Raw genomic sequence first — 72,089 nt, forward strand, 5'->3', positions numbered from 1 at the left:
TGTGGAGGAAGTACAGACGACTAAACCTACCAAAAAAAGGTTCAAGTAGATTGCTAATAGTCTGAAATTCAAAAAACAAAACAAAAGCACATGTTTCTATTGCAAAAAAACCAGGACATTTCAAGAATGAATGTCGATTGTTGAAGAAGAAAAATAATTCTTCAAGAAGAAAAGCTTCTGAAAATTTTGTAGCCATGATTTCTAAAATCAATGTGCTTGAAGAAAATGATGCTTGGTGGGTTGATTCTGGAGCAACAAAACATGTGTGCAATGACAAGAGTCTTTTCAAGAATTTCGCACCAAGTGAGTGTGGAAATTTCCTATACATGGGAAATTCTTCTACAGCAATGATTAAAGGCAAAAGGACTATTGAATTTGAATTCACTTCTAGAAAAACTTTAATTTGGAAAGATGAATACTATGTTCCAGAAGTTAGGAAAAATTTATTATCTGGAAGTCTATTAAATATGTTTGGTTTCAAACTTATATTTGAGGTAGATAAATTCATTCTGTCCAGGGGGGGAATTTTTGTTGGAAAAGGTTACTTGTGTGATGGAATGTTCAAATTAAATATTGTTAATAATAATAAGAGTAAAATAGTTGTTTCTGCTTATATGATTGAATCTTCTTATTTATGGTATTATAGATTAAGATATTTAAATTATAGAAGATTGGATGACATGTATAAAATAGACTTATTTCCAAAATTTAATCCAAATATTGATAAATGCAATACATGCATGCTAACAAAAATAACTAGAAATCCTTTTCCTAAAGTTAAAAGAAATACCAAATTACTTGAATTAATACATAGTGATGTGTGTGATATGCATAGTGCACCTACATTAGCTGGAAAGAAATATTTTGTCACATTCATTGATGATTTCTCTAGATATTGCTATGTATATTTGTTGCATTCTAAAGATAAAGTGCTTAATAAATTTAAGATTTATAAATCAGAAGTTGAATTACAATGTGAATCTTTTATCAAGTGTTTAAGATAAGATAGAGGTGGAGAATATTATAGTCGAAGTTATTTTGTCTCCACTGGAATAATCCATCATATTTTAGCACTTTACACACCACAACATATGGCATAGCAGAAAGGAAGAATAAGGTTTTGACCGAAATGGTAAATGCTATATTATCATATTCAGGTCTTGGAAAAGGTTTATGGGGAGAAGCTTTGTTAACAGCTTGCCACATATTAAATAAAGTTCCTAAAAAGGAAACTAGAATGACCCCATATGAGCAATGGAAGAAAAGGAAACCAAACCTAAGTTATATGAAGGTTTGGGGATGTAGAGCTGTAATTAAGGTACCGAAACCCAAAAGAAAGAAATTGGGTGAAAGAGGAATAGAATGCATATTCATAGGATATGCACAACATAGTAAAGCATATAGGTTCATGGTAATTGAACCAAATGATTCAATTCCAGTCAATACTATTATTGATTCAAGAGATGCAATATTTAATGAAAATATATTCAAATATGTTTTAAGACAACTACAACCACTACAATCAATTCAATCAAATGTCATTCCATTGGAACAAAAGCAAAATAATGATGAATCTAGACCAGAAATAAGGAAAAGCAAAAGGGCTAGAAAGGTAAAAGATTTTGGTCTAGACTTTTATATGTTCCTTGTAGAAGGAACAGGAGAAAATATTGACAATAAGATTCCTTATTGTTTTAATTTGGATTCGGACCTTATTACATATGATGAGGCAATAAATCTCAAGATTCTGCATTTTGGAAGGAAGAAATCAATGATGAAATGGACTCAATAATGGGAAATAACACTTGGATTTTGGTTGATCTTCCACCAAGTTCCAAACCAATAGGTTGTAAATGGATTTTTAAAAAGAAAATGAAAGTAGATGGAACCATAGATAAGTTCAAAGCAAGGTTAGTAGCCAAAGGCTTTACGCAAAAGCAAGGGATTGACTACTTTGATGCTTGTGCTCCAATAGCAAGAATTGCTACAATTAGACATCTAATCTCCTTTGCATCAATTTATAAGTTGGTAATTCACCAAATGGATGTCAAAACAGCATTTTTAAATGGTAAATTAGAAGAGGAAGTCTACATGGAACAACTAGAAGGGTTTGTTGTTTTTGGACAAGAGCATAAAGTTTGTAAACTTGTCAAGTCATTGTATGGGCTTAAACAAGCACCAAAACAATGGCATAAAAAATTTGATGAAATTGTTTTAGCTAATGGCTACAACATAAATGAATCCGACAAGTGCATATAGCAAATTCCAAAAAGGTAAAGGTGTTATAATTTGCTTATATATAGATTATATGCTAATTTTTTATACGAACTTGGAACAAGTCAAGGAGACAAAGAAGTTTTTGTCAAATAACTTTGCAATGAAATATATGAGTCTAGCAGATGTCATTTTAGGAATTAAAATATTCCGAGATGAAAATAACATAACTTTATCTCAATCGCTCTACATTGAAAAAGTGCTTGAAAAGTTTAATCTTACTAATTGTACACCAGCATCTACACCTATGGATCCTCAAATTAAATTAGTACCTAATGCCGGTAGGGCTGTTGATCAATTACAATACACAAGAGTAATTGGTTGCTTGATATATGCAATGACATGTACAAGGCCAGATATAGCATTTGTTGTTGGAAAGTCAAGTAGATATACAAGTAATCCAGGTACTTTGCATTGACAAGCCATAAATCGAGTACTAAGATATTTAAAGAAAACAATTAATTATGAACTTTGCTATAATGGATATCCATCAGTACGAGAAAAATACTCGGATGCTAGTTAGATTACAAGTTTATAAGATCATGCTTCCACAAACGGATGGATCTTCATGCTTGGTGGGGGTGCCATTTCTTGAGGGTCCAAGAAACAAACATGTATAACTGATTTTACCATGACAGTCGAATTTATTGCATTGGCTGCTACCACCAAGGAAGCTAAATGGCTAAGAAATTTACACTATGGTGTGCCTTTATGGCCTAAACCAATTTCTCCAATTTATATCCATTGTGATAGTGAAGCAACTCTAGAAAAAGCATATAGCCAAGTATATAATGGAAAGTTTAGAAATATTGGATTAAGACATAGCTACGTTCGACAATTAATTTCTGATGGAGTGATCATTAAAAGTTTTGTGAGGTCTAGTGAAAACTTGGCAGATCTTTTAACAAAAAATCTTGCTAGAGATCTTGTAAATAAGACATAAAAAAGGATGGGGCTCAAGCTCGTAAATTGAAAGTCACACATGGTGGAAACTCGACTCAACACTTAGTATAACGTCAAGTCTTAAGTTCAATAAGACAAAGTACACCATTTGTATGTGGCTACTAGCACTATAATATAATATATTATATTCCATCCTAAGTGAAGTGCTAGGTACTCATAATGGTAAGAAAATTATGAGTTATATATCTTAATAGACCCATAACATTATTTGTTAAAATGTTTTAGTTACAAGGGCATTCATGGGATTTACCTATGTGAGTGTGAAGTGTAGCCGCTTCTAGGAGTTCAAGAGCTTAGCTCTAACAGCACTCATGAAAAGAGGATATAGACGCATGGCCATAAAAGCATCACCAAACACTATGCATTCATTAGTGTTGAAATCGTTCTGTGAGATGTGTTCGGTTAACCAAATGGACTAGCTAGTTCAAAGCATAGTCTACCATGCAATTTCGGTTAATTTTAATATGTTTTCACTAAGTGAAGGTTTAATCATAATACACCTTCATTTATGCAATTGATTTCCAAAATTACCGAAAATTTGGATTAACTTGAAAATTGTGGGAGATTGTTGGACATTTTCAAATTAAAGATATGATTTCATATCAAAATAAGAGGAAAAATTATGACTACTGGAAATTAAAATTAAAAGAAATGTTATATCTGTTAAAAATAAAAATAAGAAAAAGAGTCACGTTTGTTGGAAAAGACCAACAGGAGCAACTCTTTGAAACAGACACAAACAGTGTCTGTTGGGAACAAGCATCTATGCCTATAAAGAGAACCCTTTTTATCCAACAGAACGTACATTAAAAAACAAAAACTTTCTTTCTTTTCTCAAATTTCTCAAGTTTTCTTTTATACTATTTTCCTGCAGAAAAATACTATAAAAGTTTGATAATCTTATTATACTCCGGTGAGTGCTCAGTGGATTGATTTCGTCAGTGCAAAAATATCATCAATCGCTGGGCTTCATTGTATCTTCGAGATTTATTCGTCAATAACTTTTTTGCACACTATAAATGGAGGCGAATAAAACCTTAAAGACAGTGGCAATGAAACACGCTTTGAAGTCAATTTTTAAGGTTTTTCAATTTGGTGTTCTAACAGCTTCAAAATAAGCCAAAAAAATTAAAAAACTATAAAAAAAACTCATAAAGAAAATTAAAAAATTTCAAAAGCTTAGCGAATTTCAAAATTGAGGTTTTTTAATTTTTAGGGAGAACATGAAAGGGCCGACTGCAAGGGAGAAAAAAAACAAAGAGAAAAAGCCATTCTTGTCGTGCTTTGCGGATATGCAGGGTGATACGAGGGAGGTCCACTGCTACTGGTGGTGTTAGGCTAGTGCTTTTCTAGGTTCTAGTTTGCTATTGTTCATGTTCAGATGCTGGCTTGTGGGGCTACTGGTGGTGTTGGACTAATGCTTTTCTCAGCTCATAAAATTTAGTTTTGATTCTTTTTTTTTTTTTTTGAAAATTTAGTTTTCATTTAAAAAAATAATAAGGCGGAAGGAGAATTAATTAAAGCCTATTTTTCTACTTGATTTGACACACTTGTATGGGCTCATAAGATGGAAATTATTCATGTTTTCTAAGTATAGTGAGAATGAAGTCTAGTAGTAGTTAATTGACATCGACACATTTGTACCATACCAAGCAAGCAATATGCCTTGGAATAGAGCAGAGTAAATGGTTGGCCTTTGCCTTGGATAAAAAAAAAAATAGCATAGGAAAGGATACATGTAGCGTAGAAAGCAATACGTGCAGCCTGATTAATTAGAAAGGGTCAAAGCATGAAGCAAATCGAGCGACAATAATCAATCAAGGCAGATTTACATAAAACCTTCCCAAGATTTAGTTGAACCAATAAAATACCGAAAATTCTTCCTTTAGGAAATAAATAAACCAATAAAATCGAATCAGTTGATCTCTCACTATCAGCCAGAGCATTAGGGTCCTACTTATCTACTAAAGCATCCATATTCATATATATGGCTCGCCAGCATGCTCCTTAATTTCTAATACGAAAATTAGTAATTAATTATGATCGTGTGATATTTTTCATTCTTTACATCAGCATCACATGAGTATAGAATAATAATGATAGTTTAATTAATAATAATTAATTAATTATTAATTATAAATATTTAGTTGATTTAAAATAAAAATATAATAATTTAATTAAACGTAAAAAAAATAATAATTGATTTGAATTTTTAAAAATAATTTAAAAACTTTTTCAAGTATTATGTTTTTATTTTTTTTCTTGTCGCAATTAAGAATTACGTACAGAAAATGAGTGTTCTTAATTTATTTTTTGGATTAAAGTCACATTGTCATTGTCATGTAAGTAAATATTGAATTTTGTTATGGTTTAATTTCATTGAATTTTACTATCATACTTTGGATTTTGTTGTTCTTGGCGCATAAAGCATTGGAATTGATGAAAATGTAATATTTTCATAAAAAGAAATTATGTAAAATATTATAATTTCATTACTTGTCGTATTAAAAATAAACGTAATTGAAAATGTAGTGACAAAATTTAGCAAATGAATTAATAAAATATTTCGCTTTTGTTATATTTTGTCAGAAAATCAACAAAATTAAAAATACGATGTTAATATTTAATAAACTTAAAATGTTGTGGTACAATTCAATATTTAATCAAAACATAAGGATAGATTTCACCTTACTTACTCTTTTTGAAAAAAAATAAAGAAAAAATTGAGTGATTCACTTCATCCCCTCAACAAAAAATGTGCAAAAAAATAACGGTTATTTTTTTGGATTAAATTAGAGAGAATAATATGACAAGTAAAATATATTAATTTGATTCCATCAGGCAAGGAGGAATAACGAGCAGTGAGCCAGTAAAGTAAGTTGGGAATCCACCTTCTTTTTTGTTGTTCTTGCGGTGCAAGTGCAAAATTTTGTATTTCTTGACTTTTTGGAAAGTGGGAAAGCGCACTTGTTTCTCAATATCAAAGAAAGAAATTAATTAATTAATTAATTAATGTCAAAAAAGACAAAAACTACTCTGGAAAAAAAGGAAACACAAATAAAAGTCCTGTGGTTCCCGTTCCTTCTGTCCGTGCTTCTCTCTTCTATTCTCCAAGTTGTTGACAGCTACAGAAAATGTAATTCCCATAAGACTATTACTTACTACTCTAAATTTAGCTGTGTATCATTATGACATTTAACAAAGCTTAAAAAGTGCTGAGTTAAAGGTAATTATTTTAATCAAAGACCTTTGCCTCCCCCTCCCACTCTGTTTTTTGGTTCTCTGTGCACTTCCCAAAAGAACGATTCTTCACTCCATTGAGCAGGCCCAAACCTCTTCAAGGTATTTTTTCTATTTCTTTTTTTTTTTGTCATTTTCTTGCAATTTTGCAGCTGCCCGTTTCTGCAAATCATCCAACTTGAATGCCCAGATGATAAAGTTCATTTTTTTCCCACCATTTTTCATGCTAGTTTACTTTTTTTTTTTTGTTTATTTTAAATAGTTTTTACGATTTATTTTCTGGGATTTCCATTTTCATATACTTGTATGAGATAAAACGAGCAGTCTTTTTGAGTGTTCATTTTTGTTTTATTTTTTTGTTTTTGGTGTTTTGCAGACTAATGGTATTTTGCTTCGATGAGCAATACAAAGAGAGGTGAAGCGGATGGTTTTTTTCTGAGAGGTACACGATTCTGTGTGTTTACCAAGTTCGTAAGAGTATAATCTGTGGTCAAATTTACAGGAAAGGAATATTTTTTACTTAGATTAGTGGGTTGGGATGTGTGCAGAAAGCCCGTCTCTTTAGTGCTAAGAAATTTCATAGAAATAAGCCTCCTGAAAGTCTTTTCAACACACCCTTCAGTGTTTAAAGCGAAAAATAGGGTTTTAGCCACTCGTTTTGTGCTGACCAAGTAGTAATAACTGTTTACAAATTGAATGGAGGCATCACTTTAGCAGTTTGCTTAGAACTCAATCGGTGGTTTTCTTCTTTTCCTTGTTTGTTTTATTATCTGAATTTATTAAATTGCCTGTTTGTTTTAGATATCATCAATGTTGGAAAAGGGCGTCTTTCCCTCAAGGTTTCTTTTCTATATAATAACCATTTCAATGTTTCTTTTGATCCTTTCTTCTGTGTTTCTTCTTCAATTTGGGAATACATCTCTTATTCCCCGCTCAGTTTTCAAATTAATTCTTCTTAATGGTACATCGGTTTACTTACCCAATCTCAAAAGTGAGCAAATAAAATTACCTTTCCTCTCATCCGAGTCTTCACAAGTTGATGCTCAAATACCATTAAGAAATGGGCAGTCATCTTGTCAGATATCCAGTTCTGGGAAGAAAATGTGTGCTTCCTGGCAGCAAAATTTAAAGTCCTGCGACACCAGTGAGGCACTTTTAAGGGTATATATGTATGACTTGCCTTCTGAATTTCACTTTGGGTTATTGGGTTGGAAAGGAAAAGCAAATCAGATGTGGCCTGATGTAAACGACCCAAGTATAATCCCATTGTACCCTGGAGGGTTAAATCTACAGCATAGTATGGAGTACTGGCTCACTCTTGATCTTCTATCTTCAAACACACCAAATGTGGTCAGACCATGTTCTGCAATTAGAGTTAAGAATTCAAGTCAAGCAGACATAATATTTGTGCCATTCTTTGCATCCCTCAGTTACAACCGGCATTCCAAGCTTCGAGGAAAGGAGAAAGTTAGTGTTAATAAAATGTTGCAGAATAAATTAGTTCAGTTTCTGATCACACAGGATGAATGGAAGCGATTTGGGGGGAAGGACCACTTAATTGTGGCCCACCATCCAAATAGCATGCTGGATGCAAGAGGAGAACTAGGTTCTGCAATGTTTGTGCTTGCAGATTTTGGGAGATACCCTACCGAAATAGCAAATCTTGAGAAGGATATAATCGCTCCTTATAGGCATGTTGTGAGGTCCATTCCCAGTACTGATTCAGCCCCATTTGACAAACGCCCAATACTAGTCTATTTCCAAGGAGCGATTTACAGGAAAGATGTAAGTTTCTTTTCCTTTTATGAATTGAATTATCCAAATGTTTGTTTCTATTTGTTTTGTTGACTTGAGAAAGAAACTGCTACTGTGAATATGGATATATTAAACTAGTATGAAGGCACGTTTCTCTTTTCTTCAACTTGATTAAGTGGAAATTCAAGTGACTTGATGAAGATGTTGCTCAATAATTTCCTGGTAAGACTAGTAAGTAAAACTTGTGAAGTGATTGTTATGCGATATGAACATCAGCAGGTGATGAGAGAAGAGTAGACAAAATACAATATGCTTTTATCACTCTAAAGAAAGTTGAAGTTTTCCCTATGCTATATTTCCTCTAGGTTCAACTACTTGTTTGGAGATAGATGACAACAATTGCTGTGCTCATTAAGCTATAACTTTTAGTTGGAAGTGATTTTTTTTCTTTTCTCCACAGTTCTTTGAAATTATCAAAACCATCTAGTATCGTAGCCATTGCCATATAATTCAAAACAGTGAGCTCCAGTTTGAAGGTGACTGTTCGTGTAGGCTTGAATGAGCTAATGAAAGTAGGCTTAGATGAGTAAATGAAAGTATGGTTAGAGACTTTTTCTTAGGTTTTCATGCACTGGGAGGTGTTGTTGAGATAAGGGAGAATCTCTTTGGGAAAGGAGAGAGACGAGGGATTGGTTTTTGGTGGCAGACAGAGTGTGAGCAGTTGGATCATGCATTAGGCTTAGGATTCTCAGAAGATTAATTGATTATAGGCAGGGTACCTAGATCAGATAGAGCAGCATTATCTGCTAGCTAAAATGGATTATAGCAGAGTTCTCCAAAAAAGAAACTTCTTTTGCACCTTGGGTCACATTAGAGACAGGGTAGTCCAGTTACTGCAACTTTTTGTTTCAGTTTTGGGCAAGGAATGGAGGAAGTAGTAGGCACATCTTTTTTCCAAAAGGATGTCTCATGCTCTGATCTACACTGCCCCGGAATTTTTCACATTCATAGGGATAATATCAGTATCCTGGAAAATATTTAAAATCTTTGTGGCACTTGAGCACTTGAAATGAAATTATAACCTTTTTCATGGTAATCGAAAAGCAAAAAGATATTTCATTCATGATGGACCAGAGAGGACACTGATATGGAACAGAAGATAATGGTATATGCAGGGGTGGAGCCTCCTTATATGGATGGCCCCCCCAAAACTTTTAAAATTTTTTTCATAACATATAAAAATTTTTAATTTTTTTATATATTCTATTACTTGCTCCCTCAAAATAATGTTTTATTTAATGATTAATATAAATAAAAAATAATAAAATAATTTCACTTTTCTCACTCAATTTTAAATTTTTTTAATTTATATCATTATTTTTATTTATATTTGTTTATTTTTTTCATTTTATTCCATTTGTTCATATGTTATAAGTTTATATAAATATTCTTTTTCAAATTTCTACAAACCATTAACGATGTTCTTTTTCTTTCTTTTTTGTTATGTAATATGTGGTAGTTACCTTCTACTTGCCATGTTCTTTTTTTTTATATTACATAAATTTTATTTTTTATGATTTTAATCTTTAAAAATTTCATCAACGTATCATTTTTTTATTAATCCTGATTATGTAAGAGGAAATTAACTTGAGTATTTTTTTTTTATATGCTTTACATTTTATGTTTAGTTAAAATGAAATTCTCTTGAATATATAGTAGTTAAATAATTCTGATTATATAAGAAAAAATTATTAATCTTATATATCGTTTTTAACTATTTATATTTTACAAATTATAGTTTTATATTTAGTTTCATATTTCTATTATCAATATTTTTATTATTGATTGAATTTAACATATTAGTTTTTTAAAATTTTTAACTCTTATTTAACTGTGTTTGGCTCTCCCCAATAAAATTTGGCTTGCTCCGCCCTTGGGTATATGTAACATCATTTCCTTATTTCAAGTGCAGATTAGAGTGAAGGGAACCAATTCCTAGTTACCATTTATGATACTAATATAACTGCCATGGTTCTTGTTAATGTGATTTCCAGTGCCCTCTCAATTACCATTCCTATTCTCTTAAGTTAAACCAGCAGTAACATTTCTCATTATACTTGCTTACTAATTGAATTGAAGTCTGAAATTGTCATCCTGGGATGTACCAGGTTAGATCTCTCTCTATAAGTATAACTTTGGGTCTGTAATTTTTCTTCAGGGAGGAGCCATTCGCCAGGAACTGTATTACCTTCTCAAAGATGAGAAAGATGTACACTTTGCATTTGGCACCATTCAAGGGAATGGAGTCAACCAGGCTGGGCAAGGGATGACCTCGTCCAAATTCTGCCTCAATATTGCTGGTGATACACCTTCTTCCAATCGTCTCTTTGATGCTATTGTCAGCCATTGTGTTCCTGTGATTATTAGTGACGAGATTGAGCTACCATTTGAGGATGTCATCGACTACACAGAGTTTTGCATATTTGTTCGTGCATCAGATGCTGTGAAGAACGGATATGTGCTAAAACTTCTTAGAGGAATTAAGAGAGAGCAGTGGACCAAGAAGTGGGAAAAATTGAAGGAAATTGTTCGGCACTTTCACTATCAGTACCCATCCCTGCCTTGTGATGCTGTGGATATGATTTGGGAGGCAGTTGCACGGAAGGTTTCTTCAGTACAATTTAGAATTCATAGGGAGAGCAGATATCGCAGATCAGGCAGATAAAATGATAAACAACCAGTTCTAAGATCAAAAAGATTTTAACCTTGCATTCGATGGAGATCATAAGATTTATAGCTGGTTGTACATTTAAAAAAAAAAAAAAAAGTTCATGAGAAACAAACATGGATTTGTTGAAGATCTGTAAAGGCCTTCTTTTCACTCCTTTATTCATGCTGAGCATTGAGTATGTTTTGTGGGTCCAATACATATTTTGATTCTGAGAACACAAATTCCATCATTCGGTTAAAGTTCATCAGGCTTGTTCATTTCTTTCTCTAAGACTGATGCACAGGCTGAATTAAATACGCAACGCAACGGTACAACAGAGTATATAAAAGATTTTGCAAAGGCTATGTTGGCTACGAGCTCCTAGTTTGAAGAATTGCATCATTCATTCCTTGCAAGTTTTGAGAGATGAAAATTTGAATGAAAAGAAATTTGAGTGTTTCATTGCCACATTCAAAAGCTAAAATCAACTAAGATGAGTAAATCCTTTTTCTTGGTAAAGAAAACTAGGAAGCATGCTACATTTGTGTATAATAGAAAGTACAATCGTCCTTAGGTATTCTTCTATTGGTTAGGACCTAGTTTTATACAATATAAGGAGAGAAAATCCTGGCTAACAGCTGCAATTTTTCTGCTCAACCAAAAAACTTTCGACTGAAACAAATGAAAATGTAGAAAACCCAATAAACCCGCATGGAGAAACAACTGAGAAAGCAGAAATCCTGTTGCTTTTCTTTGCATCAGTTATAGCCTCAAGCCATCACATCCTTTGCTGACAAACTGCCTCACCCACTTCTGTCTGTGAATTGAAAAATCAGCTTCAGGTGTCAACATCTGTTGTGAATGGGGTCCGATCCTTTTCTTACTCTTCTTTTGTTTGACTGATTGGGATCAAACATCATTGAAGGTGCAGGTGCCAAACTTTGCCTGGTTTGCAAAGAGTCCACATCAACAGCCTTGAGAAAGCGTGAGTTTTGAGCAAATGGTAACAACCCTTTATCCCATCTGAGAGCAAGATCAATGCCTCTCAGTCCAGAAACCATCTCTGGTTGAACTACCAAGAGACAAATACAAGCAAGAAGAATGACCCTATTAACTGAGAAAACCATGTTTCTGCTCGAAGAGGAAAAAGAAGAGGGACAGAAGACAGAGGTACCTCTGGCTGGAGGCAATGATGAGAAAATTAACTATGTTGTCTGAGACAGCACCAGCCTAGTTCCTATGGCTTATATCTGCGGGAATGAGCCTGAGGTTTATCTTTTATGGGATTTGGAAGACTAAAAGCATAAAGCAGGAGGGGCCCCAGAACATGTAGGGAAGTTTAGATTCACCTCAATCATAAGCCTGCCACAGAAGCAATATAAAGGCTGTATTAGAAGACTCTGACAGGTTTGAACAAAAAGTTAGAGTTGGAACACTATCCTTGGGAAGACAAGTATCTTTTCATTTTGGTTTCCCTACATCTCCCTATCATTTGCCTTGCTCTTTTTTACCAAACAAAGACCAACCTCTTGAACTCTCAGCCGACTTGCCACATCATCCGACCATACTGACATGTACTTGCTCCATGTCTTCAACTATGCCTGGCCAATAGCTTACAAATATGTACATGGCTCAAGAGAGCAGAGCAGTAGTTTTGCTGCTTCATTTCATTTTTCTTTGGGTAAGGATAAATTCAATACAACATATTAGGACCCAGTAATGGGAATATTATTTGCTATATATCCATGATTATAATTCTCATACTACTAATAAATAAACAACCAGGTTTGGACATCATATTGTTCAATTTTTCCTCCCGCTCTATTGTTTCTCCCCAGGATAATAGAAAAATATTATTGAAACATTAAGAAGGATGATTTTCTGAATTGAGAAAAACTTCGTGGTTTTTTCTCTGGATACAAATTGAGAAAAACAAGTTCTGATAAGTAAGGAAATCTATCGAGTTAATTGCGTTATTATGCGTATGATTAGCCATGACAACTAAAGTGAGTTTGGGTGGGCAAAGCAAAGCCATGAGCCAGCCAGAATTCAGATAGGTACAGTAACAAGAAAGCCATTAAAAGTAGAGATGTTGGGGCAAGGGTGAGGAACAGTAACATCCCAAAAAAAACCAATCACTTGCTTTATGCTAAACCAACTTTAGAATTCCAAGCTCTTCTCTCCATGCAACAAAAAATCAGAGTCTTGGTTCCTTGTGCTTAATGGGTTTCCTTTATGCTTTTCTTTCCTTTGATCTCTTCTTTGGTTTTGCCCAACTCTAGCCCTCCATTCAAAGTTTCAAAGACTACACCCCATCTTAGGGCTTCTCTCCCCTGTTTGGCCTTCTCTTGTCTCCCTGTTGCTTTTCTTTGTTTTTCTCGTGTATCCATGAAGACCCCTCACTCTCGTTGAAATTTAAATTAATACAAGGGAAGGGACCCTTGCTTTAAGATATAAAAATAAATAAATAAATAAATAGGCCTTTGAGGCAAATTTTTGAAACTGAAGAAAACTTTACAGAGCATTTGTTTTTTCTTTTCTTCAGTAACTGATTCAAGTACACGACCAATAGGCAAATTTATCTCATCCTTCTCCGTGTTCTTCTTGATCCCAGTTTTGAACAGAATACCTTACCTTCTATAGAGGGGGAAAAGGATGGGCAACAAACCCACCCAAATACATGGTTATTGGCAAGGTTATGCAGTTTTATGGAGTTTCCAACATGTCTCTGGCTTTGTGAATTCTCCGAGAGAGAAAAAGGAAGAACATGCTTGCATTGTCCGTTGGAAGGATGGGGACAGGTCGTGGTCCAAACCTAATACACAACAGTTTAACAAAATCTAGTAGAGTGGGCCCTTTTCTTTACTTCATTCCCATTTATAAAGCAAAAGAAAGAAATTGAATGAGTTGTTGCTTTCCCAGATCATCATTCACCATCAATCATATTTCGCTTTAAAACTACTCTTACAGGATCTCACTCTCATCTGCATACTAATGCATGCTTCATAATTATCTATATGATGTATCCATCTTCAATGATTCAGGCTAAAGCACATACAAAATTTGGCATGTGACAGAATATACAGCCCTAAAGCCATCATGTATTCCTCCAAGACACCATCATCCTAAGGTGTCAAATAGTGCCCACTACTTACAAAAAATAAATACTTATAAAATTACTCAAACCCTTTGTAAATAATCAAACAATAGAAAGTCAGGACGAAATAACATTACTCTTATGTCTTCGTGAATCCACATGTTTTACTCTTCTTGAACATGTCAAAAGGTAGGGTGAAATTCAATTTGCAGATATTTAATAGCTAGGATTTGACAACTTTTTTCTAAAGAAAACAAGACTCCAGATTCCAGATTAGCTGTTCCAGCACAATGGTTCCATCCCAATTTGGAGTCATCAGGGTCCACCAATTATTAGGAGAAGAAAAGAACTGATAAATTGAGTAAAAGCAAGCAATAGACTGACACGTTTTCATGGCAAATAAGAGTAATAAAATACATTACAACTTCCCAGTAATGATTGATTAGAACCAAAACAAAAACACGACTAACAATCAACAATCTTATATCAGTGATAACAGCTACCATTATTTGATAATTGTAAGGCCAGTAATGCTGAACAACTATAAACACAGCATGAGGATTAGAAAAAGAGAAATATTTTCAAATGACAGAGGAGGATAACAAATACAGTTAAGAAATAATAAACATAGAAGTCCCCTTCAAACCAGCAGACTGAAATTTAAATGCAGTTGCAGGGCTCATTAAAAGTTAGTAGAATCTCTACAACATAAAGAATGGGAAAAGGATGCAAAGTCGTGAAATAACCTGCTGTAGGAATAGGATAATGCTAAAACAGGATTTTCTCATTACATTAGAATGCTGTCCAGTAATTTTATACCACTGAGTTTCCCTGATTAGCAAAAATTTAACAACTACGGTTTAAACCAGGCTATTCATCACATGTCAGTAACAGATAGAAAGACTATGACAACAAAGACAACAAAGATGTTGATTACAATAATCACCCTCACAGGATACCAGCACATGATGTAACAAGAGCAATCAACTGGTGCATTCACCTCCATAAACAAGATAAATTGAGGAAAACCTTTTGCATTATGACATGATTGGATAAGTTAAACATGTAAAGATAAAGCAGAGTATATATTAAAAAGGAAAACCTTTCACAGTAACAATAAAAAATGGCTATGAGTTATCGAAGTTGTCTCAAATGTGAAAACTCCGCTTCAACTCCACCTGAAACTTAGGAGTATCCAAGAAAGTTTGGAATTATATTTCTGCGCCAACAACTCCAGGAATACAAGTTCCTCATGCAGTGAAAATGAGGCAATGAGATTCAAGATTTATGTACAAACATAAACAGTGACATTGATGCCCTCAAATAAGTACGGAACAAAAACATCTTCAGGGTTTTCTGAAAAACAATTAGAAGTACAACATAACAAATGCGAAGAACACAATCTCCCCATTTTCTTTCACTGCTAGTAGAATGAGTAAGACAATTTACCCATAGTTTCATTACTAACCTACACTCTTCACCACCATAGCCTCTTACCAAAGAAAAGGACTGTCACATTATTGAAGTGGCTCCTGATGAGGAGTGGCTGCAGGACCTGGTGCAATAGTGAACTGTACACCCCGACGTTGCCCTGCCTGTATCATAAATGCAACTTCAGTTGCTGCAAGGGCTGCTGCTTCCTGTTTCGATAGGGGAAAAATAAATGAATTAATTACCAAAAGAAACCAAGTAATAGACAGTTTAAAATAGCCATGCAGCAGCTAAAACAGCATGAGTCCATTTAGCTTTTGTTTGTGGAAACTGGACTACTAGGAGTGACAAAGAGGATATCATACATAGAAACCTTTGAAGTTCTTAATTGAATTTTGGCTTCTAATGAATAAAACTACCTACAAACAAACAGTTTTGCTGCACTATTTTTTACATAAATCTCATCCTTATCAAGCATGTGGAGTACAAATCTGAAAAGGCAGACATAAATCTACATTTTCAGTATTCTTCTTCTGTGGTTTAGATCAATAATCTCAACATGCTTAAGTAAGATAGTGCTCTCATTTTTCAAGAAAGCACAAACCATTACCTGTCTCTGCCTTCGGCGCTGCAGTATGCTGATGGCCCAGGCCATAATGTAACATGGGAGAAGAAAGCCAGCAGCACGGAGGAGGAAAAGCTGTGTAGCATAAAAGGTTTTAAATTATACAACGAAACAATATAAATTACTAAAAGATTAATGCAAATTCACGCCATTCTTACAGAGAAAAATGTAGATGCATCATTTTCTGCATCTCCATTGGTTAGGTACAGAGCATGCCTCAAGAGTAGAAGAGCCATTAGCTGCCAATAAGCAGAGAAAATAAGATCTAAACAGAACTAGAAAAAGAAAATTGACAGCAATTCCCATTAATTATTGATTAAGTAGGTAAGGACAGGTAAAATGTATTATCCAACTGCGAACTAAAATTGTGATTATTTTTCCTCCAAAAGCAAAAACAAGGAATTCAGGATTTAGGACCCAACCCAACAATCTAAAGTAAAACTACAGATGAGGCTGATGACTAGGACACTGCGAGTTCAACAAGACATGGCCAGATGAAAGAATACTGCATTGCATAACGTACAAGATGCCTTGAACATTGATATTCAATCTATTGTGAGCAAAAAACTTATAAAAGGAAATGAAAGGAAGAAGCCACCAAGATCTTTTATTAAGACATGCCATTAAGTAAGAACAGCCAATAAAAATTGTTTTATTTTTAGAGGAATAAAACCTTACAATTAGGGCAGCAGAGCGGCAAAATGCAGCTCCACTAGCATTGTTATCAGCATATTCATCATAATCTGCCTCCAAAAGATGGCGTTCTGCAGCTGCCATTGCTAAAATTCGAGGATCCCGCAAATCCAAAGGAGCCCCAGGGATAGTCCAACCCTCACTATATCAACATATCAAATAAGATAATAAACGGTCAAAAGTGATGAGCATAAGATATCAACCTGTCCCACAGATTACCAAACAGCTTCTGACATAGATAGATCCTCACAAACAGAAAAGGCTCTTAGAAATATCAAAGTTTCAATTATGGTTACAGGACCAACATCAATTAGAAAAAACCAAAAAAGAAAAAGAGAGCAAAGTTAGAGCAAAACTGATCTTTATGAAGCCTATCTTTTGGGTAAGTAATCGCACACTTGAGACTTGCCTGATATCAATTGTAGCATCCTCTGACTGAGGGGGAGGTGGCGGTGCAGTATATCCCGGTTGGTAAGGCTGCAAATCAAAGATTTTTTGCAGGAAAAAGTCAGTAAATTTGGTCTGTCCGATAATTCAACTCAAAACTAAACATATTTTAATTAATGAAAACATAGTTGTCATATGAATCTTTCAAGAAATACACACACATATTTTATATATCACATGGACAGCAAAATCATCAAGTAGCAGCTAGTAGCAAAGTGCTATCAAATGCATCTGATTACATGCACCAGAGCATATTTGCAAATACACTCTTCTGTCATTTGAAACCATGCGACATCAAAAAAAACAATTTCATCAAAAGCTTGATGCAGAAGCCTATTTTATTAGCAGGCAAAACTGCACATTAAACCAGACACATTTTAAGTCTTCAACACACAAAGCCAAACCTATGTCATGTTGAACATAAACGACGTAGATCAGCAATATCCAACCCTCAGCACAAAGTACACACAAAGATAATGATATCTATAATAATACAGTCTTGCATACAGGTAGCTTGCAATCTGTTACTCAAGTCATTTCAGATCAAATCATGGTTTCCACAAGGGCTTGGTAATCAAAAGGTGGCTGCTGATGTACATCTCATTTTCCACTAGCAGAAAAAAACTACTTTAGACGTAAAGTTAATTTAGGATGAGCTCACCAATTGACAACAACTAGGCACATAAAGTTAGATGAGAAAGAACAATTGAACAATATACTATGGTGACTGAATTTCAGGATACACTAGCTGTCATTCATGCAATGAAGGGTCAATACTCTCTAAATGTTTTAGAATAAAGGACCAGGTATTGAAAGGAACCTTTGATTAATATTATTGTTAATTTTACTTGAAGAAAACAGCCAAAATACTGCTCCATTTTACATGAATGGTTCCATCCAAACACCTTGAAACAGAAGGATTATCCATATTTTACACATCACAGTTAATGCTTTTACACTTAAAACCCTTTATGACATAACTGATTTTACATTTGGGGTTTAAAGATGAAGCCCAGAACCACTAAAAGAAAATAAAAAATTGCGACCTGGACAAAGCATCAAACTTCTCTTATGAAAATAAAATCCACAAAAGTTATTCCCCCTAGGATTCCAAAGAGCAAAGAAAAATAACCTTGAGCATTTATGACTGTTGCTAGCATAAAGATACAATAAACAATACAAAACCATCAGATGAAATGACATCACGAGTCAACCTAAACAAACAGGCAGCAGAAAAATTAAAATTGAAAACTTCCTTCAAGATCAGGGAGCTCAAACATTACAGAAAAATAAAGCTATCATATAACTAGTGTTCATTCTTTCTGCATCAGAAATTAAAAACAGCCACAATATAAAGGTCTTTTCCCCATCTTCAATGTGTGACAGAGAACATCATACAACCAGGTGAATGTGCAACTATACATCATTGGCGTCAATCAACAACTGAATCAGTGATTCATCAACAAAAAAGAAAGGAAAGTAAAACTGTTACCCTCTAAAACCAGACACTTGTTTACTTTCATGACTATGCAAAATTGATGCGTGGGCGAAATGCAAATACAAAAAGCAGCAGATTTCTTCCTCATAGTTGAACTGATAAGAAAGTAACAATTCCAGATTCTTAAGAAGAGGTTTACCTGATGACATATCTCACATGTTATATCTCCTTTCTCATTGCACCAACGCTGAACACATTTCCTGTGGGCAAACTGGATAATGAAAAAATTTGTCAGCCAAAGCGATTATACTGCAAAACTCAAAAGATGAGCCAATAAAATCATATGATGATTAAAGAAGAACTACTTAGAAGTAATCTGACGGTAAAAACGAAGCAAAAACCATCAAGCCCTTTCTCCACATCATGATGGCACTCAAGCATAGCTCACAAATATCTTTCCGTAAAAAAAGGAACTTTATAGTACTACAGCTAATGGCAATTGCAAAATTTTGGAGCTAATAGCATGCTATAAATGGAGCAGAAAAGAGTCAAGTCTCAAAATGCTCCAAAAAAGTGAATACCTTCAAACTGCCACTGCATGCACAAGGTGTCTCCAAATTCTTAATGCAGTCCTCCTCCTGGCAGATTCGGCATTCAACTGTCTGGATAAGTGGTTCTTCTTCTGAGGAACCATGTTCATGCACTTCCTCAACATCGACAGCGCAAGCATGTGGCTGAGCAACTTGAGAAGAACTCTCACCAGAAGAGCCCGCAGCCTTGGCTTCTTGCATTGATTGCAAACTTTCAGGTGTTATGAGACAGTCAACGCATAGAACCAGATGATCACCCATTTTTTATCCAAAAGGAAAGGTCCTGACAAAACACAACAATGTAGCAAAAATTCCAGTTAAAGTCAGATCAATATGTATCGCAAAAGCTGCAAAATGCACTTCCAAAACTAACATACAAAGTCTTTGACTCTAAAACTTAACATTAGATATCATAAAGTTCAGCAACATATAAGAAATCAAAATCTTAATTTTCATTTAAGTGTCATTACTGAAACCCCTTGCATATGAACATCAGATGCTATAACATACCCTTTCTCCCTACCTCTCTCTCTTACAATTTATTTACATATATAATTCAAAATCTTCTCTTTTTATATATTTATTTTTAAATTTTCTTCCTATAGGCTATACCCAAAAAAAAAAAATATATATATATATATATGCAAGCAAATAACCATTAATAAATAAACCAATTACCACAAAACTTTCAGCTTTCACTCAAAATCTTCATTTTTTTTTTATTTTTCAATTTTCCACCGAAAAAGAAAAAAGAAAAAAAAACGAAACAATTTCCTTCATTTTCTCAGCAACCAAACAACTCAACCAAAATTCCCAAAATCGAAAAAGAATCAATTCAAAGCCCAAAAAAACCCCCACAATCCTGATCAGAATTGAACAAATTCACTAATTAAAAAACCAACATATAATATAAAAAAAATTACCTGAAAATGGCGCCTTTTTTGGAGTCTGAAATGTTTTCCTTTCTTCTCTTTATAAAGCTTTAATGAAAAGTCTAAGGTCTTTCTTTTCCTTTGCTTGGAAATGAAACTAATTGACAAGAGCAAGAGTTTTTCTATTTTTCCGTTTTTATATATAAAAAATAAATTAAAAAAAAAGTAAGACTTCTAGTAATTTGGATAGAGACATTGAGGTTCGGTTTCAACGAAGCTTTGGAGTTTAGGCTCGGTAACGTCCGTCCAAAGATAAGGATTATTACGTAATTTCCGACAGTTGGTCGCTGTTTGGTTTTCTAGCCCTTTTTCTGGTAATGGACGTCAAAGGTTGTGGTCGGCATTTCCCTTTTGGACCCTTCACTTGTAACTTGCCCAAAGGATGACAGTTTTTTTTTTTTTTTTAAATAAGACATAAATTTTTATATCTCAGTTGAGATATTAGACTCCTTAGGAATTTAAATTCTTTTTTGGATTGTTTAACATTTTTTCAATTTGAAATATAAAATTTATATTTGAAAATTTAAATTTAAACCCTTTTTTCTTAAAAATAATCCACACATGTTTTTAGTAAATTTTGATTGAATATTAAATTTTGGATCATAAAACCCATTTAATATCACTATATAACATTTATTTACTTTTCTTTCTTTTTTTTTGCAATTTGTTTTTTAAAATGCTATAAATTAAGAAAATTATGTTATACATTAACGTGGTTTCTTTAAATTCTATAAAATAGCAGTAAAAAGTTAACACGCGTCTCATTAAAGTATATTTATGAATTAATTAATTATTAAATATACAAAAGATAATCATTTAATTCTATTTGTAAATTTTAAAAATTCCATTGTTGATGTGCATAGAACAATAATTCATAAATTAATTAATATTATTAATTTATTGCAAGAGACGAAAAAATGTAATATACCAATATGTCTGCAGGGAGAGTTCTGTAATTTAATCTAATTATTATATGGTCGTTAATAAAAGAAAAATTGAATCCAAACAACTAAAAAGAAATGTTTGAAAAACCCAAAGCATGGACAGTTGTATATTATAAAATGCAAATTGTGTTTTACATCGTATTGTAGATATCGACAATGTATTGTTATAATCTTATTTTTTAATGATTGAATTAATCTAATGTTTATATTGTTATTATATATATATATATAATAAATATAAGAATTGAAGACCCGCTCAAGGTTTTGTTGGATTGAAAAATACGTGGCCGCGAACATTGACTCCTTCTCACACCCATCTTTGCAGGCGAGGCGACCAGCCCTTGTCGAATTTATAATACCAAGTAGTTTCTTTTGGAATTGTAAGACACTTTCCACTTTCTTGACTTTGACCATGCTTTTTTCTATTTTCTTGTTTTGAAACTAAGCAACGTTTACTAAATACAACAATCCAGGGGGAAAATAGATATAGAACAAAAGGAATTAAAAATAAATAAAATGTTACATTTATTTTTGTTTAATAAAAATAGGTGATTGAAGTAGGTTTTGCAGTTAATGATGGTGAAGTGGGTGGCTTGGTAAATGGGAGGCTAAATTTTGTCATAAGATCATTGGGATAAGATAATGAGGCTAATGTTAGATATTTTCTTGTGGTGGGTAGTTAAGATCATGCACTTGATATTAATTGGCCTAAGGCCCTAAGCAATAATTTAGAGAGACATATATGTATGAACTTTATTGATGGTTCTTTCGAACAAACAATATTATTACAAACATGATATTTATAAGAGGCCCCTTATGATGGGATTTTTGGACTTTGTTATAAGATATATAATAATAATGTTCTTCAACTTAAACAATATATCAAAGTTTTTATTTTATTTAGAAATAGTTGAGCATAATGTTAAAAATTAGTTTTTGTAAATGTTAGATAATAGTACTACTTGTAATATTAATTATCACATTTTTTTACTTTTTACTTTTTAGCTCTCAATGTTTTCTATCAATTCGTCTTGAATTTTGCTAGCTCTTGTATTAGTTTTTTAAATTCTTTGATGCTGATAATTGAGAGCATTCCACCTCCAAACCCGTCGACAAAGATGTTTCGTGGTTATGGTCTCCATATGAAGGAAAAAAAAAAAGAAATCCGTCACAATAGCTTTAATAGAATTTTTAAAAAATTTAAATTTATTTTTTTGAAATGCGTATTGTAGATTCACATTTTATCTAGGTGAATTTATTACTATTTTTATAATAATCAGTGGATTCAAATTTTCTCAATTAGATTTTCAATTTTTTTGGGCCTTGTTAACTTTCACATTACCGAAAAGAAGTTTCACATCTTTGGAATTTTTTGGGCCTAGTTAGATTTTCATTTTATTACTTAGTCGAATTTTTTTTTATGGATATTTTAGCAAAGTTGTTGGTCAATCGTCTTAAAAAGGCCATTAATATGATAATTAGCAACACCTAAAGCACATTTGTTAGTGGGTGTCAAATTGTGGATGAGATTATACTTGTTAATGAAGTTATTCACAGTACGAAGAAATAGCTTCGAAACAATAGTGGCATTATGCCAAGCTTGTTGAGAGTTGAGTAATTCCATCTAGTAAAAGAGAAGAAGATGAGTTTGGGCGCCAATTCAACAATCAGTTGAAGAAAAGAAGAAGAGAGTTACGGTGTCATTTTCAACCATTTGTTAAAGAGTTAATGAAACGGAAGTTAGCTTGTCGTTTTATTTCTTATTACTGTTTCTTTTATTTTGGGTAAACGATGTGTTACTAAGTCGTTTTATTTGGTCTGTAAGGCTAAGAAAGCCACGTATTTTATTTGCATGGTATTCTTGTTTACCGTTGCTGTGTCCGTTGTGAAGCACAGAATTCCAAGTCTAGAATTCTGTGCTTAGCTATTATTCCTCAACACTTCACTCTCATATACTGAGGTGCAAGGCTGGTTTTGGTAGAGTGACGATCAATATATATGTAATACAAAAAGGGATAGTTGAGTGATTCTCTCTTATTTTCTATCTTTCCTTATTCTCTAAGCTCCCCTGTTTTTTTCCTTCATAAAAACCTTCACTATAGTTCATGCTTCTTCTTTAATAGAGAAATTTCTACATGGCATCAGAGCAATAATGTGATCTTAAGGGACCATTTTCCTTAGTTGACATTCACCTTGCTTGCGGCTTCCTGGTTATTGATCTATCTTTTGGTCATGGCTACTACTGAATTTAGCACCTCTGCTCCTCCAATTTTCACTAGAGAAAATTATGTTTTCTGGTCGGTAAAGATGTAATCCTATCTTAAAGCCTTCAGTCTTTGGGAGGTGGTGGAGACTGGGACTGAACTAGAGCAACGTTATGCTAATCCAACCTTAGCTCAGATAAGGTAGTTTGAAAAAGACAAAGCAAAAAGGTATAAGACCCTCTCTTGCTTATAATTTACAGTGTCTGATGAAATCTTTACTAGGATAATGCATCTAGATAATCCTAAGGAAGTTTGGGATCATTTAAAGGATAAGTTTCAAGGTAGTGATAGAACCAGGAAGATTCAGGTCCTTAATCTAATCAGACAATTCGAAATGTTAACAATGGATGAGAGTGAGACAATTAGGGAATTCTCTGGTAAAATGATGGAGATAGTTAACCAACTTAGGTTGCTGGATAAGGAGATGATAGAGGAGAGATTAGTCAGTAAGATGTTGTGGGGTTACTTGAGAAATATGAATAAAAAATCTCCTCCTTATAGGATTCAAGGGATATTGTTCAGATGACATTGAAAGAACTAGTCAATGCATTAGAAAGACTTGAGCAGAGAAGAGCCTTTAGGCAAAATAGATTCACAGAGAGTGCTTTAGTTGCCAAGGCTAAAAATCAGAGGGTAGGAAGCAACAACACTAGGAGGAATGATGTTGACAAAAAGGATAAGGGAAAGAAAGTTGAGGAGAAGAAAAATGGGGATAAGAAAAAAGTTTATCCACCCTGCTCACATTGCAAAAAGACAAATCACACAAAAACTATTGCTAGTTTAGACCTCATGTGAAGTGCAGAAAGTGTCACCAACAAAGACATGTGGAGAAAGTGTGTAAGAACAAAGGCAAGAGTGCTGATGAGAAAGTAGTTGTGGTTAAGGAGCATCAAGTAGATAATGAAGTACTTTTCATGGTCAAAAAGGTGGACAATGAAGAGAAAAACAATGTTTGGCTACTAGATAATGGATGCTCAAACCACTTGACAGGTTACAAAAAGAATTTTATCAATTTGAAAGAGAATTTTAGAACTCAAATGGAAGTTGGAAATAGTGATATGCTACTGATCCTTGGAACTAGTATAGTGGGAGAGTAGACACCTGGTGGCATCAAGTCAATTGCAAATGTTTATTTTGCTCTTGATGTGAGTCAGAATTTACTAAGTGTAGGTCAGTTGGTGGATGAAGGCTTTGAATTAAAGTTCAAAGACAAAGCTTGCACAGTGAAGGATCCAACTGGAATTGAATTATTCACAGTGGAAATGAGAAACAAATGTTTCCCATTAAATTGGATGACTCTAAAACATATTGCTTTCAAATGCACTTTGTTTGATACTGAATTATAGCACAGGAGGTTTGGACATGTGAACAATGGTTCACTGAGTTTAATGGCTTCAAATAGCTTGGTTAATAGGTTGCCTCACATGGCAAACTTGAACAAGATATGTGAAGTGTGTCAGTATGATAAGTAAAGGAGAGCATCATTTCCACAAAGCAGAACCTGGAAAGTAACTTATAAGCTACAATTGCTGCATATTGATATTAGAGGGCCAATGCAAACACCATCTTTGAATGGAAGCAGGTATTATATGCTCTTTATTGATGATTACACTAGGTTCTGTTGGATTTCTTTTTTAAAGTTGAAATCTAATGCCTTAAGGGTATTTACTAAGTTCAAAGCCTTGGTTGAAAATCAAATGAGCTTAACTATTAAGAAGCTCAGGAGTGATAATAGGGCTGAGTATACTACTAATGAGTTTGAAGAATATATAAGCAAATTAGGCATAGTGCATCAACTGATTGTGCCTTATAACCCTCAACAGAATGGTGTCTCAAAAAGAAAGAATAGGACTTTAATTGAAATGGCTAGGTGCTTGCTATTTGAGAAGAAGTTACCTAAGTTCTCGTGGGTAGAAGCAGTTAATACTACTAACTATCTACTAAATTTGTCTCCTACTAGAGCCCTAGTAGGCAAAACTCCATATAAAGCCTGGTATGACATGAAACCCTCAGTTAAACATTTAAAAGTCTTTGGATGTATATGCTTTGCTAAGGTTCCAAATGCAAGAATAACCAAGCTGGACAATAAGTCTATGTGAGCCATCCATCTTGGGTACAGTGAAGGTTCAAAAGGATACAGACTGCTAGATGTCAAAAGCATGAAGTTATTCATCAGCAGAAATGTAGTGTTTGATGAAGGTAAGTTGTGGAATTGGGAAACCAAGCTAGTTGCAAGGTCAAATAACTATGTTTCAATAAAAAATCAGTTGGCAGAAGAGGATTTTGAGTTGAACTTAGATGATGTGGATGAGATGCCAGTGAGAGGAACAAGAAGTCTGTCAGATGTTTATGCTAGATGTAATGTAGCAATCTCAAAACCTAGTTCATATGCTAAAGTTGTTTCTGATGAACATTGAAAATAGGCCATGGAAGCTGAAATGAACATGATATGGAAAAACAAATCTTGGGTGCTGATGGACAGGCCTGCAGATCATAATGTTATAGGTGTCAAAGGGATTTTCAGAACTAAAGTGAATTCGGATGGTTCTATAAACAAGTACAAGGCAAAACTAGTAGCTAAGGGATTTGCTCAGAAATATGGTGTGGACTACATGGAGACATATGCACCTGTGGCCAGGCATGATACAATTAGGCTATTGATAGCTCTGTCTGCAAAAGAAGGTTGGCTAATCTATCAATTTGATATAAAATTAGCTTTCCTGAATAGTTATTTAACAGAAGATATATATGTAGAACAATCTAATGGCTTTGTTGTGAAGGGTTCTGAAGCCAAGGTCTGTAAATTAGTTAAAGCTCTTTATGGTCTCAAACAAGCACCAAGGGCTTGGTATGAGAGAATGGATGCTCACTTGTTGAATCAAGGTTTTATCAAAAGTTCTACTGAAGCAGCACTTTATATAAAGAAGGGTAGTGATACTGTTAATCTAATAGTGGCATTGTATGTTGATGATCTACTTGTCACTGGTCCTAAGACAAATTATCTAGCTGAGTTCAAGTCACAGATGCTGAAGGACTTTGAAATGACTAATTTAGGTCTGATGACCTATTTTTTAGGAATGGAATTCATTCAATCTTCAGAATCAATAATCATTCATCAAACAACGTATGCATAGGACTTGTTAAGAAAATTTCAAATGAATCACTGTAAAGCTATTAGAACTCGTCTAACTGCAAGTAGTAAATTTTGTAAAGATGATGCTCAACTGGTGCTGATGTAAAACTATACAAGAGTATTATTAGTTCTTTATTGTATATAGCTGCAACCAGGCTTAATCTGATGTATGCTACCAGTCTTTTGTCCTGGTATATGTAATCTCCTACTATTTTACACTTCACTATAGCAAAAAGAATTTTGAGGTTTGTTAAAGGAACTGTTAACTATGGAATCAAGTTTATGAAAGCAGAAAGTGGGGAACTTCAAGGATTTTCTAATAGTGATTGGGCAGGCTCGTTAGATGATTCAAAAAGTATAAGTGGCTACTATTTTTCATTTGGAAGTGGAGTGTTTTCTTGGAGTTCTAAGAAATAGGAAATAGTGGCTCAATCATTTACAGAAGCAGAATATATAGCCACTGTTGCAGTTGTAAACCAGACACTCTAGGTAAGAAAGATCTTCGCTGAATTGGGGTTCTCACAAAACAAGGGAACGTTGCTACATGTAGATAATCAATCTGTTATTGCCATAGCTAAGAATCTAGTTCAACATGGGCGTACAAAGCATATCAGAGTTAAGTTCCATGCCTTAAGGGAAGCAGTAAAAGAAGGAGAAATTGAGCTAGAATACTATCCTACAAATGAACAACTACTAGACATATTTACTAAATGTTTGAACATAAAGCAGTTTGCATATTTGGGAGGTAAATTAGGAATTTACTCATCTGGAATTAAGGAGGTGTGTTGAGAGTTGAGTAATTCCATCTGGTAAAGGAAAAGAAGATGAGTTTGGGCACCAATTTAACAACCAGTTAAAGAAAGGAAGAATAGAGATACAGTGTCATTTTCAACCATTTGTTAAAGAGTTAATGAAACAAAAGTTAGCTTGTCGTTTTATTTCTTATTACAGTTTCTTTCATTGTGGCTAAACGGTGTGTTACTGAGTCGTTTTATTTGGTCTATAAGGCTGAGAAAGCCACGTTTTTTATTTGCCAGGTATTTTTGTTTACCGTTGCTATGTCCGTTGTGAAACACAAAATTCCAAGTCTAGAATTCAGTGCTTAGTTGTTATTCCTCAACACTTCACTCTCATATACCGAGGTGCAAGGCTGGTTTTGGTAGAGTGACGATCAATATATATGTAATACAAAAAGGAATAGTTGAGTGATTCTCTCCTATTTTCTATCTTTCCTTATTCTCTAAGCTCCCCTGTTGTCTTCCTCCATAAAAACCTTCCCTGCAGCTCATGCTTCTTATTTAATAAAAAAATTTCTACAAAGCTCGATTTTGAGAAAGTTTTTTATTGTGTTGAGTAGGATTTTCTCTTTACTATCATTGAAAAAATGCGTTTTCGTACAAAATGATGTAACTAGATCTATAAATATATTTATGATGGAATAGGATCTTAGTGGATTGATGTGATTATGTAAAGCATGGATTTCAAAATTTTCTTTTATAAAGAAAGTAAGCAATCCAATTTCACAAGCGAAAACACGTATCATTCTTATTGCAAGTAACATAATCACATCTTAGGAAAAAAAATAAAGATCTATTAAGTAAAGAAAAACATACCTTTTATTTTGAGATTCTTATTTTTAGACACTACCACACCAATGAATGATTTCTTGACCAAACAAGTTTACTACTTATTCTTCAAGAATACTTTCAACTTGAACCTTGAATGGATAAGGTGTGGAATGCTAGACTACAAGATGATAACCGATTTTGTCTCTTTTTTTTTTCTAAAAATTAATGGTTATTTTCTTTAAAAAAAAAACAACCAAGAATGGGAAAGTGGAAGAAAGATACAACAAAGTTTAAAGGAGGAGAAGAGAAGTGACAATTAAATTTTTTCAAGAAAAAGTATGTACTTTTCTTTTCTTCCAATCTCTTCTCTTTTTATTAAAACTCTTACCTCAAAAGTTTAATCAAAATCAAACACATTTGAATCGATCTTGACCATCTATTTAGAGTTATGGAAGCATCAAACATGCTCCATAATTATCAAAATTAAAATTAAAGAATAAATAATTTAATTCTTTAATTATCATTTAGAGTTCTTGATAAAATAAAACTCTTTATTGAATAATGACTCTTATTTTATTATTATCCATCTTTATTTAAAAAGAATTAATACTAAATAAAAGAGTGATAGTCAAACATGAAGTCTCATTTTATCAACATGGATGTTTAGATTCATTTTGCAAGAATCCTTATATCATTATCTTAATTTAAGACAACTTTTGTCTTTAATTAAGACAAAAATATTTTATCTTGTCTAAATTGAGACAAATATGTTTTCTTATCTAGATTAAGATAAAAAATATTTTTCTCTTCTTAAATAAAGACAAACATATTTTCTTATCTAAATTAAAACCAAACATGTTTTCTTATCTAAATTATGACAAACATGTTAAAGCTGCGATTTTTGTACATAATTTAATTAATTAAATCAAAACATGTATTCCAACTTAAACAAGTTTAATTCTATGAAGCTAAGTGGGGAATCTATTTGGACATAGATATTCTAAGCTCTAATAAACTTAGAATTATTCTTAATCTCATTAAAAATAATTCAAACTTATTAACTATGAAATCACTCCACCATAGATTCATGATTGCACTATTGGATTAAGTATAATTATAAGAAACAATTTAATACTTGACATTAATTATTAGTTGTCCAATTGCAAACCTTATATTGTGAACCCTCATAACCATACAATGACAAAATGTGAAATTACCATTTTTCCCTTTATGTCAATTTTGTCCCCTAGTCTCAAATTTCATCCAATTAGTGATTCAATACTCTAGATCTAATCTTTTGAGTATCTAGATGTGATGAGTAGCTAATTCATCAATCTACTTGGTTCAGATTAATCACCAATCTTCCTGAAATCACTAGAAGTGATGTTAATGCTATGAACTCTATTATTAGGATATTCCTAAATGTTCATCTCAATTATAATCCCAAAATACGGAGTCTAAATCAACGTTTTATGATGATCATGCTCATGGTAAATCAAAGATTATAAGGAAATTAAACAGAAGTCCACTGTCCATCAAGATTTTGGTTCTACTATAAGCAAATGCATAAGTGTGAGATCAAGATTTAAGCAACGATTAAACATAACTTTGATTCTTACAAGATTCCAATTCATGTTATAGTATCATTACTCAAAGTCAACCATTTTGATGATTTGAGACTCATCATTCCCTTGAAATGAATCACATTCATTTCGTTAGAAGTGATCTGGACACTACAGTCTTAACACAATAAAGTGATCAGCTTTATTAGATGACTGTGAATAATTTTTAGATTCAATTAAAATACATGTCTTCTATATATGACTCTTTATACAAATGTATTTTAATATCTCAATAGAATCATGGTACCTTAATAACTAGATAATGAATGCTTACTTAAAACAAACTCTTCGTCTTATTATCAAAATGTACTTCATTACAAATTTAATGAAATTAAGCATGAGAATATACTTACTTTCCAGGGCATTATATTCTCAAAATTCATAACAATCTCCCATTTGCCTTAAAGCAAGTATGACATATCCCTTATTCCAAGACTTTCTAAATGATCATCAAAACTCTTTTATGTTGGAGTCTTTGTGAATGGATCGACGAGGTTCTACTCTATTGAAATTTTCTTCACAAGTACTTCTCCATGTTATATGATCTTTAGCGCAAGATGATAGTTCCTTTCAATATGTTTTGCTACTTTCTGATTCCATGATTCTTTTAAGTTAACCACTACTCCACTATTATCACCATAGAGTGTAATAAGCTTGTCTGCATCAGGAATTACTTTAAAGTATATAAGGAACTTACGGAGCCATATAGCTTCTTTTGCTACTTCACAAGCCGCAACATACTTTGCCTCCATAGTAGAGTCTGTGATACAATATTGCTTTAAACTCCTCCAAATTATGGCTCCTCCTCCAATGGTGAAAACAAATCTTGATGTCAATTTCCTAGAATCAACATTAGACTAAAAATATAAATTAGTGTACCTTATTGCTACAAGGTCACTTCTAGAATATACAAACATGTAATTCTTCATTCTACGAAGATATTTAAAAATGCACTAGATTGTAGTCTAGTGCTCTATACCTGGGTTTGACTGAAATTTGCTAACTAATCCAACTACATAGCAAATATCTGGCCTAGTGCACAACATAGCATACATGAGACTTCCAACGGTAGATGTATATGGAATCCATCTTATGTTTTCAACTTTTTCTGGAGTTTTAGAAGTCATCTCCTTATAAAGTTTGATTCATATCTAGAGGGCATAAAACCCTTCTTAGAATCTTGCATAGTAAACTTGGCCAAAATCTTGTCTATGTAGGATGCTTAAGATAATGCTATCTGCTTGTTTTTACAATCCCTTATAAGTTTGATCCCCAGAACATAGCCAACTTCTCCCAAATCTTTTATATTGAATTGTTGGTTCAGCCAACCTTTAACTATTGATAACATTCCTACGTCATTCATAAAGAGTAGAATGTCATCAACATAAAAGACTAGAAAAATAACCTTTTATCATGTATCTTGTTCTAGACACAGGGTTCACCAACATTTTGTTGAAAATCGTATGATTTGATAGTAGTATTAAATCTTATGTTCCCAAACCTAGATGCTTGCTTAAGTCCATAAATGGACCTATGCAATTCACAAACTTTATGCTCGTGGACCTTTTTAATGAAACCTTCTAGTTGAGCCATATAAATGCACTCTTTAAGATCTCCATTTAAAAATGTGGTCTTGACATCCATTTTTCATATCTCATAATCAAAATGTTCAGCTATGGATAGGAGGATCTTGATGGATTTAAGCATAGCAACCAGCGAGAAGGTTTTCTCATAGTCAATCCTTTCTCTTTGGGTAAAATCTTTGGCCACTAGTCTATCCTTGAAGGTCTCTACCTTCCCATCACTTCCTATTTTTCTCTTGTAAATCCATTTTCACCTTATAGGGTTTATCCCTTTAGGTGGATTTACTAGAGTCCAAGCTTTATTGGAATCAATGGAGTCCAACTCAGATTTCATTGCCTTATGTCATTCTTTAGCATCTACATCATTAATAGCTTCCTTTTATCTAATAGGATCAGAATTGTCAAGCTCAGCTCAACAATATGTTTATTATATCATTCCTACATAAGAATGCATGTTTGCTTACTTGGGTACCTCGAAAATCGTTAAAGAACGACAATGTAGCAAATAGTACAATTAAGTTGAATTAAGCCTCGAACTAGTCCAAATAGAGATTTTAAGATGAAATTGAGAATTTTAAAACTCCAAAATAACTTAAAATGGTGATTCAGAGTTTGAGGACCAATTTGGAGTCAAATTAGAATTTTTATGACCTAGGGGCAAAATGGTCATTTTGCTACCTGAGGTTAAGATGTGACTGTTGGATGAAATTTTTGACTAAGATTGATCATTTGGAGTATAATTTGAGTTTGAGAAGTGAAAAATTTTAATTTTGACATTTTTTCGAGCATAGGGGTAAAATAGTCATTTTGCCACCCTAGGGGCAACCTTGTAATTTTACACCACCCAACACTTGTCCAGTACATGGATTTTACCCAATATTATCATGGATAATAGAGGAAATTTAAGTGGTGGAGAGAGATTGCTTAATGGGTAAGTATGACACATGGACCAATGGAATGGTGACGTGTCAAATTTTCATCCATTTATTATTTGGCTTAAAAATCAGCACAAAATCAGCCCATTTCTCTTCATATGGCTGGCCAAAGCAAGAACAAAGGAAGAAAAGAAAGAACAAGAACCCTAGGGTGAAAATTCAAGAGAAAATTGGTGGATTTCAAGTAATCAAGTAATCAAAGGTAAAATTTCTTGATTTTGACTTGTGATATACCTTTCCCATACATTTTTTTGCATTTTCCATGGTTGAATCACATGATTTCATGATGGGTATCTTCCTGGCTAAACACTTAGAGAGAGGTTTTGATACTTGATTTGGTTAGATTTCAATGTATTTTAGTGTTTTTAGTTGATTGGTGATGTGTAGCATGAAAATCAAGCAAGAAAAATTCATGTTCTTCCATCACCCATCATTGGCCGAATTCTCCATGTAGAATATTGATGATGATTTTGATTTTATTTCAAGTGATTTGGTTAGGAATTAGTGATTTATGGTGTGAGAATCAAGCTTGAAAAATTATAGTGTTGATGCACCCACCATGGCCGAATTTTCCAAGAGAAAATGTGAGGATGATTTTGCCATATTTCAAGTTATTTAATTTGTGTTTGATGATTTGGAGTATTGGGAGAAAAATGAAATTATTTGGAGTTGAATTGGACGTATTGGCCAATTAATTGGGTGATAGATCGAATTAAGCCAATGCCGTTTTATTTAGGTACATAATTGAATTTATATTGAACACCGTATTTAGATAGTTACCCGAGCATTTCACATCCCATTTCATGCATTAGTATAGAGCCTGGATTGGTTTTATAACAATTTAGCACAAATGTAGTAAATGACTTATTGTGCATTATGTCTAGGTGGTGAGCATTTTGGCAAAAGTAAAGAGATAGTACCCGAGGATCAAGAATCAAAGTGCTCAAAATTCGACTCCCGAAATAGTGAGTAACCTTACTATCATCTTAATTATCTAAAGTGGTTTTTATCCGATTTTGTGACTTTATGGAAAATGAGTTAAATGGTAAATCTTTGTGTTTTGTAATTAAAATGTGATTTAATGAAATGATTTTATAACATTGTCTTGAAATGAAATGATAGTTTGAAAATAGAGTAATTGGAGATTGTTTTCATGTGTTGTAAATTCATGGTTTGAATCGAATGGCTTATGACAATATTTGCATGAATGGCTGAATTGGTATTTGTGTTGAAATATATGAACTGTGTATTTAGCCTTGAGAGACTGGATTGTGATATAATTGTCATGTCATGCGGTTGAGATTTTATTGAATTGGTGGGTTTAGCTTGCTGCAGTGGGCGGGTTCCGTGGACCAACCTATTAGAGGGGTACGGTAACCCCGTTATATTCTTACCTCGGTCGAAGAGGCATGTAGGGTAACTTCCAAGGTACAACTTTAGAGTTCACTTCATGCCAAACCACCACGTGAGGGTGGACTCAGCCAACGCCAAGGAACGGCTTGTTTTCAAAATAAAAACATGATTTATGCGTACATAACTTTTTAACAGCCTTGGCGGACTCGGTTTGGATAGCCCCAGACCAAGGTATCCCTGATAACTGAGTATGAGAATGATTTTGGCACGAGCTAGAGTTTTAAGAAATTCATAAGCCATATTGATTACTCGATTTATATGAATTGATTTTATTTGGTTGAAATGAGTTGAAAGGTGATAAATTACAGTATGATGATTTATTTTAATCTGTCTCCATTTACTCAGCTTTAGATATTTTAGATGGTATTTGTTTACTCACTGGGATTATATAATCTCACCACCCTCCTTTCCACCCATTTCAGGCTCAGGATAGTCGGTAGATAGCTCACTTGTTGAGGGCTACAGTTGGACTTGCATCCTCAAAAAACTGTAAGTTTACCCCTATTGATACTTTTGGTCGTTCGTGGGCCCACATGTCACTATAAATTAAATTTTATACTTTGATTATCTGTATTACAGTTTGTATGAATTTATTTAGCTTTTATGCTACAAAAATTATTTACTAGGAACTCTATAAATATTGTTTTATAAGAAAATAGAATATTTTATTGAATATTTTTATTATATTCAAATAGTTATAGTTTCACTTTAAATGAATGTTTTAGACATCTAAACTTATTTTGATTATGAAATATGTGTTTTCCACTCACATACTACATTTTTGGCTAGTTTCAAGATTTTTGAGGAAAAATGACCAAAATGCCCCTGTGAGAAAAAATTTATTTATCTATTATTTTGATTTGAAAATAGTTTATAGTCTCTCAAAACATGATACTTAACAACTGTTGCTCACAAGGGAGGTGCAAAAATTGATATTAAAGCCTTGCGAGGTTCCGATTGGCATTCCGGACAATGAATATCTATTGGAACGTCGCAGCGGTTGTCACAAGCTCGAGGGGAGCACCGGGTTGTGACAATTAGAGTGGTATCAGAGCTTTTGGGTTTAAAGTTGTTTTAAAGTTATTTTAAAAACTACAGTGTCAGTGTGGCCTAAGTTAAGTTAAGTTAAATTATGTTTGATAGAATAGAATACGTGGATCTGCATATAAAATTTGAAATTGTTTAGACTCGTTATGTTTCTTCTTATAGATCTTATGGGAGCATAAGTCATAGATAGGGAGCTATATGAACTCTTGTTCCTAGTAATCCACTTCCTTGTTAATGTCATGCAAAGGTCATAAGTAGGGTCGTTGTCCGGGTTTAAGATGCCACCAGTGACACGAGCCAGTGTAAGAGAGATCTTAAAACGAATGCTCATAATGAAAGATTAATGAAATGATATATCCCTCTAATTAAGGACAAAAAAATTTGGAGTTAGACTAATAGGCCGTGATAATTTATTCATTTGGTGGAGTTATAATTGAACTCATGGTTGTCAATTGAAAAAAGATTTGGGGACTATGGATTGTATTGGGGTTAATATAAAGGAGCATGTGTGATAATGGTAATAAGGGGCGCACTTTGATTAGAATGAACAGTGATGATTGTAATTCACTTGAAGTGTATAAATTAAGCATTGAGGTAAGAGTAAACCCATACTTATGTGCATAAAGATAAGAACACTATGTTAATTGAGCTTGTTATGCCCATATAAAAGTGGTGTTGGAATTTTGAAATATTTTATATGTGAATATGTGTTGCATAGGTACAGCAATTTAGAGAGAACTGGTGTTGATTTCAATTAAGCGATTGTGAGATTTCAAGAATTGATTGGACTTATTATAGTTCATGGATATAAGCACGTGAATTAACTTGAGAGTGAGTATCAATGATTACTATAATTGATGTGTGGTAATGAAGTAAGAAGTTAGTAAACAAATCTGCTCTAAGGATAAGCTTGAACTTTGCTATGCATAGCAGAGGGAGCCGAGGGATTAAAAGACTAAATGTGGAATTCGCAACTTGAGGTCAAATGACTTGGAAATATCGAATCTAGTCTAAGTGCCATATGAAGTTCTATAATTGAGACTGATATACGAATTACTTAAAAGATCAATTTAAAAGTTTATTTGGTTCAAAGTGTGGCCTATGATACGAATGATCAGTCTTGAAGGTGATCTCCTCAAAGTAAGGAATTTAGAAAATGTTGATGTTTGGATATACACTAAGAGAGAGAACTTCTGGATCCTAAGTTTAGGACAACTTTGATCTTATGATCGCAAAGGCAAGGTGTAATAACTAAGTAAATTATTCACTTAATAAATGTGATTGGTTATTGATGAATAAAGTTAAGATCTTAACATTTAGTGGTATACAATTTGATAATTATGTATTTAAGAGTTATTTGGAGACAATTCTTTCATCAAACTTGCACTAAATGCTATGGTAAAGGCATATCAATGTTAATATGGAAATGTATTCAGGAATAATCTTAACATACCACCAAAAGAGAATTAAACATGTTGAAATTAATGTTCTAATAGTGTGCATATGATTGAAAGCTAGTTTATAAGTTGTAGTTTTCATGATCATGAAATATATAAAGATTATCAATATATGGACATACACTTAGAGTTATAATTTACAAGTTTGGAGTATTTAAGATATGATTAAATGGAATTAGCATTAGTTAAGGTACGTAAATCTTTTAATTAATTTCTGTGGAGTATGCATGATAGTATAATGGAGGAACATAATGTCGTCATACTATATGGTGAAGTTACTATACAATATGGAATGAGTATTCTAAAGTGGGATTTATTGATTGTTGACAAGTGTTATAGAATGAGATGGATTTGAAAATATCGACTTTACCTATTATATGTGATAAGCACAAGAGGATATAAATGGTTATGAAAATTGTGACGTAAGCTTGGAGGGAAACCAAACGGTTGAGAATGATTAGTGTAGTAACCTTAAATATAGATGAATAACATTGATTAAGTAAACTCCAACAGTCACAGTGTCGCGGTGCTAAGAACACTTCATGTCTAGGACACATGAATAAAATGAGACAGATGTGAAGTTGAACTTACGAGTTGATCTAAAGTCATTGAACTTGATTCTAAGTTTTGTTAACTGAAGTTTTAAGGTTTTGGAAGGTATCGATATGAATAAGTTAAAGCTGAAATGGTTAAAGGCGTTCCCTTCGAGGGGGGGGAGCAAAAGGTCTGGGGTTCGAAACTTGGCGAGAAGGTCCTGCAAGGCCTGTCGTGCCACCCTTAGGAGCGGGGTTTCGAGTAAGTCAAGTAATAGGGATCCAAACATAACAATACCTTGGAGTTGGCCCCGAAGGGGATGCCACATAAATGACTAAGTTACGGGTTAAGTGATCACATGTTATGAGACATAAGTTTAAGATGGATATCCCCAAGAAAATACTCAAGAGAAGTTCTACCATGGATCTAGTGAAAGCAAGCACTAAGTTATGTGGGTATAAAAAGGAAGCCATAAGCTGAGAGTGATACTTGTATTGACAGTGAAAAGTACTTAAGGAGGACATAGTTTCAAGTTTTACAATTTCAAGTACAATCTGTAAATTGGCTAAGGGAGAATGATGTTATGTTCATATGAAAGAGTGGAACAAAGGATGATTAAAGTTAACCTTGATAATGAAGTCAGATAATAAAAACTTTTCTAATATTATGGAAAATTGAAATTCGAAAATGCTTGAGGCATATTTGATTCAAATGAGTCTAAGTCTTAAATGACAAATTAATATCGAAATGCAATAAGGATATAATATATGTAAGAGGCATGAAAGATAATCAAGGAATAAGGATGACTCTTAGGAATTATGGTATTGCATAACATGCAATGATCAAGTCAAGGAAAATTTTTGAAGTATCAATGGGATTATAAAGCATACATGCATAATAGATTATAATTCAATAGAGATGACATTGTGATGTAATGATATATAGTACAAGGAAACTTAAGCATATAATTGGAAATGATAAGAAGAGTATAAGTATGTAAATGATGTGGAACTATGCACAGGCATGATGAGAATTTGTATGAATTATGAAGATTATTCTATCGAATCATGGTTATGGATAGAAATGAACAAAGAGAAATTAGTCTGAAGTCATTTGAAAACAGAAACCAGTATACATAATGAGGAATATGGACATTTGAATGTGCGTGTATACGTATGTGTGGAGTTAGTGATGTACCCAACTAAAATGAAGAATGGTTTTAGTGGTTCGAGATTTGAACTCAATATATTTGATGAGTTGTATAGATAATTTAACGATCAAGAATATTATCAGAAGTTGATTTATGGCGACCTAAGGAATTTTGGGAAAATAGTTAATGGAATGTAATCTATAGTGTGATTAAGCCATATGAGATGGACTAATAGGATTAAGAAGATTGAAATTTCCTAAATGCAAGGTAAACATGAAGTATGAGGAAAGATTGAAGCCATTAATCTTTCCTAACGTTGAGGATATATACAGGAATGTGTATGGCATGTTAATGATACTGTAAACTACACAATATTGTATGAAGATAAGATGAATGAATGTAAGTCGAGAAATTTGATATGGAATGAAGTAATAAGATAGAGATTGATATACCTAAATAAGTATAAAATGCGATCGAAATTGGTATGATTGAGATGGAGTTATGGTTCAAGTATAATAATAGTAATAGAAGCATGTTTGGTGTCTCGATATAAGATATCATAATTATAAAGGTTACTGTTGATCTGATTTTAAAGGATAATAATTGACATAAATGAAGTATTCAAGTTGAATTGGAGGTAAATGAGGTGAACAAATCGAAATTCCCTATAAAGGGGAGGACATAAGAAGTCGAGCATTAAATAAGAAAACAGTATCCTCACCTTTTCTCTTAGTTCAGTAAATAAAATTTTGAGGTCAAAATTTTATTTTAAGGGGGCTAGTGCTGTCAGGCTCAGCTCTACAATATATTTATTATGCCATTCCTACATAAGAATGCATGTTTGCTTACTTAGGTACCTTAAAAATCGTTAAAGGACGGCAATATACCAAATGGTACAATTAAGTTGAATTAAGCCTCGAACTAGTCCAAATAGAGATTTTAAGATGAAATTGAGAATTTTAAAACCCCAGAATAACTTAAAATGGTGATTCGGAGTTCGATGGCTGATTTGGAGTCATTGAAATTTACATGACCCAAGGGTAAAATGGTCATTTTGTTACCCGAGGTTAAGATGTGAGTGTTGGATGAAATTTTTGACTAAGATTGATCATTTGGAGTATAATTTGAGTTTGAGAAGTGAAAAATTTTAATTTTGACATTTTTTCGAGCATAGGGGTAAAATAGTCATTTTGTCACCCTAGGGGCAAACTTGTAATTTTACACCACCCAACACTTGTCCAGCACATGGATTTTACTCAATATTATCATGGATAATTGAGAAAATTTAAGTGGTGGAGAGAGATTGCTTAATGGGTAAGTATGACACATGGACTAATGGAATGGTGACATGTGTCAAATTTTCATCCATTTATTATTTGGCTTAAAAATCAGCACAAAATCAGCCCATTTCTCTTCATATGGCCGGCCAAAGCAAGAACAAAGGAAGAAAAGAAAGAACAAGAATCCTAGGGTGAAAATTCAAGAGAAAATTGGTGGATTTCAAGTAATCAAGCAATCAGAGGTAAAATTTCTTGATTTTGACTTGTGATCTACCTTTCCCATGCATTCTTTTGCATTTTGCATGGTTTAATCACATGATTTTATGATGGGTATCTTGCTGGCTGAACACTTAGAGAGAGGTTTTGATGCTTGATTTGGTTAGATTTCAATGTATTTTAGTGTTTTTAGTTGATTGGTAATGTGTAGCATGAAAATCAAGCAAGAAAAATTCATGTTCTTCCATCACCCATCATTGGCCGAATTCTCCATGTAGAATATTGATGATGATTTTGATTTTATTTCAAGTGATTTGGTTAGGAATTAGTGATTTATGGTGTGAGAATCAAGCTTGAAAAATTATAGTGTTGATGCACCCACCATGGCCGAATTTTCCAAGAGAAAATGTGAGGATGATTTTGCCATATTTCAAGTTATTTAATTTGTGTTTGATGATTTGGAGTATTGGGAGAAAAATGGAATTATTTGGAGTTGAATTAGACGTATTGGCCAATTAATCGGGTGATAGATCGAATTAATAAAGTGGTTTTTATTCGATTTTGTGACTTTATGGAAAATGAGTTAAATGGTAAATCTTTGTGTTTTGTAATTAAAATGTGATTTAATGAAATGATTTTATAACATTGTCTTGAAATGAAATGGTAGTATGAAAATAGAGTAATTGGAGACTGTTTTCATGTGTTGTAAATTCATGGTTTGAATCGAATGGCTTATGACAATATTTGCATGAATGGCTGAATTAGTATTTATGTTGAAATATATGAACTGTGTATTTAGCCTTGAGAGGCTGGATTGTGACATAATTGCCATGTCATGCAGTTGAGATTTTATTGAATTGGTGGGTTTAGCTTGCTGCAGTGGGCGGGTTCCGTGAATCAGCCTATTAGAGGGGCACGGTAACCCCGTTATATTCTTACCTCGGTTGGAGAGGCGTGTAGGGTAACCCCCGAGGTACAACTTTAGAGTTCACTTCACGCCAAACCACCACGTGAAGGTGGACTCAGCCAATGCCAAGGAACGGCTATGTTTTCAAAATAAAAACATGATTTATGAGTACATGATGTTTTAACAGCCTTGGCGAACTCGGTTGGGATAGCCCCAGGTCAAGGTATCCCTAATAACTGATTATGAGAATGATTTTGGCACGAGCCAAAGTTTTAAGAAATTCAAAAGCCATGTTGATTACTCGATTTATATGAATTGATTTTATTTGGTTGAAATGAGTTGAAAGGTGATGAATTACAGTATGATGATCTATTTTAATCTGTCTCAATTTACCTAGTTTTAGATATTTTCGATGGTATTTGTTTACTCACTAGGATTATATAATCTCACCACCCTCCTTTCCATCCATTTCAAGCTCAGGATAGTCGGCAGATAGCCCACTTTGTTAAGGGCTACAATTGGACTTGCATCCTCAAAAAAATTGTAGGTTTACCGTTATTGATATTTTTGGTCGTTCGTGGGCCCACGTGTCACTGTAAATTAAATTTTATACTTTGGTTATCTGTATTACAGTATGTATGAATTTATTTAGCTTTTACACTACAAAAATTATTTACTAGGAACTTTATAATTATTGTTTTATAAGAAAATAGAATATTTTATTGAATATTTTTATTATATTCAAATAATTATAGTTTCGCTTTGAATGAATGTTTTAGATATCTAAACTTATTTTTTATTATGAAATATGTGCTTTCCACTCACTTACTATATTTTTAGCTGGTTTTGAGATTTTCAAGGAAAAATGACCAAAATGCTCCTATGAGAAAAAAATTATTTATCTATTATTTTGATTTAGAAATAGTTTATAGTCTCTCAAAACATGATACTTAACAATTATTGCTCACAGGAGAGGTGTGAAAACTGATATTAAATTCTTGCGAGGTTCCGGTTGGCATTCCAAGCAATGAATGTCTATCGGGACGTCGCGACGATTGTCACGGGCTCAAGGGGAGTATCGGGTCATGACAAGATTCATGTTCATTTGAGAGTGCAATCATGTTTTCTCCCAGACCCATGTATCTGTCTGGTTATCTCACAACTCTCCCACTACATCGAGGCACCACTATTTGATTTTTAGGTTGTGTTTCTGTTTCAACCATTGAATTAGACTGTGTTATGACATCTTCAAAATTAACTGTTAAATCTGAAGAATCAGACAATTCTTCTAAGACAATTTTACTTTTAGGTTTGTGATTTCTCACAAACTCTTCCTTTAAAAAAGTAGCATTCGCACTAATGAAAACTTTCTTATCTTAAGGACTATAGAAGTAATAACCTCTTATTCCCTTTGGATATCCTACAAACAAGCACACCTCAGTCTTTGGTTCCATCTTTGTGGACTCAAGCTTTAAAACATGTGTAGGATAACCCCAAGTTCGCAAATGATGTACAAATGATTTAAGCCCTGTCCACAACTCCCTTGGTGTCTTAAGCATGGCTTTAGATGGAGCAAAATTGAGCAAGTACTGAATAGTTTGCATATAATACCTTCAGAATGAGATTAGAAGGTTAACTTAGGACATCATTGATCTAACCATTTCTAAAAGAGTCTTATTTCTTCTTTCAACTACATTATTATGTTGAGGTGTTCTTACTGCTGACAAATTGAAAACTGTCCCATTGTTAGTCAGATATTGCTAAAATTCATTTGATAAATACTCACCTCCTTGATCTGATCAAAGTTGTTTCAATGGCTTGCTTAGTTGCTTTTCAATTTCAACTTTGAATTCTCTGAACTTTTCAAAGGATTCATTTTTTCTATGCATTAAATACATAGAGCCATGTCTTGATTAGTCATCAATAACAGTTATGAAATATTCATAACCTCATTTAGCTTCTATGTTCATTGGTCCACACACATCTGTGTGCACCAAGTCTAGAACATTTGGCACTCTGTTACCTTTAACCTTGAAAGGCCCTTTAGTCATTTTAGCTTTGATACAAGACTCACATATTGGCAAAGGACCCTTAACCATGTCTGGTAGAGTACCATCCTTTATAAGCCTATTGAGTTTATTTTGATTGATATGACCTAAACGTAGATGCCAAAGATAATTTTGATTTATGCTAGATTCTTTGATTTTTTTAGTTTTAAATGATATTGCTTCTATAACATTTGCATAATAAGTCGTAGGCTCAAGGAAATAAAGATTATATCTTACAATTCTAGAACAAATAAAATCCTTATTCAAATAAATAGTGAGTGTCTCATTAAAATATATTGAATATCCAGACTTTATTAAACAAAAGACAGAAATAAACATTTTCTAAAACTAAGCTACGGCCATAAGGAGATTGAAGAATAATTGCTCACACTGTTAACGTTGAAACGAATGTGCCATTTGCCATTTTCATCCGAAATTTCCCTTTACTCAGTTTTCTCCTTTGTTGAAACCCCTATAAAGAATTACAAACATGGTTAATGGCTCCAGAATCTACTGTCCAAGTATCCGTAGAATCAACCGTTAAACAGGCTTCTAACATATTTAGAAAACCCATACCTTGTTTTCTCTTTTGGATTTCTTTAAGGTAAACCTTGCAATTTTGCTTCCAATGTCCTTTCACACCATAATGGAAACATTTTCCTTTGGTGTTGTCTTTTGAAGCAGTCTTTTTCTTCATGGGCTTTTTCTTTGCTCCCACTAAGCCTTTATAAGTTTTTTTATTCCTAACTATCTTCCTTTTACCTTTGGGTTTAGGCTTAAAAGTGGAAATTGAATGTGTTTCAAGCTCCTTTTTCAAATCAAGAACCTCTTCCACATTTTGGAGATCATTCATTAGCCCATTTAGGGTGTAATCCCTAGTGTGCAGTTCATAATCCAATTTGAACTGTGAAAATGACAAATTCAAGCTATGAACAATCATTGATGTTTGTGTTTTCGCATCTATCTCAGCACCATTTAGTTTTGCCTCATTAAGATAAGAGATCACTTTCAACATGTAATCTCTAACTAGCTCCCCAGGTTTCTACTTAAGGTCCTTAAAAGCATTGATTGCTTTCACCTTAGCAAACCTTATTTTTGTACCAAACATCTCATATAGATGCAACATTATGTTAATAGCATTACCCATGCCTTCGTGCTACTTTTGTAATTTCCTGTTCATAAAAGTTAGTATATAGCATTTAGCCAAGTCATTTGCATCATGCCACTTCTTATGATATTCAATATCTGGTGGAGTTGATTGAGGAGTTAGTGCTTCAAGCTCATGGTCAGAAAGAACCCATGTGATCTTGTCACAATTAAGAATGATATTAAGGTTTCTTTTCCATTCAGTGTAGTTATCACCATTCAGAGTGCATTTGTTCAGCAAAATTGAAAGTGGATTCATATTTGTGATACAGATATGTTTCTGAAAGTAAATTTTAAATTATGTAAGCATACTAGTTATTCATGGACTTTGAACATTTCATGATGCATATATGCATAATGACAATATATAAACCCTATAAATTGTATTATTAGTTCGACGATCATCTACCTTTCTGTAATAAATTAACCGCTTGTGGGCCATGAGAATTTACTACCAAGCAAATTGGGAGCCTCCCACTTAACTATATTACCTAGTATCTTCATACTTAACATGGTTAAATAGTGCCTTCATTTGGTCCACAAAGTTTACTAACAGAGCTACTGTAGGTAGGTTAATAGTAAATTCATGTTGAGTGTAACAACCATTGTTTCATCTTTTAAGCTCTTTACTAAGTGAGCCTCTATGGGAGGTCTCACTTCATAATCCACCTAAAAGGATTTATCCTTTCAAAGACCTAGTCGGTCATAATCTAGATTCATGCCTGCCTGTAGGGAGTGATATGTTTCACATACCAAGCAAATTTAGTCTTAATTCATACTTTAATTTTTTTTATTTTTCTAGTTTTCAGGCATCTTTGGTCATTGTATACAAAAGAGGAACTTGAAACTTATTCCTTTTGATCCAAAGATAGAAAGAACTTTTAAAAGACTTCAAAGGGAAAAGTTGCAAGTTCAAAATTTAAACTAAACAATGGCTAAAGATGATAATAATCATGGTAACAATGCTGGCATTCAAATTATTGAAGAGAACAAAGCTTTGTGGGATTATGTTATTCCCCTCTTACAAGGCTTGCACCAAAGCATTAGAAGACCTTTTATCAATGCAAACAATTTTGAGATCAAGTCGATTACATTCAAATGATTCAGTCTTCTGTTCAGTTTGGTGAGTTACCCAGTGATGATCCTAATTCGCATTTGGTTAATTTCTTGGAAATTTGTAACATTTTCAAATATAATGGGTTGGCTGATGATGCTATTAAAATAAGACTCTTTCCTTTTTCACAGAGGGATAAGGCAAAAAGTTGGTTAAATTTATTGCCAATTGGATTTATTACTACATGGGAGGACTTGGCTAAAAAATTCCTGGCAAAATTCCTTCCACTTGTCAAGACTGCAAAGCTGAGGCATGATATAGCCTCATTCACACAAGTTGATGGTGAATCCTTATATGAGGCTTGGAAATGATTTAAAAATTTTCTTAGAAGATGTCCACACCATGGGCTTCCTCAATAGCTTGAAGTTCAGACATTTTATAATGGGTTGGTTAGTTCAATCAGATCTACAATTGATGCTACTACTGGTGGGGCATTAATGGGTAAAAATCCTAATGAAGCTTATAATTTGTTGGAAGAGATGCCATAAAATAATTACCAATGGCTTTCAGAAAAATCTAGTTTTAGGAAAGCTGCTGGTGTTTATAAGCTTGATGCACTGAATGCTTTGATTACACAAGTAGCTACATTGACAAAAAGATTTGACACAATGAGAGTTAATTCTATCCAAAATTCTTTTATAACTTGTGATTTGTGTGGAGCTAGCCATTCAAGTAATCAATATCCATCTATTCCTGAATCAATTTAGTTTGTCGGGAACTTCAACAGGCAGCAAAATAACCCATACTCCAATACTTATAATCTTGGTTGGAGAAACCATCCAAATTTATCATGGAATAATAACCCAAGACCTTCAAATCCAAGGCCAAACATTCCTCATAGCTTTCCATAACAAGCAAGACCTCCTATCCCGAAAAAAAAAAACCTATTATGGAGGAAATTTTCATGCAATTCATGACAAAGACTGACGCCTACATGACAAAGAATGACGCCATCATCCAGAATCAAACAACATCAATTTGCAAGCTTGAAACTCAAATGGGACAACTTTCTAGCTCCATTAAAAATAGACCCCAAGGTGCTTTGCCAAGTGGCACTAAAGTCAATCTTAAAGGTAAGGAACCATGCAATGCAATTACCCTTAGTAGTGGAAAATAAGTTGAAGGGGTAAGTGACAAATCAATTAAATCTTCAAAATAGCATTTGGGTGATGAAGAGGTAATTATTGCGAAAGAAGTTAAAGTTGAAAAGAAAGATGATGGGAAAGCTAAAAATCAAGTAAAGTCTCAAGCAAATTATTCTCCACCACCATTCCCAAAAAGGATGAATAAACAAAAGCTTGATAAGCAATTTGAGAAATTTCTCAATGTCTTCAAGAAGCTTCACATAAACATCCCTTTTGTTGAAGTTTTGAAAAACATGCCAAGTTATGTCAACATCCTAACCAAGAAGAGGAAACTTAAAGACTTTGAAATAGTTGCACTTACTCAAGAGTGCAACGTAATAATTCAAAACAAACTTCCACCAAAGCTTAAAGATCTAGGGAATTTTTTCATCCCTTGTTCTATTGGCATATTTAAATTTTTTAAAGCTTTGTGAGATTTTGGTGTTAGTGTTTCAATTATGCCTTTGTCAATTGCTAAGAAAGTTGGACTTAATGAGATACAACCTACTATACTTTCATTGCAATTTGCAGATAAAACAATCAGGTACCTCTTAGGATTATTGAAGATGTGTTAGTTAAAGTTAGGCAATTCTACATTCTAGTGGACTTTATTGTGCTTGAAATGGAAAAAGGATGTGAAAATTCTTTTAGTCTTGGGATGACCATTCTTGGCAACTCTAGGCACAATCATTGATTTGAGGGAAGGAAAAATAACTTTTAAAGTTGAAAAAGAGGTGGTCGAGTTTAATATTTGCAGTGCAAGCAAACATCCTGTCTTTACAGATAGTTGTTATAGAGTGGAGTTAGTTGATGAAGGCAAGAATGAGCCTGTTTCTCCACCTAGAAGTGAAGAAGCACTAATTTTTTAGTTTAAGCAACCACCTTCGTATATTAGACCCAAGTAGTAGCCCAAAGAGCATCCTCCACTGCCATCTAGTTGTCTTTTTTAGATTGGACAACAAGCAATGTTATTGTCTAGATCACACTTCAAGTTTTTTCCATGGAAATGCAATGGTTGGGCCCTTTCAAAGCGATAAAGATATATCAATATGAAATAATAGAGATTGATAGTGAGGATGTGGTCACATTCATGGTTAATGGACTAAGCCTCAGGTTGTATTTCAAGGATGAAGAATTGTAACAAATGGTGCAATAGTCAAGCTAGTGATTATAAAGAAGTGCCTATCGAGAGGCAACCTAAGCTTTCTAACTTAATTTACTTACTTTAATTTATTTTCTTTTATTCATTTATTATTTATTATCATTAATTATTGATTTTTTTACGCGTTTCCCCTCTAAAAAAAAGGGCAAAAACGCTACGGTGTAATAAGGAATGCTTTGCAGCGCCCTAGGATAAGTAGGACATGAAATCGTGGAGCGCAAGAGCATTATGGCACAACAAAGAGAGTTCCGTGGAGCGCCAAACTTGAAGGATGCATAATTGTGCCAAACAAGCGACGACATAGTGCTTGGAACTTAAACCACGATAGGGGCTTTAAGGGCCGAGACATCGCGGCACCAAGAGGGTGTGTCGCGATGCCCACTTGGTTGTTTGATAAAGAAAACCATGAAAAGAAAAATCGTAAAGCCCCACTATAAAAACCTTTCCTTTCCTTTCCCTTTTCTTCATCAACCTCCCATTTACTCTCTCTTTTAAAAAAATTTCTCTCCACTTTTCTCTATAACTCCTTCTTTAAATCCTGAACTAACCAACCTTTACCTTCAATTATTCAACAGTTGGTCTCCAATATTCAAGTAAGTCTCATGTTCCTACACTGGTGATTTTTGAAATATTGTTCATTGTGATATTATGGATTGTAAGATTTTTATTTGAATAAGTTTAAAGTGAAAATAAATATTTAATAATTTCACATGTTTTAATATCTAAATAATTAATATAAAAATATTATGTTATTTTTTAATGTTATTAGTTATTATTTTAATTGCTTAAAGTTGAAAAGTCAAATTTTATATTTAAAATTATAAATTTATTCAACTTATATGTTTTTTATATATAAGGGTAATTTTATCAATTTATATTACATTCTACTAAAATACTTACAAACCAAATACTACATATAATCCTCTCAGCAATCATCACTTTTTCTTATTATACCAAATCCTGCAAAGTTATATTCTCAATAGTCACATTCTCAATAATCATATATTCAACAATCACATTTTTAACAATTATATACCCAATAATCATATTCCTAGCAATATACCAAACACAATTTAAGTGCCCGTTTGTTATACAAGGTTTTTAACACTTTTTCATTAATGGTTTCTCATTAAGGGTTTTTTTAAATTAAATTCTCAAACATTGGCAATGATTTATCAAGCACGCCCCTTTATTAAGATAAGATTGTATACATGACTTGTTATCACTATCATAGAACTAGCCTCATATGATTATTCCTAGGAACCCAAAAAGAAGTCCGGAAACAAGTTTTATGGCCGCGTAAGTCCGCTCCTGGTTCTTTTTCTCTCTCTCTCACACTTCCCACTGTCTATTTTTCTAGGTTTCCTTCGAAACAAAGCAAGCTTAACAAATCGTTTCAATTTTAATTCTCCCTCGCCGCTGCGTCGCTGGTACGCGAATTCTTTGTCTCTATCTATTCGTAATTGATTCTTAGTTTTTTTTCCATTAAATCTAGTTATTCTGCAATCTTCTAGTTGTTGTTTTCTATCGGTTCGCTTTTGCTTAACTGCTTGTTGGCATCAGATCTGAAATATCGAATTGTTTTATAATGTCTTTAAATGCAATCTGTTATTTTTAATCGATTAGCAGATTAGGAGTGTTTAATCACCTGATTTTAAGAATTTTCTGGATTGATATCTGATTGTTTATAAGCTGTTTATCTATAGTGGTTGTGGATTATTTTTAGGGATTTGTGGAAAAGCCGGAGTGACGGTGAGGCCAATTTTGAAGTTGTATGTCGGCAGTTAGCTAACTGAGAGTTGCTTGAGATGGTGCAGAAGTGCATTACTTTAAGACATGTTTGCTAATATTTTTAGGATGACAATATTGATGATTAAGAAAGGGAATTCGTTTTCTTAAAAAAATTAAAGCAGATGTGTATTGGGCTATGTTAATTTTGATGATTGCCGTGGCAATTGTAGGCTAAGCCTCTGTTTGGTTGCTGTTTTTGGTTTGGGAAGCAAAACACAACAAGTGCAGTTGTTTATACAAAACAAATACTATGCTCTTGAATAGTTGAAAATTAGAAACCAAAACTTCTAAAACATCAAAAGGCATGATTTTTACTATTAACTCCATTGCCGCCAAACCTTTAGGGTACTAGCTTCCTCAATGGCAGAGAAAGAGGCATCGCTGGAGCCCAACGAGATCAACCTACCAGCTGAAGACATGGATCTTGAAACCCTTGCCTCCTCCGCCCAAAACCCCGAAGGTGGAGATGATGTCGACGGGGTCAACAACGGCAACACAAACTCGAAGCGTGGGAGAGAAGAAGACTGCGAAGAAAACGATGACTTATCCAAGAAACAGAAGGTGGAGAAGTCCGTGGAGGAAGAAAGGATGGAGAAAGAGTCAAGGTCGTCCGAGTCGTGTCCAGCCCACCTGGGCCCAAAGGAGTTTGGGTCGTCCATGGAGATGTTCGATTACTTTTACAATTTGCTTCATTATTGGCCTACTCAACTCAACCTTAACAAGGTAATGTGACAGTATGTGTGTTGGGTTCTTAGTGGTGATTAAAATATCTAAATTTTGTTATGCTTTTAGTTGTCTTTGATTTTTGTAATTTATATGATGCTCAAAAGAAGAAAATTTTGATTTATGTTAGTATAACAATTATAGCTTTCATGGTGAAGAAAGAAGATGATTGCATAAAGGAGTAAACTTTTCCGTTATCTGATGCTTGATGTTGGGAAAGAGTTGAATTGAACTTATTCTCAGTAGAAGCTAAGCTTAACAGTTACTACTAGCTGGTAGTATTAGCTCTTTTTAGATAAAGGATAGCTGTTAATGGAGGAGTTTATGTAGTAGAGCTCAGTCAATTGCTTGGTTATTCGATTTCTTATGTGTCAGTATGTTTTTCCTTGTACTCTATTTGTAACTCTAGTGATGGAATGTGAACTATTGCATTGTTAGCTCTATATATTGTAAACTCTACTTATAGTTGTATCAGTGGCTCCTAGACGAAACAGAACTACTTTTATTAGTCTCTTTCAAACTGAAATCAGCCTTTGCATTTGTTCAATAGGAACTAGAGGTGATATATCTTATGCCCATGAATGCATGTAAATCTTCCTTTATATTGGTTTGTAATTCACCTTGCTTTCAAGAAATCCTCTTGGGGTTTTTATTCTTACTTCCATTAATATGCCACCTCTTTTAAGAGTTTATCTCTAAATTTATATTTAAACTAGCTACTTGTAAACAATGATTGCAATACTGGATGCATAACAATTTGAATTTCATAGTTCTTTTACACAAGATCTTGGTGTTTCTGGAAAATAATACTAAACAATTATTTCTTTGTCCAGGTGATATAAATATTGAATCATATAATGCATTAAAATGCCTCGAATGCACATGAAAATTTGTTACCTCAATCTTGCATTTTTAAGTTTGTTCCTTGGATACCGAAATACTTAAAATTTTGTTTAATGTTATGTTCATGGTTGACTTTGTATTACAGTATGAGCATATGGTGTTACTCGACTTGCTTAAGAAAGGTCATCTAGAACCTGGCAAAAAGATTGGTAGTGGGATCAGAGCTTTCCAAATTCGAAATCATCCAATGTGGAAAAGTAAATGTTTCTTTGTCATTAGGGATGATGAAACTATTGATGATTTTAGCTTTAGGAAGTGTGTTGATCATATACTTCCCCTGCCAGAAGAGATGAAGATAAAACTTGATGCAAACAGGGCATTGGCCAGTGGGGGTTGGAAAGGACGTGGTGGAAAAGGAGGTGGACGAGGCCGTGGAAGAGGTGGTAAGTCAAGAAACTAAGGCAGTGGTATTTGGGATGGAGTTGAATTTGGATTCAAATATATTGTAGGATAAACTGCATTGTCCTTTCTTATATATGGTCCCAAGTTCCCAGCTAAACTGATGTATTATCAAAATTTTGGATGTTGGTCTAATCAAGGCTTGATATCGTTTATTGCTGTTTTATTTTTGTGTTGCATTTTAAGCAATGTAGTGAAAGCCATCCTGGATTTTTCTTCTCACCTGTTTAAATTATGCAGTGTGATTAATCAACAAGGTAAAGAATGAGCCACCTCTACTTAGACGGCCTTAATCTGGTTTGAAATGGTGTGTGTTTTGTATTTTATATCAGAACAGAGCTTTGGATTGAGGATTTTCCAGGGAATATTGCTGTTCTGGCTAAGTATGTATTCCAGTAGGTGTAGCCGTGTTGACATGAGAAAAGTTTTTCCCATTGCAAACTAACAAAAAGGAAAACCAAATTGTTGTATAACCGGGTTTCCCTTTTGTTTGTGGAGCAGGAACATTCCCTTTTTCCTTTACTGAGCCGCACAAACTAGCACCAAGCTATTACACTATTGGGCTACCCATTAGAAAAAAGAAAAGAAAACTCTATCAAGCAATTGACCTTCATTGCTGATAAAGCAAGCAGAATGGGGTTGGACCTTTTGCGAGCTACCGGCCCAATGAACATAACGAGAAAGAGATAGAAAACAGGAAATTGGAGATGATGCAGGAAATTAACAGAACAAACTCTATCACGTCTGATTTAGAGCTAGGACGTGCGATTATTTAGCATTTCAGAGAGGAAAAGAAAAACATGGCATCTACCCGTCATTGCACAGGATAAATTCTACATGTTTGAGACTATGAAGCAGGATGGAGAAGGAAACGCAATGAAGCAGCATTAGCCAAGCACATCACAATCCAATAGTGCCGATCAACTTGGTTAGACCAAAAGTAATAGCCATAGCCATCCACCCTCCGATCAGCACCCTGAAACTGGACTTCACTACAAGAATCCTCCCTGGCATAGCTCCTGCCACACCAAACATCGCCAGAGCCAAGCTTGCCACTACAGCAACCACAGCCAGCCTCACTTTATTCTGCCTAATGAATGCAGCTGCTAGCGGCGATACCAATGCACCAATCGAGATCGAGAAGGCTAAGGCTGATGCTATAGCAGCCTAGCCCGGATTATGATAGCTTCTGCTCACTAATCTTAGGTACCTCAAGCTATCTAATTGTTCAGCCTTTACTAGTGATTCACACATACTTCGTGCCTGTTTCGTTAGACTTTTTTTCAATTTAATTATCTCTTAAAAGTAAAAATTTGGTTTAACATGATTTTTAAGAAGCTTTTAAAATAAAATTTTATAAAAAAGAACTTAAAAAAAAAACTGCAGAGAAGAGTTTTCTCTTTTCTTCGTTTAAAAACACTCCAACTTTTCAAAAAATACTCTCCTTTCTCAATCAATTTCTCTCTCTTCTTCCTCTCTCAACAAATCACCTCTCTCTAACGTAAGATATGATCTCTCTCTCCTTTACCTCTCTCTCTACAAAGATTATATAAAAAAAAAACATAACACTCGGCAGCAAAATAGCAAAATTTAAATTTTTTTTATTTTTACAAAGATTAAGAAAAAAGAAGGTTCTAAATTTAAAAGTTTTTTATCTTCACCAAAAAATCTAATATTATTTTGAAAGTTGTTCCTTTTTTTTTATAGATTTTTTTTCATTTTAACATATGAAATTATATATAAACTTGAAGTAGACTTATTCCATCTTAGTTTATTAGGTGATTAAAGATGACATGAATACCCTTTATAGTTATTTTAATTAAAATTAAAATTTATATATTTTATTTTTTGAAATAACTTATCAAACAGTTTTATCTTAATATTAAAAGTTATTATTTTTCATAAGAATTTCATAATAGCTTTTTAAACTAAAAAAAAAAAAAAAGAAAACTAAGCTGAACAAGATCTTCAAATAGAATAAATAACATCAATGGTGGTTTGTAGCTTACTTTTGCTACTAAGCCTAATGTTAGTTAGACTCAAAGTTTCTCACTTTTTTAAAAAATTCAAAAACACAAAAATAAGAAGAGGAAGACAAAGAAGCATTGATGCCCAAGGCGAGGAATTCCCAAAATTGATGTATAAGGTTAGCCACCAAGTGTCTTCAATTCTTAAGGTAAGCGAGGACTTGTGGTTGTTGAAATCTCCCATCACAATTCTTAATTGCCTCTCAGGGTTTTGGTGCTTAAGATGTGTCTCTAAAGTGTGTCATAAATATCATATTTACAAGCAAATATGCTAATGCTAATCCCATTAGAAATTCCTAGACAAAACTTATTCAATTAATATAGTGTTTGGTATGAGGTGATTTGCTTGAAATTGAAAGTGATCACTATTTTGTTTAATGTCTGGCTTGAAGAAAAGAGCTTTCAAGACCTGGTGGTAGCCTATTGGAAAAAGGAGGGAAAGGCCAAAAGGAGCAAGGGAGGGGTTTGGAGGAAAATGAAATATATGAAGTCTGCAATCAAAGAATGGAAAAACAAAGAACTTGGAAATACTCAGCATAAAATTCAAATACTAGAGGATGAAATCAAATTGAAGTATACAGATATCCAAGAAAAAGGGGAAAGGGAAAGATTGAGAGACGAGCTAATTGTAAGAAAAGGGGAGTTATGGGCTTTATATCAAAAAGAAGAAAGAGAATGGATGTGGAAATCAAGAACTAAGTGGGTGGGCGAAAGAGACCGAAACATAAGATACTTCCATGCAATGGCTTCATCAAGAATGAGAGTGAATAGAATGGACAAAATAAAAGGGATGGATGGGATGAAGGAAACACTAGAAGCGATCAAAGGTGAAGTGGAAAAACATTTCCAAAAGCTGTATGGTGAAAAAGAAGTGTTGGAGTTGATAAAACTTGATTACAACTTTGAGAAACTGAAATCTGACTCAGCTAGCTTCCTTGAGAGGTCGTTTAAGGAAGAAAAGGTGTGGGGTACTATCCAAGGATGCAATGGGAATAAAGCCCCGAGATCGGACAATATAACTTAAATTTCTTCAAAAGTCAATTGGAAGTGGTTAAAGAAGACATAATGGATTTCATGAATAAATTCTATGAAAATGGACAGTTAGGATACACGGTTAATTCTTTCTTCGTGGCTCTAATTTCGAAGGTTCAAAATTCAATCAATTTGAGTGAGTATAGGCCGATTAGTTTGGCGGGTAGCTTGTATAAAATTGTGGCAAAGACATTAGCAAATCATTAAGAATGGTCATCGGTGAAGTTTTCGGGAGAAACCAATTCGCCTTCATAAAAGGAAGGCAATTAATAGGTTGCTTTCTTATTGCAAATGAAATAGTGGACTGCTTGAAAAAAGGAATAGAAAGCGGGGTGATCTTATAAGTTGATTTCGAGAAAGCTTATGATAGTGTTAGTTGGAGATTCTTGGATCTTGTCATAAGTAAGATGGGATTTGGGGAAATATGGAAGAGTTGGATTAGAGAATGTATCACCTCAGTGAAGATTTCGGTGTTGGTGAATGGAGTTCTAACTAGGCAATTCGGCATGGGAAGGGACTTAGGCAAGGTTGCCCTTTATCCCTTTTTCTTTTTAATATGGTCGTGGAAGCCCTTAGTTGCTTGATAAAAAAGGCAGAAGTAACAGGAATATGTCGAGAAGTTAAAATAGGAAGTAATGGGCTGACAGTCTCACATTTGCAGTATGTAAATGATACAATTTTGTTTTATGAGCCAAGTTTGGAGAGCACTCGGTTGATGAAAAGACTGCTAAGGTGTTTCCAGGGTGTCTCAGAGTTGAAAATCAATTTTCATAAAAGTCATCTGATTAGAGTGGGGGTTAGTTAAATAGAGATTGAAGGATGGGCTGATTGTGAAATACCCCAGACTTTGATATGGTGATAAATAAAGTTGATCGAATGCAAATTGAGGTCAATTAAAATGTTTAAAAGTGATAAAAGATGAAATGAGTAGTTTAGGATAAAATATTCCGCAAGTGAGAAAATAATAATAAAATAATAATAATTTTATCGGATGAGAATTTGTGAGATAAAAGGCGATTCGGAAGTCAAGTGAGGCATAATAGGGTATTTTGGGTACCAATGAGACAAGATAAAATTTTTAAAATAAAATAATATTAAAATATTAATATTTAGTCGGATGTCGAAATCAGTCAAGAAGAAGGATCATATGGTTGATCCAAGTGGGGGAGAAGATGACAAGCCCGACTCTATAAAAATAATTGTCATGACATACATGTGATGGATAGCATGTTTGCATGCTAAGAGAGTCCCGAAAAAAATTTACAAAAGTTGGTATTGTACCTAGACGTATAACAAAGTTGATTTAAGCCTCGAACTAGATCAAATAAAGAATTCACAATGAAATTAAGAATTTTAAAGTCTCAGAATGGTTTAATATGGTAATTCAGAGTTTGAGGTCCGATTTGGAGTCAATCCGGAAAATTGACCGATTAGGGGCAAAATGGTAATTTTGCCATCTGAAATCGAAAATTTAATTTTTGAAAGGATTTTGATCAAATTTAATTATTTTGAGTGTGAAATGAGTATGAGGAGTGAAAATTATGCATTATGGTAAATTTTCAATTTTTGGGGTAAAAATGTAATTTTTGAAAAGTTCGGGGGTAAAAGTATAATTTTAAAAAATTTACTCCACCAAAACTTTGGAAAAATCTGAAAATTTCACTTAAGACTTGGATAAGTCAAAGGGAATGCATGGTGAAAAAAGTAGGACAAGTGGATGGCTAGAAAAAAAATGAATTAATAAAATATTCAAAATATGAATAAAATAATATTATTTCATTAAACTAATAAAAAGGCATAAAAAAATCAGCCCATAACCCATTCTTCTTCTTCAACATTCGGCCAAGCAAGAAACAAGAGAGAGAAAGGAGAAAATAAAACCCTAGCCAAGAAATTTAAAGGGAAAATAGGTGAAAATTCAAAAATCAAGTGAAAAAAAAAAGGTAACATTTCTTAAATTTGTCTTGTGCTTTACCTTTCCCATGCATTTTCCATCATTTTTTATGGTTGAATCATGTGATTTGAGGATGAATTCAATTCTGAAAAATGGGTTAGGAGAGAGAAACTTGTTAGATTAATTTGATTTTAAGTCATGTTAGTGTTTTAAGTTAGTTTAGCATATTTAGAAACAAAACAACAAGAAAAGAATTTATTTTCTCCCACAACCATTAATGGCCGAATTTATCATGTGTTGAGTAAGGATGAATTTGATTTTCATTTTAGGAGAATTAGTTAAGAAATGATGAATTATGAGCCTAGAAAAATAATGGAAATTTTCGGAGCAAAAATACGAATTTTTACCCACTAGGGGTATTTTCGTAATTTACTATCGAAACTGATAAATTGAATCTCATTCACAGTTATTAAGGTAATTTAGGTATAATTGGAGTGTAGAAAGTGAGAAAAATTGATTTGGAGTTAAATTGGAGATGATAGGCCGAATTAGGTCAGCACCGCATTTAAGCGGTAGTCGGATAAGTTGTATATCATATCATGCATATATACCGAGCCTGAATTGATTTTATAATGGTCAAGCATTGATGTGGTGAATTATGTATTGTACATTGTGGATAGTTGGTGAGCAAAGTACATTGGTAAAAGCACAGAGATTGCGGTTGGAGATTGGGATTAGGAGTACATCGACTCCTAGAACTGTGAGTAAACTTATTATCGTCTTAATTATCTAGAGTAGTTTTATACAATTGTGTGATTTTATGGAAAATGGGTTTAAAATGGTAAATTGCTATGTTTTAAGAGAAATTGTGATTTTATAAAATGATTTTATAAATTTTCTGAAAAATCGAATACTGGTTTTGAAAATAGAGTAATTGAAGACTGTCTGCTTGTGTTGCAAATTTATGGTTTTGAATTGAATGGCTTATGACAATAAATGAGCATAAATGGCTAAACTAATTTTGGTGTTAGAATTATTTATACTGTGTATTCAGCCTTGTGAGGCTAGGTTGCGATAAATTGTCATGTCATGCTAGAATGAATTTTATTGATTAGTGGATTATATATTAATTATTCATTGCAGAGAGGGTTCCATGGACCAGCCTATTAGAGGGCCACGGTAAACTCCATTATATCCTTACCTCGAACGGAGAGACACGTAGGGTATCTCCTAGGGTAAAGCTTAGGATTCACTTCACGCTAAACCACCACGTGAAGGGGAACTCAGCCAATGCCAAGGAACGATTGTATTTTTCTCAAACTAAAAATATATTTTAAGTGTATACAAAAATTTTAACAGCCTTGGCGGACTCGGTTGGATGCCCTGTGCAAGGTATCATCGAGTATGAGTTTTGGCACGAGCCAAAGTTTTAAGAAATTCATAAGCCAAGTTGATTACTCGATTTATATGGATCGATTTTATTTGGTTGAAATGAGTTGAAAGGTAATGAAATTACAGTATGATGACTTATTTTAATTGTCTCCATTTGCTCGACTTTAGATAGTTTAGATTGTATTTGTTTACTCACTGGGATTTTATAATCTCACCATCCTCATTTCCTCATATTTTAGGCTCGGGAAATTTCATAGTTAGCTGACTTTGACAAAAACTTTCATTTGGACTCGAATCGGTAAAAGCTGTAGGTTTCCAGCTTCCGATGCATTTTGGATAGATGTGGGCCCACGTGTCACTGTAAAAGAAATTTTATGCTTTGGTTATTTGCTTTATAGTATATATGAATATAATTAACTTTTACGCTATAAGAATTGTGTACCTAGTTTTATGAAAATTATTTTACAAGAAAATAGTTTATTTTATTGAATATTTTTATTATATTCAAATGGTTAAATTTTCACTTCAAATGAACGTTTTAGATACTCAATTTGTTTTTAAATCATTAAATATATATTTTCTGCTTACCTACTATATTTTTAGCAAGTTTCGAGATTTTCGACAAAAATGACGAAAATACCCTTATGAGCTAGAAAACAATATGTTATGTTCTGATTTGAAAATGATTTGTAATCCTTCGAATTTTGGTATTTGATAACTATTGCTCATCGGGGAAGTGCGAAAGCTGATGCGAGAGCCTTGCGAGGTTTCGATCGACATTCGGGGTGAAGAATGTTTGTCGAGGCCTCGCGACAGTTGTCACGGGCTTGATGAGGAGTTCCGGGTCGTGACAGATTGTATTTCGTGATAGGTTGGTAAACTACCCTCCACGTATTTGGGACTACCATTGAGGGTTAATCATTGTTGGCTCATTAGTTTTTGATGATAATAAAACATTCCCATCCATTTGTGTCTAATATTTCTACTTGTGTGTGCAAGACAAGAATTGTATGCCAATGATAAATAAATTATTCCAAGGGACATTTAAAAAATTATATGTATAAAAAGCCACAATTAATCAACAAAACAGAAGCTTCTTAGTTGAATGATAAAGGGTTAGTCAGCTAAAAATCAAATCAGAAGTTGGCGGGCTCAAGAGTATTGAGAAACAGAAAAGACTTAGTCGACCAAGAAATGGGTTAGTCGACTAAAAGTCTACTGCCAGAAATCTAGACTTCAAGACAGAACCAACTTAATCGACCAAGAAGTAAGTTAGTCGACTAAGAGCCTACTGCTAGAAATCTGAACTTCAAGATAGAAACAACTTAATCGACTAAGAAGGAAGTTAGTCGACTAAGTGCTCACTGCCAGAAATTGGGATCAGAAAACAAAAATGACTTAGTCGACTAAGAGCGTAGTTAGTCAACTAAGATTATTTTGTCTGAAAATTTAAATAGAGTACTAGAAGACAGATTAACGGTCAGAACTGCCACCAAACTGTTTCCAATGGTCAAAAATTGTCTAACACCCATCAGAGTTGATTTTCTAAGTATTTAAGAGGCTTCCAACGGCTAGAAATGTAATTAAGGCCTCCAAGTCGAAAAATAGCTAAAAAAATCAACAAATTTCTTTGCACTCTTACTGCACTTCACTTCTATCTTTGTATTTGAGATAAGCACTTCACTTTGTGCCACTTAGATCAAGTCAGTGATCATAGGTACACTTTTATTTCTCTTTTTCTTGTATACTTAAGGTGAGTAAGTCACTCTAAGGGATTTTATTCAAGCTTGGATTGCTTGATTGGGTGTATAGGTTCTAATTTAGCCTAGAAAAGTTAGTTTGGATTTTGGTTGATCTTGGTAAAAACCATTGTGAAAGGTTTTGGCTAAGCCTGGTAAAAGCCATTGTAAAAGCTTGGTGAAAGCTTGTGAATTTCACTATTCATAGTGGATTGGTTCGAAAAATCCTTGGTTGAACAATCAAGGTAGTGGATGTAGGTCTTGGACCGAACCATTATAAATTATGGTGTGATTGTCTGCTCTGTTTTTAGTTTTCATTCATCTTTAAATCTTTCTTTTATCTTGTATTTGTCCCTAATTAGAAGTCAATTTTAGTAAGAGCCAAAAAGTGCTATTCACCCCCTTCTAGCACATTTACTTGGGAACAACAATCATAACTCCACTAAATTTTGAAAACAAATCATTGAGAGAGTTAGGACTAAGTTAGTTGGATGGAAAGCCAAAACTTTATCTTTCGGGGGTAAAATTACTTTATTGAAATCAATATTGAGCAGTTTACCAATCTTTTACATGTCTTTTTTTTAAATTCCAAGTAAAGTGAAAAATGAGCTTGAAAAATTGTAACGAGGGTTTTTGTAAAAAGGTACTGAACAAAAAAAAAGTGCACCATATTAAATGGGACAAAGCTTGTAATTATAAGGAGTGTGGATGTATTGGGGTGACGAACATGGAAGTCAAGAATAAAGCCTTGCTTAACAAGTGGATATGGAGGTATGGGAGAAAAAGATGGAGTTTGTGGAAGGAGGTCATTACTGAAAAAATCGAAAGCGATCCTACAAACCTCTTTCCAAACTAGAGTGAAAACTGAAGAGTGTCTACCATTTGAAAAAGAATTATTAATCCCCTATCTCTAACTAACAATTTTTTATTGCAAGTGTCACTTAACTTTGGTTTTGCAGTGAGGAATGGTGAAACATCAATTTTTGGAGCAATGAATGGATAGAGGGGGAAAAACTATCTCAAAGGTTCCCAAGAATTTTCGCTTTGGCCATTAACAAGAAAGGGAAGATTATGAACTTTGGGAGATATGAGGAAGAAAATTGGGTGTGGAAAGTTGATCATAGGAGACAACCATTCAATTGGGAAATCGAGCAATTGTTGCATATGGAGAACCTGCTCAAGGACATTTAATTGAGTATACTGATGAAAGATGAAGTGATCTGGAAAAGAGAGACTAATGGTGTTTACACCACTAAGTCCTTTTGTAAGTATATTCTCACTCCTAGTGAAAAGATTGATAAGATTTGGAAATATGTATAGGCAGGTTTGGCTCATTTCAGAGTTGAGTGTTTTGTTTTGCAATTAATTTATGGGAAACTAGCTGTTAAAGATGAGTTAGCTAAAAGGGGAGTGGTATAGGAAAATTCTCTAAAGTGTGTAATGTGCAATAGGGATAAGGAGACTTGTGATCATCTGTTTACTGAGTGTAGAGAAACCTAGAAAGTATGGGTTAAATGGTTCAAGGAATGTGGATATGTGTGGATTTCATGAAATAACACCATATGCTTTTTTGAAATATGGAATGAAACTGACCTGGGATCGGTTGACATGAAGATTTGGAGGATGGGTATTTCACAGCAGTCTGGACAATCTGGAAAGAAAAAAATAAGGTGATCTTTAAAGGAAAAGAATGGAGTGTTAAAAAATATGTGGAATTGGTGACGTTCAAGCTGGTGGCATGGGCAAATGTTAGATGGCCAAGGGAATATTTGTTTGTGCTCGATACTTACAAATAACCTCTTGCACACAACAGTAAGAAAAAACAAAAAAAGTGTAAGAAGATGTGTTAAATGGGAAGAACCAAAAGCAGGTGATTGAAATTTAATGTGGACGAGGCAACTAAAAGCTGCCCCTGGCCAACAGGTATAGGAGGTATTTTGAGAAATGAGAAGGGGGAAGTCAAAGCAATGTTCACTAAATCCATAGGCAATGCTGACTCAAATGTGGTTGAGGTCATGGCGATAAGGGAAGCCATTGTTATCTTCTTGGCTTCACAATGGAAAGATGAATACAAGTTTGTGATAGAGAGTGACTCGAGAAACGCGGTTAAATAGATGAAAGCACCGAATAAAGCACCATGAAGAATGAGGAAATAGTTTTTGCAGATTGAGAAATTTTTGGAGAAACTGGGCCCTTGGGAGATAAGGCATATCAAAAGAGAGGCTAATCAGAGAGCAAACAATCTTGCAAAGGAAGGAGTTTTTTTGCAACCAAGATTCTAGTGGGTTTTTTAGTAAGGATCACCTTTTACTGTTAGCGTCCTCTTACGAATGTGCCATTGGAAGGTATTTCTGAATTTCATGAGTCAGGAGTTTCTGTGTTGGGCACTAGATGATGGACAGAGAGTTGTTTTCAGTTAGGATTGATATTGATGGTTCTCTGGAAAGGGTGAATGTTGTTCAAATAGTTGATTGATATTGTGTTGGTCTCATGGTATTGTGTTCGTTTTGTTTTGTCCCTAAGGTGTATGGCTTCAAGTAGGAAGATTCAAGATTTTAGTTGCTCCAATCAGATGTAAAAGAAAGGTTCAGAGCGATGTGAGGAGCTATTTTTATTTTTTAAATAAGAGTATTGGGAGTGTATACTGTTACACATTAAGGGCATACCAACCGATATTCTTGTTGTTCGACCTGGTTGCTCGCCATGGCTCTTGTAAAGGGGAAAACCAAATTCCCAGCTTTTTAATGATATTCTTCTTATAATTAAAAAAAAAATCGTCAAAGATAGTGATGTTCAAAACTATTATGATAGATTTGTCCTTATACTAGTGTCTATGAAAACAAGTTTCTTTGAAATTTTGTAGTTTTTTATAAGTAAATCTATACTTTTTAATTAATTCAAGCCACAATGCTTGAAAAAATGTTTAAATTAATTAAAAAAATTTAAATAAACTCATATTTTTCTATTCTATTCTATTCAAGAAAATTTAAATAAAGCTTATGTTCATCTATTACGTTTAATCAAGTTCTTATATTTTTATTTTAGATCAAATAAGTACTTATGATTAAATTTTGATTAATTGTTATTAGTCAAAATATTACTTATCATTTTATACTTATGGGGCACTGATATTGAGTGTAAAAAATATTAAATAACCATATTTTCATGTCATATCAGTAATATCATGTGATAAATAATAACAAGGTCATTTTAATTAACAACAGCTAGTCAACCATTAGTTATAAAAATTTATTTGATTCAAAATAAAAGTATAAGAATTTGATTGAATATAATATAAAAATAAAAATTTATTTAAATTTTTTTAAATAATTTAAAAACTTTTCTAAGTATTATGTCTTAACTCAGTTACGAAGTAATTTATGTGACCTTAATTATTATTTAAACACTCAATAACTCTAATGAGACATTTCAGGGAATTAACCTAGCTAATACTACTCATGCGTTATAATTCCTTAAGAAAATTGGTTCTTATTATATGAATTGTTCATTTAGTAAAATTAAATTGTTGCTTGCTTTTTAATTAATCTTATTTTTAGTGATAAAGTTAATTTTAGAGACTATTAAATGAAATATTTTGAAACTCTTAATCAGTAACTATGAGTGCCTTTCTGTTTTATAGGGTTTTTAACACTTTGTCATTAATAGTTTCTCATTAAGGATTTTTTTTAAATTAAATTAACAAACATTTATAAGGATTTATCCAGATAAGATTATAGCTATCATAGAACTAGTCTCATATGATTATTCCTAGGAACCCAAAAAAAATCCGGAAAACAAGACTTTAAGGCCGCGTAGACTTACGCTACTTTTTCCGCTGCTGATTCTCTTTCTCTCTCTCTCACTTCCCACAGTGGTTTTTTTTTCTTTTAGGTTTCCTTCGAAACAAAGCAAACCTAACAAACCTTTCCAATTTTACTTCTCACTCGCCGCTGCTCTGCTGGTACGCGAATTCTTTATTTCTATCTTTTCGTAATTGATTCTTTGTTTTTTTTCCATTAAATCTGGTTATTCTGCAATCTTCTAATTGTTGTTTTCTATCGATTCGCTTTTGCCTCAGATCTGAAAAATCGAATTGTTTTATAATGTTTTTAAATGCAATCTGTTATTTTTAATCGATTAGCAGATTAGGAGTGTTAAGTTACCTGATTTTAAGAATTTTCTGGAATGATATCTGATTGTTTATAAGCTGTTTATCTATAGCGGTTGTGGATTATTTTTAGGGATTTGTGGAAAAGCCGGAGTGACGGTGAGGCCAATTTTGTGTATGTCGGCAGTTAGCTAACTGAGAGTTGCTTGAGATGGTGCAGAAGTGCATTACTTTAAGACATGTTTGCTAATATTTTTAGGATCGCAATATTGATGATTAAGAAAGGGAATTCGTTTTCTTAAAAAAATTAAAGGAGATGTGTATTGGGCTATGCTAATTTTGATGATTGCTGTGGCAGTTGTAGCTAAACCTCTGTTTGGTTGCTGTTTTTGCTTTGGGAAGCAAAACACAACAAGTGCTTTTGTATATACAAAACAAAATACTATGCTCTTGAATAGTTGAAAATTGGAAACTAAAACTTCTAAAACATCAAAAGGCATCATTTTTACTTTATTATTGAGCATTCATAATTGAATATTTGTTATGTTTTAATTATTTTCTCATTTTCAATGGCATATGATTTGGTTTTTTACAATTTTCGTTTTCTTTTTAGCAACACTTATGGAAGCAAAAAGAAACTACCAACCAGAGTCTAATGTTTTCTTTTTTGAACTTGTTTAACTGAATGCAGTGAAGTAATTTTTTCATGTCATTCATTTAGTTTTTTATTTACCGAAAGACTTGATACCTTCAATGATTTTATCTTCTAAGTGATTGCATTTGAATGTTTGGTGCTGCATTTATTATTGTGGAGAGTTTTTTCTTCTTTCCAGTTATGAGGTTTCAAAATGAATGGTACTGTGAATGCAAGAAAATTGATTTCTTGTGGTCATAGAAGTTTTAACAGTAATAAGTTGCTTCTTAATTTTTTTTGTTAATGTGGATTTTTTGTGCTCGATGTAGGAGGTTACATTTTTTTTTTGTATTTGAGCATGTTTCCTCCATTTTTGGGCTGATCTTGTGGAGGCATTTTTTTTTCCAAGAAGATATTTCAAATTGATTAACATGCACACTATTGGATACTTTTGTGGTAATGTTTCTTGCTGAAAAAATACAGCTTACAGTATGCCAGAAGAGGTAGAGTACCGCTGTTTTATTGGTAACCTTTCATGGTCAACATCAGATAGGGGTTTAAAAGATGCATTTGAAAAGTTTGGAAATCTTCTTGAGGCAAAGGTAATGAATCATGAAATTAATGGTTTCACGGCATCTTTTCTGTTATTTATTTTTTAACTTTTAAGTACTTGAGTTTGCTGATTTTTTATCATTGAATTTGATCCTGTTCAAATGGTTATATTTATTAGATAGTATTTTTTACACAGGGTAATAGTGTTCATTGATTTATAAGCTCTTTTAGTATCTTTGATTTGACTGCACTGCTGCCATCTTCCTTTCTGAATGTGTGATCAGTCTCCCATTTAAAACCTATCCTTTCAGGTGTCAGTTTATGCTCCAATTTAGAGTGAATGCAATGTGAAACCCAAAATACTTAAGTACTTTGAATGACAATAATATGTTTTACGGAACAAAACTAGTAATCAAAATAGCACTATTTGTTAAAATCATTATACTAATAAACTGTTATGGAACTTAATTATCTTTTGAATGCCATATGGCACTAATTGTTGAGGTTTTGTCCTGCACTTGTAACTATATTTTATGATATTTTAATTCACCATCAACAAGATTTTGACTGAGAAAACTTTCGTTTGATTCAGGTAGTTGTTGACAAGTTTTCTGGCCGTTCTCGTGGATTTGGATTTGTCACTTTTGATGATAAAACAGCAATGGAAGAAGCTATTGAAGCAATGAATGGAATGGATTTGGATGGGCGGAATATAACTGTTGATAGAGCTCAGCCTCATCAGGGGTCAGGGAGAGATTATGATGGTGATCGTAACCGCGATCGTGTACGTGATCGCGATCGTAACCGGAGTTATGATGGTGGACGTGGATCTAATGGTGGGGAGTGTTTTAAGTGTGGGAAACCTGGACACTTTGCTAGAGAGTGTCCTAGTGAAGGGGCTAGGGGAGGCAAGTATGGTGGTAGGGGGGATCGTTATGGTGGCGGCGGCAGCGGCGGCGGCAGCGGCGGCGGCGGCAGTCGTTATGGTCCTGATCGTAATGGAGATCGGTTTGGTGGGCGCAGCAGGGATGCAGGTGGTCGTGGGGGTCCTGGAGGTGATAGACACAATCGTGATCGTTCTGGACCGTATGAGCGTCGTGGAACAGGAGGTCAACGTTCTGGATAAGATGAATGTTTTGGTATGTATAAAATACTTGTGCTTGTACTTGTACTATATGCTTGTTAATTTCTTTTTCTTTTTGTCTTTTTAATTCAAATTTGTAATTATTATTGTACTGATAGGAGGGTACTTTGATTGCAGCTGCCGGACTAATGTTGCTGCTTTTATGCTCTCGAAGCACGAAGTTTCTTTTTAACAGGATGTGCTCTCTTCATTGTTGTCTGGGTGGAACAATATAATAGTTCAGTCCTTTGAAGTGTGAAACTTGGCACAAATCTACAACTATTTATGTGTTCCTTAAATGCTGTGTTCGATGTTTTGGTCCGATGGAGTCTTGTGCTTTCTTGACATGCACTTTCAAATATGGTCTTATGCTCTCTGAATGCACCATTTTTTGTGACTCATGCATTGTCAACAGCAATTGCCCTTACTTCTGTCCGACTTGTTGACTTTTTTGAATGCACAATTATGGAAGATGGTTTGGTCTTTGCATGGGTATATGGAGGAATGATGGGGAGGGATCCGCCATTTGGGATTTTGCTTCTTCTCACTTGGGGAGTAGAATCTTTCTTTAGAAGTAAATGCCCATTTTGGCTGCCCTGTTTTCAGTATCATACTAAATAAACAGGAGTCAAGCGGGTAATTTATTTTCCTTAAATATTGCTTTGATGTCTGCTAGTTTTTAATCAATAGTTTATGCAGTATTAATGCTGTTGACCTTTTGGCAGGATGCTTGGCCATTTGTGGCCTTAATGGATACTTGATTGGGTTTCTTTGTTGCTAATTGGACATGGTTTTATAAACTTTAAAATTGCGAGTTTTTTTGGGCGCACCAAGGGATCTGCATACTAATTGAATATAAGCATGCCCCATGTTCTTCATGGCGCACTGATGGAAGAGTTCCATTTCCTGTAAACACATGGCAGGTTGTTTGGAAGCTCTTTGATGAGTTAAGCAACTGCTGTTATGTTCCCATGAGTCTATACTATGTTGCTCTGTTTGGCTGCAGATTGCCTCTCTTGCCTTGTTTGTGTACCGGGCTCTAGGGAAATGATCTTTTTGGCTAAAATTCTGAAAAGTGGTTAATATATTTCTTTCAGCTCAGATCGTGCATGCCAATTCCTTTATGGTTCTCAGTGTCAAAACTCTTGGACTTTGAGGGTTTGTTTTCCTCTGGCTGTGTAGGAGATTGGTGCTTTCTTAGCTCTTTCTGAAATTTGGCTGACAGGAAACTGTTCTTTGGGTCATCCTAGCACTTGAATTGTTGTTATGTTTCCAACTGCAACTTGGAGTTGTCGACCCTCTGCCCTTTGTTATTGGAGTGTGCTATAAGTCATCATGTCACATGATGGAATGTTTCTTAGTTTACCTGCATTGCTGCCTGGATGCTTGAAGTGTTTGTTTTGTCTTGTTTTGGATTTATATCTAGGTGCTTGCTCTTATCATAATGACAATTAATTTGATTCACTGTATATATGTGTAAATGGATATTAATTTGGATACCCCATCAAAGGGATACATGGAAAGAAATTGAAAATTTCAAGTTTTGGTATTCAAATGCTTTTGCATTTTTAACTTGAATTTGGCGGGTATGCGTGTGTATTATGTGTATATATACATATATATATATATATATATATATATATATATATATTTATCTATTGTGCTATGCTTCTTTATATCCGTTTCCTTTATTTGAAGCTGCTTAGCTGAGGGAAATGCTATACTTTCTCTTCTTTCTTCTTGTATGTTTGGTTGCCAGATATTAGTTATATAGCATTAGGTTTTCTTTACGATGTGGTTGGTCAGCAGGCCCTTGTTTTGAGCTCATCTCCTACAAGTGTAATAGGACCTGAATGGCTTCGGTGCTAAAGCCTCCTCACCTGTGTTTATGTTTAAATAGTTTGTAGATTTATCAATCATAATTATTGTATTCCTAACTCCTCCCGATGTCCATAAACCATTCTAAATGACAATCAAGGTTTCTTTGAATAAGCAATATATATAAGTACTAATAGTAGCTTTATTTATTAGTATTAGATTTAAAATTTTTTTTTATAAATAAATTATTAACCGTGATACAAGTGTGTATTTTGAAGGAAGGTATCTCTTTTTAAAAGGCATAAATCTTGAAGTTTCTAATATTTCTTTATTCTTCTGAAACTATTATTTTTAGCCAAACAAGTTTTTCGATTTAAAGCAAATCGACAGATTTAATGTCAATTATTTTTTTGTTCATGTAATATGACTTGATTAATTGATGATAGAATCACAATTTGAGCTCGATGGAGCTACTTTTCCCAAATCTTTTTCATTAAAAAATTAAGAATTTATTTAAATATTAAATTTTTCTAAAATCATACTTTTTGGGAAGTCGTTAATGTTTATCTCGTGGGCATAGGCATAGGCATAGTCGCTCAACTCGTGGAGAATATGAGTCTCTCCAAACTAGTTCCAACTCCGTTCTGCCTCTCAGGTTGCAGCACCCAAAAAAAAAAATAAAAAATCAATCGAAATGAAAACATAAACAGCAGCTTCAATATTCTTTATCCAGTTTTAAGCAGTTGTGAGAGATCTCGCGACAGCAGGAAAACCTGAACTCAACTCTTCCATTCAATCCAATAAAACATATCCTATAAATCCTCAATCACCCATAAAAATAAAAATTTTTAGTAACAAACTCCAAAACCCGTCACAACCCATAACCAGAAGGAGAGGGGGTTGACAGATGGGAAAGAGACTGAGTCCCCTTGTTCACTAGAAAAGAAAAAACGAAGAGAAAAAGTTAACAGCGTACCCACAAGTGTGGCTGAGTTACGTTTTTGCTGGATTCTTGGTGACATGTTTGTATTAAATCCCTCGACTTAAATCCACTTTGTGTGTGTGTGTGTGTGTGTGTGTGTGTGTGTGGGTGTTATATTTATGACTAGCAGTATTTTTGCAAAGATTTCTCGCCAGCTATATTGAAAAAGATAATAATAATAATAATAATAATAATGGATTATGGAATAAAAATCAGCAGAAATTTTGCAACTTCCCTACAGTCAATCGGTTTTTAGTTTGTTTTGGTTTTTACAATATCGTCAGAAAAAAAACTCAAAAGCAAACACTCCTTCCTTCCATTTTCGTTGTAAGCGTGAATTATCTTCAAATACAAGCATAAAAGAACCAGAATTCCAAGTTGCTGCCCAACTCATTTTGCAGATGCTTCTTCTCTGTCTTGTCTTCATCCTGTACTCCGCCTCCCCTTTTCATCTCTGCGTCCATATCACTGTATATGAATTTCGTTGCCATACTATAGCCCTCATCAGTAACTAGCCCTGCTATACATATACCCATCATTGCTTTCAAGTCGCCCCTGATTTTTGTTTCACAACTCTTAAACAATGATGAAATGGAAAATGGTCTTCTCCCATCGTTGGCTTCTAAACCCATGCTAACTTGAACCCTCCATTGCCTTCTTTCAGTATTCGCGAACTCTTCATCTAGAGGTTCTTGGCTGTGATTTTTCTTAGAATCATTCACTTTTCTGAACAAGTTTTGTAGATCATTGGGTGATGGACGTTGGTTGGGAGTTGCTGCCATGAAGTGGACAAGTTATGTCGAAGAGAAGAAGAAATTAAGCACTGCTCGTGGAAGACACAAGCCATCTTGAAGGGCATTTATAGAATGAGATTTATCTCATTCATCATTATCATTGTATATATTATTATACCCTTTAAGGTGGGGATATGTGGAAGACGCATAAGCGCATCAAACCAATTGCATTTATAGTTTTTGGTATTGCCACTAAGTTTTTAGGTTGCTATTGGTTCAGGTTTGGCCTCATCATCCTCCAGAATTCTCGTTAGACTGCCCTGGTGTTTCTTGGAGTGTAGGCCTCATAGCTTTTTGCTGGACAAAGGTGTCATATAAAATTCAAATTGTTAGGTAAAATCACTTCCAAGAAGTTATCTTCAAGGAAAGTCTCTTCTTTCACACAAATGGCTTCACAAAAGTGTTATTCACCCAAGAATTACGTTTCGGTCACTATAGTTGACAAGGAATGATTTGATTTTCAATCGTAAGAAGTGGGACGAGATGAGCTGATTTTTCTCATTAAAATGTGCTCTATGCTTTGGGTTAAATCGTGTGAAAACAGGGTGAAACTATGGATAAAAGGGGTTGGTGGGATGAGCCTTGGAAGATATGTGTACAAGATTAACAGATTAATGAACGTTTAGGGGTGACCTGGTCCCCACCCGGAATATTGAAACTCAAGCTTCATGTAGATGGGCCAACCTATTGCAAATCGGGGTCCGCTGGTTGTGCAGGTGTTCTTAGCGATTATAATGGCCATGTTAGAGGAGTTTTTTATGGGCCTTTGGGTGTTAAAAGTTCCAATTATGCAAAGCTCATGGCGATTTTTTATGCACTGAAATTTTTTGCTTCCACTCCTTGGGCGGGATCTCACAAACTTGTTGTGGAGTTGGATTCTCAAGGGGCATTATCGTATTCGTGGGTGAAGGAGACAACCCCAAGACCATGGGCTATGTGGCAGGTGTTTACTTTCATCTCACAACCATTGCTGATATTACGTTTGAGCATAATCTTAGGGAGGCAAACGCAATGGCGGGCTCTTTAGCTGAATTTGTGGTGGATAGGAGTGGGACGTTTAATGCATGACGGTGATGATAGAGGCCCCTGGTATGTACCTATGTCTCCACGGTTCAATCTGATACTTATTGATACAGCTGTGTTCTTCTTGGAATGAAATAGCGTGGAGCGGCATGCAAGCAGATGTGCTAACAGGTGGTGATGCTGGGCTGAATACTTTTTTTTTTGTATATATGCTCAGATGAGTTATGTTGTTATGGGCATATTTATGCTATATGTTTATGAGGTGTAATGTAGGCGTGATCTCTGGCACCTTACAAAGTGGTTTTGTATGGGCAATTCATCTCTTGTCCACCTAAACTACTTGGTTCTTCCCCTGGTGTAGCCAGGGTTATGTAATATCCTAAGTTTTTAATGAAATTTCAGATTTGATTGAGCAAATTTTTTTTTTATTATTTAAATTTTGTCAAAGTTAAATATGCTTGACATAATTTATGTAATAATTTTCTTTTAGGTTAAGAAAATCATGTGAAGAGAGTGTGCATGAAATCTGATAAGACGAATATGATAGATAGAAAATATTACTAATTAATATGAAAAATGTATAAAACATGTATATATATATGTGTGTGTGTGTGTATATATATATATATATATATATATATAGAGAGAGAGAGAGAGAGAGAGAGAGAGAGTATAATACATATATTTAGCTGAGGAAGGAGCTAGCTGCTGGAGGACACCTTTGCCACTTTTCAAGTTTCAAGTATCATAGTGTAAGTATAATTCAATACCAAATTCGTAAGACAACCGTAGAAAGAGCTTTTACTTATTCACTAAAAAACAGAATTGGTACCTTTACAACACCTGCCAACTTTTGTCAAATGAAACTAACAAATCAAGAAGATTGGGTTGATGAATAAAGGAGCACTTAAACTGAGAAAGAAGTTCTGGCTAAATAGACATCAAGCCGTATACTCTGGAAGGAGTATGCTTTCCACAGGAAAGTGGAGATTTTTTTATTAGTAATTTACATATATAATTGAATACCTTTATTAATTCAAGATAAGATTATCTTGACCAGCGAAATCAATATTGTAGATATTATGTTGCCTAGACATTTTCTTTCAAGCTTTCAATATATTGTGTTATAATGAATTGGAAAGAGTGCGAATTCCACGTGAAACCCACAAGCATTAAGTTATAAAGAACAAATATACGTAGGTACAGTGTTATTCCTTTAACCAACTTCTTTTGAAACATCTCTATTCATCGATTTTAAAAGGTATAAGATACTAAAACAAAACTAAGTTCTGAATAGGACAGCACTTATCAATAATGAAATGGGAAGTAACTTGGTGTGATTAGGGAACTTACTCAAGTTCACTTCTCTCAATTCTATCAATATCTTACTTTCCACATTGCTGGTACATCTACCAATTACAAAATTATCAAAGTGTGCATTCCACAGGAAAGTTGAAGGAAGGAGGTGGCTGCTCCTAAGTCATGACCATGCATGATTAATAGAAACTACTATCTATTATTCTTTGTCTCTAAATCTATTTTTTTCTTAAATATGATCTTGAATGAGAAATAACCTTTTATTATTTTATCTAGATATAATTTCATTTACTCATGCTTTCCTTCAAAGCTAGGCTTCAGTAATTTAATAATACTATTGAGCATTTTCCTTTTGGGTCAAAACAGGTGCTTGTTTTCAATGACTATCATAATGTTCGGGGTATTGAAGATTGGCATCCTCTAAATATAGCTGTATAATTGAACCTTTAATACAAGTGTTTAAAATATTCTATCCTCATAAAATCACAGCCAAGAAGATAATACCTCGATATCGTTAACTGTTGATTAATTGGTACATGGATTATCGAGATGGGAGAAGAAAAACAAAACGAAGGCTCTTTGTGAGAAAGCATGTCTATTACGTGTGGAAGTAAACGTTCAGGGCCCTAAGAGAGACAGAAACAGAAGAAATTATTGCAAGCGTGGGTCTTAGGTTTTTATTCCTTAGGCCTTAGCCACAATGGCACTGAAAACTTAGATCTGGCAATGATAATCTTCTTCTGAAGAGTTCAGTTCATTAATCATTATACTTGGGTATTGTAATATTGGATTATCGATCACAACAATAAACAAAAAAATGGTTTTTATAATGGCAAATATACATTGGAGCACGAGTTTTAGTGAGTTTAGACTCAGGTCTTGGCCTTTATACCACTAACAACAGGACAGTGATGGATACTGCTGGCCTTAATTACTGGCTCCTAAAGTACATAATAATTGGTTTAATTACCACTTATTTTTAAATTATTATTACTT

The 72,089-nt window shown here is 33.8% G+C and overlaps 5 protein-coding genes and 1 non-coding gene across 6 annotated transcripts; 4 read left to right on the forward strand and 2 right to left on the reverse strand.

Moving 5' to 3' along the window:
* Positions 1-6,355: 6,355 nt before the first annotated feature.
* LOC18604688 (Exostosin family protein) lies at positions 6,356-11,141 on the forward strand. Its single transcript, XM_018118251.2, has 3 exons — positions 6,356-6,579; positions 6,854-8,262; positions 10,451-11,141. The coding sequence occupies exons 2-3, from the start codon at positions 7,288-7,290 to the stop codon at positions 10,955-10,957; spliced, it is 1,482 nt and encodes a 493-aa protein (XP_017973740.2). The 5' UTR covers positions 6,356-6,579; positions 6,854-7,287; the 3' UTR covers positions 10,958-11,141.
* A 4,090-nt stretch (positions 11,142-15,231) lies between these two features.
* Positions 15,232-20,346, reverse strand: LOC18604689 (uncharacterized). Its single transcript, XM_007037290.3, has 8 exons — positions 20,187-20,346; positions 19,255-19,546; positions 18,873-18,944; positions 17,198-17,265; positions 16,774-16,930; positions 16,254-16,334; positions 16,081-16,170; positions 15,232-15,679 (listed from the first exon to the last, which is right to left on the reverse strand). The coding sequence occupies exons 2-8, from the start codon at positions 19,522-19,524 to the stop codon at positions 15,557-15,559; spliced, it is 861 nt and encodes a 286-aa protein (XP_007037352.3). The 5' UTR covers positions 19,525-19,546; positions 20,187-20,346; the 3' UTR covers positions 15,232-15,556.
* Positions 20,347-44,798: 24,452 nt separating this feature from the next.
* Positions 44,799-44,905, reverse strand: LOC148763712 (small nucleolar RNA R71). Its single transcript, XR_016025655.1, has one exon. It is a non-coding gene; the product is annotated as a small nucleolar RNA R71 (small nucleolar RNA).
* Positions 44,906-48,102: 3,197 nt separating this feature from the next.
* Positions 48,103-50,824, forward strand: LOC18604691 (DCL-like protein). Its single transcript, XM_007037293.3, has 3 exons — positions 48,103-48,272; positions 48,978-49,356; positions 50,345-50,824. Exons 2-3 carry the CDS (start codon positions 48,994-48,996, stop codon positions 50,657-50,659), a joined length of 678 nt encoding a protein of 225 aa, XP_007037355.1. The 5' UTR covers positions 48,103-48,272; positions 48,978-48,993; the 3' UTR covers positions 50,660-50,824.
* A 2,345-nt stretch (positions 50,825-53,169) lies between these two features.
* On the forward strand, positions 53,170-53,709 carry LOC18604693 (uncharacterized). The gene has a single exon (XM_007037295.3). The coding sequence runs from the start codon at positions 53,170-53,172 to the stop codon at positions 53,707-53,709; it is 540 nt and encodes a 179-aa protein (XP_007037357.3).
* Positions 53,710-62,541: 8,832 nt separating this feature from the next.
* Positions 62,542-65,558, forward strand: ATRZ-1A (RNA-binding (RRM/RBD/RNP motifs) family protein with retrovirus zinc finger-like domain-containing protein). The gene is made up of 4 exons (XM_007037297.3): positions 62,542-62,703; positions 63,968-64,086; positions 64,629-65,175; positions 65,298-65,558. Exons 2-3 carry the CDS (start codon positions 63,976-63,978, stop codon positions 65,160-65,162), a joined length of 645 nt encoding a protein of 214 aa, XP_007037359.3. The 5' UTR covers positions 62,542-62,703; positions 63,968-63,975; the 3' UTR covers positions 65,163-65,175; positions 65,298-65,558.
* The last annotated feature ends 6,531 nt before the right edge of the window (positions 65,559-72,089 follow it).

This window comes from Theobroma cacao, chromosome 3, assembly GCF_053813885.1.
Source record: "Theobroma cacao isolate CCN51 chromosome 3, ASM5381388v1, whole genome shotgun sequence".
Classification (NCBI taxonomy): domain Eukaryota; kingdom Viridiplantae; phylum Streptophyta; class Magnoliopsida; order Malvales; family Malvaceae; genus Theobroma; species Theobroma cacao.

Coding starts and splice junctions, on each gene's coding strand:
- LOC18604688 (XM_018118251.2), top strand. CDS start 7,288: ATGTTGGAAAAGGGCGTCTTTCCCTCAAGGTTTCTTTTCTATATAATA. Junction 8,263..10,450: donor GAGCGATTTACAGGAAAGAT/GTAAGTTTCTTT, acceptor ATTTTTCTTCAG/GGAGGAGCCATTCGCCAGGA.
- LOC18604689 (XM_007037290.3), bottom strand. CDS start 19,524: ATGGGTGATCATCTGGTTCTATGCGTTGACTGTCTCATAACACCTGAA. Junction 18,945..19,254: donor CATGCAGTGGCAGTTTGAAG/GTATTCACTTTT, acceptor TTCATTATCCAG/TTTGCCCACAGGAAATGTGT. Junction 16,335..16,773: donor GCCGCTCTGCTGCCCTAATT/GTAAGGTTTTAT, acceptor GCTTATTGGCAG/CTAATGGCTCTTCTACTCTT.
- LOC18604691 (XM_007037293.3), top strand. CDS start 48,994: ATGGCAGAGAAAGAGGCATCGCTGGAGCCCAACGAGATCAACCTACCA. Junction 49,357..50,344: donor CTCAACTCAACCTTAACAAG/GTAATGTGACAG, acceptor TTTGTATTACAG/TATGAGCATATGGTGTTACT.
- LOC18604693 (XM_007037295.3), top strand. CDS start 53,170: ATGAAGTCTGCAATCAAAGAATGGAAAAACAAAGAACTTGGAAATACT.
- ATRZ-1A (XM_007037297.3), top strand. CDS start 63,976: ATGCCAGAAGAGGTAGAGTACCGCTGTTTTATTGGTAACCTTTCATGG. Junction 64,087..64,628: donor GAAATCTTCTTGAGGCAAAG/GTAATGAATCAT, acceptor CGTTTGATTCAG/GTAGTTGTTGACAAGTTTTC.